The sequence below is a fragment of the Amblyraja radiata genome, chromosome 26, assembly GCF_010909765.2.
Source record: "Amblyraja radiata isolate CabotCenter1 chromosome 26, sAmbRad1.1.pri, whole genome shotgun sequence".
NCBI classification, from domain to species: Eukaryota; Metazoa; Chordata; class Chondrichthyes; order Rajiformes; family Rajidae; genus Amblyraja; species Amblyraja radiata.
The window spans coordinates 25,743,849-25,815,937 of NC_045981.1; the positions used below are offsets into that span (position 1 = coordinate 25,743,849).

The 72,089-nt window shown below is 45.0% G+C and overlaps 1 pseudogene; it reads right to left on the bottom strand.

Annotated features, from left to right (window-relative positions):
- Window positions 1-2,469: 2,469 nt before the first annotated feature.
- Window positions 2,470-55,106, bottom strand: LOC116987750 (annotated as a pseudogene).
- Between the last annotated feature and the right edge of the window lie 16,983 nt (window positions 55,107-72,089).

The window sequence follows — 72,089 nt, forward strand, 5'->3', positions numbered from 1 at the left end:
GAATAATTGTGTAACTTAATGAGTAATTCCATTATGTAACTTAATGAGCTTGGCCTCTAAACGCTCATATTTGCAATTTTTGGCTGTGTTGGATAACTGAAATCAGGGCCTTCCCCAAAGATGCTTGGAATGATGATGCAACCTTACTTGAGCGCATCTTCACTGCCTTTTAACAATGAGTAAATTAAGATGGATACGCTGCATGGGTTGATGATGTTGTGACTCACGGAGTGTTATCAATGAAGCATTGGGCCCAGGACAGAATCCCGAGATACTCCCGCAAAACATGTCCTGGCTGAGATGATTGGTTTTCTTTCCTTGCGCTTGGTTGACTCCATTCACCCCTTCCCCCACCAGAACTCTCCCTAATATCAGGTTGTTTTATATTCCTTGATGCCTAAGTCTGTCCACGGTTTTCCTGATGCTGCGGGCTGTCAGCTTCATCTCACCTGTGGGATTCCACTTGTAACCACACTTGGATTAAACTGTAATTGGGTTTGAACCTTAATGTTGTTGGTAGAACCCTAAGTGGCATTTGATGGCAGTGTTGATGACTCCGACCGAAACTCTGCTGACGAACAGAGAGCAGGTTGACGGACTGTTAAGTAATACGTTAATTTTCCCTGAATTCTTTTGTGGATGGACATACCTGGGACATTTTCCAACATGTCATGCAGATTGCAATATTATGATTGCACTGAAACACTTGGAAAGGTTTTTTTTAATACAGAAGTTGCGGGTGCCTTGAATTAGACGTAAGGGGTTTAAGAAGGAACTGCAGATGCTGGAAAATCGAAGGTAGCCAAAAGTGCTGGAGAAACTCAGCGGGTGCAGCAGCATCTATGGAGCTAAGGAAATAGGCAACGTTTCGGGCCAAAACCCTTCTTCAGACTCAATGTGAGGGGTGGTGGTGGAAGCAGATACAGCAGTGGCATTTCAAAGGCTTTTGGAGAAACACGTGGCTATGCAGGCAATGGCTGGATATGGATCATGTACAGACAGAGGAGATTAATTTAACTTGGAATCATGTTCAGCGTGGGCATTGTGGTTGAAGCAGAACTTATAGATAGGGCAGCTATATCCAGTCACCTGCTATTGACTGCTCGATCAAATTAATGAAAGGCTGGTGCCTGAGATGGCTGAAAACGTACCCAATATCATGTACTGTCCATGGTCTGCCAATACCCACCTTATAAAAGTTATTATTGTTTTCAAATCCATCCCTGGCCTCACCCCACCCTATCCCGAAAATCCTTTTTAATCTGACAGTCCTCAGATTTTTCGGTGCCCCTCCACAACTGACCCATTTTCAGTTTTAATCCCCAATGATGTTCATGCTTTCAGTTTGGAATTATTCCTTACTAACATTTCAACACACTTTTAACTCATTATTTTTTAGATGTAACACAGTAGAATAATAAATCTTCCCTTTAATCAGCGAGGTGAAGGGGGCATTAGAAACAAAACCTGGTTAATGAAAGGGGGAGCAGGAGCAGGGAGTCACTGGGGAGTGTGGGAACTGTGGGTCAGGCAGCATCTGTGGAGGGAATGGACATTCGATATTTCGGCCTGAGTAAATGACAAGGGCTCGAGGTGAAAAGGAGACAAAAGTGTGTCAGATATGTCAGACGTTGTGGACGGTGAATTCTCCAATTTCAAATAATACTCCCCCCACCCCTCCTCTCTTTCTCAAGCCCTTCACCACCGCAGTGTACACACACATTTCTCCCATCACCACTCTGCTCCTTTCCCTCCATATTCTCATCTCCCATCCTGAGTTGCCCATTTCCCTTTTATCACGCTTCTTTCCCCTCCCTCCTGTCCCCCCTTGTCCCTCCCTCCAGTTAACGTTTCACTCCTCGTCTTCTTTCCTTATCTGACATCCCTTTGTCTTCTTTTCCCCTCTATCTTTTGTCACTTACTCCATCCATCTGTTAATTTAAATCCTCCTCGCATGTATCCTCCACCTATTACTTTCCAGGATTTGGCCTAACTCCATTCCAGTTTTCACCCCCCTATTTCATTGGCATGAACAACAGTTCCGACCCAAAACATCATATGTCAATTTTCTCAAGAGATGCTGCCTGACTGGCTGAGTACCCCTGCACTTTGTGTTTTCCTCCAGCAGACTGATTATTGCTCCAGATTCTAGGTTCAGCAGCCTCTTGTGTCCCTAAATGTTTCTTAGGAGGTCTCGGCAAGGAATTTTGGAATATTTTCCTTTATTGAATCTGGGCTTTCTTCCTTTTGTTTCATGCCTCTCCCAGGAGATTACAGATGGATGGATCAGCGGGAATTATAAGGGTGGAGGGAAGCCTGTTAATTCAGCTATGCCATCCTACAATGGGCAAGGTTGAGGGAATTGCTGCTCTTTCCACACTCAACAAGTGCAACATTGCCTCAACTTGAAAATCAAAATACAGTTAATGATGGAAATTAAAATAAAAAGAACAACCATGTTAGACATTCTCAACACATCAGGAAGTATCTGCGGAGACAGAAACAGAATTAACACAACGTATCACTGACCTTCGCCTGAACTCAATCAGAATCCTCTATCATAATCCATCTCCAGAACCAACTCACTGAATGCTTGTGAGCTTCTTTTTCCGATAGGCCTCATTACTCATGGAGCCAACATCATTGCCATAGCTATCTGTAATAGGGCTGATTTTAATGTTATGAGTTGTTGTTGGTCGCATTCGGATATCTGTGTGAATTTTCCATTTCTGCAGAAACAACATGCCTCGGCTGCGGGTGTTGAGAGGCCTTCATGCCTCCACTGACATTCTGATTTGGCGTCTAGATTCAAGGAATTCAAGGAACAGCATAGTAGGTGACCCATCGAATAGTTATATCTCTACTGGCCCATTCATTGAACTATTCGATTAGTCCTGTTCCCAATTCTCTCCACACAGCCCTATGATTAGTCACAGAGTCATCCTTTGAGTAAAAATATTGCCCCTCAGGTTCCATTTCAATTTTACCCTTCTCACCTTAAACCTATGTCCTCTGGTTCTTGATTCCCCATAAATTGGGTAAAAGACTGTGCATTCACCCTGTCAATTGCCTCATGATTCTATACACCTCCATAAAGCTCACCCCTTAGCCTCCTGCACTTTGAGCAATAAAGTCCTTGCTTCCCTAATCCCTCCCTATAACTCAGCCCCTTGAGTCCTAGCAACATCCTTATAAATCATCTCTGCACTCTTTCCAGATTGATGGCATTCTTCCTGTAGATGGGCAACGAAAACTGAACACATTACTTCAAATGTGGCCCTACCAATGTGCAACTGTAACATAACATCCCAACTTCTATACTCAATATCTTGACTGATGAAGGCCAACGTATCAAAAGTCTTCTTGACCACCGTATCTCCTGTGACACCATTTTCAGGGAACGATGTACCTGTACCTCTAGATCCTGCTGTTCTACAACACTTTCCATGACCCTACCATCAAGTGTGAAGGTCCCTGGTTTGACTTCCCAAAATGCAACACCTCACACTTATTTACATTCAACTCCATTAACCCCATTCTTCAGCCCACTTGCCCAGCTGATCAAGATCCTGCTGCTATTTTTTATAACCCTCTTCACCGTCTACAATACCTCTTTAATGTCATCTGTAAACCTACTAAGCATGGCTTGCAGATTCTCATCTAAATCGTTAATATAAACCACAAACAGCAATGGACCCAGCAGCAGTCCTTGAGGCACACCATTAGTCATAGGCCACCAATCCAAAAAACAATATTCCTTCACCATCCTCTGCTTCTTTCCAATGCTGTATCCAGGCAGGATGCCATGCAATCTAACCTTCCAGAGCAGCCTACCATGCAGAATCTTATCAAAGGCCTTACTGAAGTCCATATAGACGATGTCTATGGCCTTGCCCTCATCAACCTTCTTAATTACTTCTTCAAAAATGCAATCAAATTTGTGAGACACAATCTCCTATCTCCAAACTGTTGATAATCTCTAATCACCCTCTATCCAAATACGTATACATCTTATCCCTCGGCATCCTCTCCAGCCACTTACCTACCAGAGATGTTAGGCTCATTGGTCTATTGTTCTCAGGCTTTTATTTACAGCTCTTCTTAAATAGAGGCACAACATTAGCCATCCTCTAGGCATCTGGCACCTCACCTGTGTCTATTGATGATTCAAATATTGCTGTCAAGGTTCCTGCAAACTGATCAGACCCAGGAGAGTTATCTACCTTCATATGTCACAGATTGTCCAGCAACCCCTTGACCATAATACAGATTGTCCTCAAGATATCTCCATTAACTGTCCCAAGTTCCCCAGTCTTCATGTCTCTCCCCAATAAAAACAAGGAAGAAATACTAATTGAAGACCTTGCTCATCTCCTGCGTCTTCTCACATAGATGACAGATTTTTATTTCTGAGGTCCTTTTTCTCTCTCTAGTTACTCTATTTCTCTTAATGTACTTATAAAATACCTTTGGAGACTCCTTAATTTTAGCAGCCAGTGCTATTGCTTGCCCCCTTTTTGCCCTCCTGATTTTTTAATAATGGTAATCACTGCTAAAACAAAATTACTACTTAAGCAGATTATGTTGTCATTAGCAAATTATTCTTATTTAAATCCACCAATGTGAACTCAGGTTTCTTGGTGATCTAGTTAATGTAAACTTTGCATCCCACAGCATCCAATGTGAATGCATACGTGGGTGTTTCTTGTAGTTAAAGAGGCAGTTAACGCCTTTTGTCCACCTAACTTCCCAAGACTCCCAGTTTTCTACAAGCAGCAATTTAATGCCTTCCAGACGAATGGAAGAGGAGGAAAACATGGTGGTGCCACTAGTAGAGCTGCTGCCTCTGGGTTACACCAAACCTGATTCAATCCTGACCTTCGGTGTAAATCAGCAACTGCAGTTCCTTGTTTAAGAAGGAACTGCAGATGCTGGAAAATCGAAGGTACATAAAAATGCTGGAGAAACTCAGCGGGTGCAGCAGCATCTATGGAGCGAAGGAAATAGGCAACGTTTTGGGCCGAAACTCGTGATTTATTCAGTCTGAAGAAGGGTTTCGGCCCGAAACGTTGCCTATTTCCTTCGCTCCATAGATGCTGCTGCACCCGCTGAGCTTCTCCACCATTTTTGTGTAACTGCAGTTCCTTCCTCCACTCAAGTGCTGTCTGTATGGTGTTTGCATGTTTTCCTTGTGACCACTTGGGTTACCTCTGGGTGCTCTGATTTCCTCCCATATCCCAAAGATACACAGGTTGCTAGGCTAAAAGACCACTGTAAATTACTCCGTGTGTAGGTAAATGTTAGAACCTGAGGGTAATTGAATGGGAATGTGGGGAAAATACATTGGGATTACTGTAGGATTAGGGTAAATAGGTGGTTAATAGTCGGCATGAACTCAGTAGGTTGACAGGGTGCGGATGAGTCTAGGTTTCAGGAATAAACTGCACTGCAGTACTCTTTCACTGCACCTCTCTACCACCCTGGTATATGCTGTAATGTGGGGATACTATTTTAATAGAAACTTGCTGTTTCAGCTAGTTTTCTATTGTTTTATTTTGCACAGACACCTCTGCTTGCACAGGTGACATCAATCATATTTTGTGTTCAAATAAAGTCAATGAAATGTTTACCCAACAGCTATACATCGCTGACAAGAGCCATTAATTTATTTCATGATAAGATCTCAGTCCAGTAGGTACAGTTTGTGCTGCCTCATTATGAGGGAGTTTGCAACCAATTCACCCAGGTCTCAGTTCAATGCACAGCTATTTAATATTACAAAACTGGCTGATCCAGAAGGTGAATGGCTTAATGTCAGACGCAGTCAGGAACTGGGAAATGGCCATCATTGGAAGAACATAGAACATCGAACAGTACAGCACAGGAACGGGCCCTTCGGCCCACAACATTTGTGCTGAACATGATGCCTAGCTGAATTGATCTCATCTGCCCGCACATGATCCATATATTCCCTGCACTTTTAAATGCCACTATCATATGTGCATCCAACACCACCCCTGGCAAAGAGTTCCAGGCTCCCTCCCCCACCCTCTTGCCCCGGATATCTCCATTAGACTTCCCCCCTCTCATCTTATAGCTATGCCCTCTAGTTTTGGACATTTCAGTTCCGGGGAAAAAGGTCATGACTGTCTACTCTATCTGTTACTAATAATTTTACATATCTATCAAGTCTATTCTCAACCTCTGACATTCCAGAGAAAATAATCCTAGTTTATCCAACCTCCCCTTGTAGTTGAAACCCTCTATCCAGACAGCATTCTGGTAAACCTCCTCTGCATCCTCTCCAAAGCTAACACATCTTTCCGTAATGGGGCGACCAGAACTGCACACAATACTCCAAATACAGCCGAACTAAAGTCCTACCGAGCTGCATCATGACTTCCTGACTCTTATATTCAATGCCCCTAGCAATGAAGGTAAGCATACCATATGTCTTCTATACCATCCTATCTACTTGTGCTGCCATCTGTAGTGAGCTATGAACTTGGACTCCAAGATCCCTCTCACATCAATGCTGTTAAATGTCTTGCCATGCACTGTATACTCTTCTTACATTCAACTTCCCAACAGCAAAACTTTGCACTTGCTCTGTTTAAACTCTATCTGCCATTTTACCACCCATGTCTGCAGTTGACCTATGTCCAGTTGTATGTTCTGACAGCCTTTCTTACGGTTTGTAACTCCTCCTATTTTAGTGTCATCAGCAAACTTACTCACCAACCCATCTACATTTACGTCTAAGTCATTTCTATATATCACAAACAGCAGAGGTCCCAGCGCAGATCCCCCTGTGGACGTCCAACCAGAATATCTACCTTCCACCAAAACCCTCTGTCTTCTATGAATGTGACACTTCTGAAACGATACGACCAAGTCTTCATGAATCCCATACATCTTAATTTTATGGATCAGTTTACCATGAGGGACCTTATAAAAAGCCTTACTAAAATCCATGTAGACAACATCCACCATCTGACCTTCATCAATCTCTCTTTTGTCACCTCCTCAGAAAACTCTATCCGGTTAATGACCAGGAAAGTTTCGGGCAACGCTGTGGGAATTTTACTCTGTACCGAGCTTAAATTTCCTGGGCAGACGTATTATGGTTTCCATGCAAAGTAATGGTGCAAACAAGTGCTCCCAAGATAGTTAGGTACAGAGTTTAGCATGCAATTAGTGTTCAAATGATTTTGAAACATTGTTACAGCAGCCTCCTTAGTTATCCTTCAATAAAGGACACTTGGTTATAAGCTCTAGCTTTGGCACTTGCCTTATTGGACAATGAATAGAAGGCTTGTAGATACCTGGGCTTTACTCCACCATTCACATTTATTTGTATCTCAGCTCCATTTCACCCATCTTGAAGCAGACACACCACAGTGCTGATAATGACCGTGGAAGAGCCCTGTGCAGTCTGAAGCCCACACCACTAGGTTCAAGAACAGCTGATTCAGGGTGGCGCAGTGGTAGTGTTGTTGCCGTACAGCATCCGAGTTCGATTCTGACTGCCGGTACTGTTTGTACAGAGTTTGTACATTCCCCCTGTGACCGCATGGGTTTTCTCTGGGTTCTCCGGTTTCCTCCCACACTACAAAGATTTACAGGTTTGTAGGTTAATTGGATTCGGTAAAAATCTAAATTGTCCCTTTTATTGAATTTCTTGAACAATGCAATGGTTGAACACAAACTCAAAACCGATTGTAAGGCTGGGTGAGCGGGCGCATGGGTGGGTCGACAGATATATCTCCTTTTCTTTTCCTTTCTTTTCACCTTTCTCTTTCCTTTCTTCTTTCTTATTTCAAGTTAATATTCTGTTTGTAAAATGTTAAAAATGAAGCTGTGCTAGAGTTGTGGAACTGTTAAGTCATTTTTTTTGTACAATTGCTTACATTAAAATTATAATTTAAAAAAAATTCATTGTACCAGTATCTCAGCACACGTGAATATAAAACATAAACTTGACCTTACTTAAAGCTTCTCTGTGTGCAATTTTCCATCTCACACTCAGCCTCCTGCCCTCCACATTCCCTCATTTCCCTTATCCCCATGGGACCCTGTCTGACTGCCGTGGAAAGATCATCTTAACAGGACACAGCCCTTAAAAGAGATTGCAGTCATAAGTGTTTCTTAAAAGCAGTAAACCACAACCATAATTCCACGAGGCCTGGATGCCTCAATCTCTTTATTGTTTTTTGTGACTCTCCAATCTGGCAAGATGCATCACCCATTCAGACACTAAAATACAATTTGAAGGCAAATAATGATTTCTCATTTCCATTGTGAGAGCTTTATTGACAATAAAAATAATTAACCATATTTGTTGCTTTCATTTTTCAAACATCATCAGCATTTGTAGTTAACAGATGCAATGTGCAACCTGCCCTGTTTCTTGGGCACTGACATGGACAATATTGTGGAATCTGAAGAAGGGTCCTGACCCAAAACGTCATTTTCTTGTTCTCCAAAGATGCATGATCTGTTGAGTTACTGCAGCACTTGGTGCCATCTGCAGTTCCTTGTGTCTACATTGTGGGATGGTATTTGACTCTATACAAATGGATTTTTAATACAAAAATTGAACTGCTGGAGGGGCTTAAGGGATTAGGCAGCTTCTGCGACGGAAAATGGACAGTTGTTGTTTCAGATAGGGACCCTTCATCTGGACTCTGTTTTACTGCTCCACTATGAAGAATCTTCAAGGCAAGGCCACTTTGAAGAAGTTTTCCTTAGCATCTGCATTTTTTGGGACCTGACAGTTAATACAATTGAGATGGACACTCTTATTGACTGCTACAGTATGGGTAGCCATGGAATGCAAAGCCATAAAAAGGAATTGCTTAGAAGCTTACAAATTAAACCTAATGAAAAGTATCTTCAGCCACTGAGGTAAGCTTGACCCAAATATTCTATTTAAGCATCATCACCACTGTTTTGCGGCACGGTGGTGCAGCTGTAGAGTTGCCGCCTTACAGCGCTTGCAGCGTCGGAGACCTGGGTTTGATCCCGACTATGGGTGCTGTCTATACGGAGTTTGTACGTTCTCCCCATGACCACGTTGGTTTTCTCCGAGATCTTTCGTTTACTCCAACACTCCATAGACGTACAGGTATGTAGGTTAATTGGCTTGGTGTATGTGTATATTGTCCCTAGTGTGTAGGATAGTGTTAATGTGCAGGGATCACTGGTCGGCGCGGACTCGGTGGGCCCGAAGGGCATGTTTCCACGTTATATCTCTAAAGTGAAACACTAAACTAAACTTAGGCCACCAACCAGTTGGCTGGAGACTAGGATGATACAGAATGGAAGAAAAACAAGTAGAAAACTATTTAGGAAATGTCCCGGGGACATAATAATTCAGGCCTCATCATAGCTCATATTGTACAGGTCACCAGGGTTCTGGCGTATCCTTCTCTTCCTCACCATGTGGCATCTGGTGAGTCCTCTGCTTGCTTTCGCTTTTGACTGATGTCTCTTCTTTCTCCATCCTTTTCTCCTGTCCTTTTGTCTCCACACTTTTATCTTTAGGAGGGATCTCCAAGACAGTGTTATCAATCCTGAAATCCACCCTGCAACAGGCGACAACAATGTTAGCCTGCCTCATCCCACCATTAAAACCAATTAGTCTCACTGTGCTTTTACATTGCTCAGCCACTGTACAAATAGTCCCAGTGAAACTCACTAAAAAACTATCAAAGCATACATCCCAAATCAGTATACAAACACTGAAATGGCAGTCTCAGCGGCTATATAATAGGGGAGGAGGAGGTGGAATTAGCAGCATTTGCAGTGAAGGACTTCACCATTTGATAGCACTAGGACAACTGTGAACTGCAGTTGGAATCAAAGATCCTATAGCGGAGCAAGATAGACACTCCTGCTAAATGCAATGGACTGACGTGTAGTACGCAATGGAGTGGAACGTGGGCCTTTTTTTCATCCATTTCAGTAACCCGACCCGACCCAACTCGCTGTGTAATCAACGTTGCGGGGGAACAGTTTGTGTTAATATATTATAATTCTGAAAATGAGGAGAAGATTTTTTACCAAAGAACTTTTATTTTTACGAGGATGTTTCCGTGACCAGCTTCCATCTCCGCACTAGTATCTTTGCTCCGCTATAGGATCTTTGGAGCGGAGACGGAAGCCGGTTACGGAAATGGGGCCTAAAATTACCCATGACGCTTCCCATGACCGTACTACGTCTTTTTTGTCGAGTGGACTATCTTGCTTGCTATAGGATCTTTGGTTGGAGTGTTGATTATGTCTTTTACATCATTATTAGACAAGCAGATGCTAATATTTGCCAAGGATAAGGAGCTTTTTTCAATTGCAGGGGTTGTTGAAAGTCGCAAATAAAGTATTAACATCACTGCAGTTGCCGCACCTAGCATTACAGGAATTAGGAGAAATTCAATATCAAAAGGGGAAGTTGACGAACTTCAGGGGCAACCTCTTCACTCAGAGCATGGTCCGTATCAGGAATGAACTGCCAGAGGAACGTGCAGAAGGTTAGAATGAAGGAGAATTATTTCTAGAATGTTGTATGGCTTTAAAATAAAACAGGAAATGCTAGAAACACTCAGCAGGTCATGCTGCATCTCGTAGAGCCATAGAGATACAACATGGAAACAGACCCTTTGGTCGACTGTGAGTCCGAGCTGACCCAACCAACCTCAGTTCACCGAGTCTGAGCTGACTCAATGCATGACATCAACCATGCATTTACACAAATCCTACGTTAATCCTATTTTGTGTTCCCCCCACATTCTCATCAACTCTGCCCAGATTCTACCACTCAACCACACACAAGGGTCAATTTACAATGACCAGTAAACCCACCAACCAGCAGGTCTTTGGGGTGTGGGAGGAAACTGGAGCACACGGTTCCATGTCTTTACAGTAGAAATGTGCAAACTCCACAGAGGACGCCAGAGGTCCGGAGAGAACCCACTCTCTGGAGAAGTGGCTCTCCTGGTTGCAATCCTGTTCTGCATCAATGAGATGGAAAGTGCTGTTATCAGGTAACCTGATGAATTGTCTTCAAAGTGAAACATTAACTGTTTCTCTTTCTACAGATGCAGTAAATGCTGAGTGCTTCCAGAATTTTCAGTTTTAATTTCTGATTTTCAGCATCTGACGTTTATTTTTGAGGCTTGGGGGAGTGAAGATCAATAAAATATACACAAGGGTGATGAGTAATATCCTACTGCTCTGAATTTTCAATGGGCAAGTGCACCGTTTACAGGTAATGCTAAAAATACTCTGCAACTTGGCCCGTTGACACAAAAAGCCTCCTTTGCCTTTAAGTATCAACTTTAGAGAAGTGCACTCTGACCGTTTCCATTTCAGGAGGTTGGGTGGCGGATGAGGCAAGGGGGGCATTATGCATGTGGTGTGAAAGGGTCACCATGTTCCTTGTGCCCAACTCCTAAAATTGATGATTTGCTGCAAGTGGAGTTGGGAAATTAGTTAAGTCTCAGATGAGTATATGGCTATAAATGGAATGTATGATACAATTGGTTAAACTAAATGAATACCAGAGTAGAGTGTATATCTATCCTTGGAAAGAGAAAGATTTAACACTTCACTAGACCAAGTGGCTCGTTGGGTCCCGTCCTCTCAACACATGCATGTCATCAAAAGTGATGAAGAGTCTCAGACCTAAACTCCTTTCACCAGAATCTTACCTGGGCATGCAGGCTTAAATTATAGGGAGAGGTTAGTTAGGCTAGGACTGTTGAGGCTGAGGAGTGACCCTGTTAAGGTGCACAAGATCATGAGGAGCATGGATATAGTGAATGCTCACAGTTTTTTATTCCCAGGTTAGAGGATTCTAAAACTAGAGGGCATAGGCTTAAAGTGAGAAAGGAGAGATTTATGAGAAACGTCAGAGGCAATTTTTTCACTCCGTATCTGATATCTGGTCCGTATCTGGAGTGAACGGCAGAGGAAGCTATAGACGCAGATACAAATCTTTTAAAAGACATTTGAACAAATATGAATAAGAAGGGTTTAGAGGGGCATGCAGACAAACAGGATTAGTCCACTATGCCAATTGGCGTGGATAAAGTGCTCCTGTTCCTGAGCTGTACAGCTCTGTGACGCTATCTCCACAGATGCTGCCTGACCTGTGAGTGTTTCCAGCCTTCTGTTTTCATTTCAGTTTTCCAGTATCTCCAGTTTTCATTGAATATCCATTCCTAACATGTTGAATTTTGTGACTACCTCGTTTAGTATAAATAGTGACCATTAAACTCACCGAATATACCAGTTGTCTCCAAGTCCATACTTTTTTCCGCAAATTCCCAAAGGAGGAAACAAGCAGCTTGGAAGTCGGCGCTCAAGAAGGAGAACTGTTGCGACAACCTTGGAGTTAAGCAAGCAGTGTTCAATATGAAGGACAGGTATTAATACACACTTCCAGGAAAAAATACAGGCTGAAACTCTTTGGTCCGACATTCTGAGGTCTGGTAACACCTGTGGCCAGCATGTTTTGAATCTGCAGTATAGACCCGTATTCATTAACTAATTCTAATTCAGATGTAAAAATATATTTAGCTAATTAACGTGAGAGAACAGTTTTTTGCAATCTCAACCGACAGCATTTCTGAAGTTTCTGGTTATGGATAATTCTGGTAACCATCCAGCTTTCATTCCCTATAACTTTCCCACAATACAATGGTTCAATGATTGAAAAGAACAGTTCTCCTCTCTGAGGAAGCTGATCAAGGGCAAGTTATCTGATCTGGATCTTCTGTCAGGCACTGGTCAGGTCCCAAGGGTGATGGACGAGAGAGTTTCAACTTGCACTGGAATGTTTGACATCTGAGCTTCACTCAGTTCAGAGAGACGTGAAGATCATCTTCAAGCAGATAATGATGCCATTATTTCTCACATCCACCAGACAGCAGTATCCAGAAGAGAAGAGCATTCATTCTAACACTACTATTGCTGATAGAACCTTGAGCAGGGACTCGCCTCTTCATAAACCTGGAGGACCCTAACATGTTGGGAAGATGGTCTTCATCTGGATGAAATGAACCCAACCCAGGGGAAGTAATCTGAACCCTTGAGTAATGCTAATTGTGACAAAAAACATTTAAATCATCAGCTCCTCAGCAAGAACCAGGGTCTGGGGTGAATTGCCCGGGCTGTTTCTTGGTGGGTTTATGTATTATTGCCAGAGCTGGTATACGAGCATCAGACAGCTGTGGTTGTGCTGAGAAGAAGTGAGGTTACAGATGGCCTCTGGAGAACTGACCAAAGCCTGGAATTAGCCCGTGCAAAAACATTGTACAAATATATGTAATAGTGTAAGAATAGTGAAAGGCTTGGATAGAGTGGATGTGAAGAGGATGTTTCCACTAGTGGAAAAATCTAGGACTAGCAGTCATAGCCTCAGAATTAAAGGACATTCTTTAAGGAAGAAAATTAGGAGATATTTCTTTGTCAGATGGTGGTGAATCTGTGGACTTTTGTGCAACAGCAAGCTGTGGAGGCCGTCAGTAGATATTTTTAAGGCAGAGATCGATAAATTCTTTATTCGTACAGGTGTCTGAAGTTATGGGGAGGAGGCAGGAGAATGGGGTTAGGAGGGAAAGATAGATCAGCCTTGATGGGCCAAATGGTCAAATTCTACTCCTTATGACCTTATGATCTACTTCACTTATGACCTTATGATCTTATACACATCTCAATTTCCATTGAGGACTATTTTATCAAATGGGTTAACTCAGGACATATATATTGTGAGTCACCTCCATTGAAAGGATACAGAGAAAATAGTGCAAAGTTGGATTTTTGGATTTTTCATTTGATTGATTAGAATTCAAATGAACAAATTCATTGAATAGCGACCACCCTTGCTGTAGAGGAACAACCTCACTCCCCGGCCTCTCTGAAATCCGATATTATTGGCTGATGAGGGAGGGAGGAAGTGTCAAGAGTAAAGATGGAGGGCACTCCAGGAAGGATCGAGAAACTCCTTTCCATATTACTTAACATTACAGCAAGACTTCACATTTCGCTTGGGCAACTGCATGAATGTTGATTTAGCTCATTTCAAGTAACTCCTGCAGTCCCTCTCCCCCCCCCCCCCCCCCCCCCCCTCCCCACCCTAGTCATATTACCTGTTCCACTGGTCGTATCCATGCATCCCTCGTATTATCACACCTTCCACAGCCAACAATAGGCCATTATTGACTCCACCCTTCCTGAGGTTATCTGCTGCCGGCCCTGATTTGTCTGGCCTTTTCTTGCCTCCAGTGTACCCTGCCACACCTCTACTTTCAGTCTGGGAGAAAGGTTCCGACTCAAAAAGTCACATATTCTTTTTTCCCCAGTGATGCTGGTGACCTGCTAAGTTACTCCAGTATTTTGTGTCTATCTTTGGTACAAACCAGCATTGCAGTTCCTTCCTACATAGCAAGACCTTGTTTAATTTAAATTTTCTGACAGCTCTCTAAATGAAATTTAGTTTAGTTTAGTTTAGAGATACAGCGCGGAATCAGGTCCTTTGGCCCACCGAGTCTGCACTGACCAGCGATCTCCCGCACATTAACTCCATCCTACACACTCTAGGGACAATTTACACTTATACCAAATCTTATCTGCACTCTTTCCAGCTTAGGGACATCCATCCTATTGCAGGGTGACCAAAACTGAATGCAAAACTGATCTGCACGCCAATACGGGCTCACCTCTTTACTAAATGCCACTTTTTTTTCAGTTTAGTTTATTGTCTAGTGTGCCGAGGTAGTGAAAAGCTTTTCTTGCATGCTATCCAGTCAGTAGAAAGCCAATCCATGATTAGAATCGAGCCAGTACAGTGTAAAGATATGAGGTCAGACAAAAGTGCTGGAGAAACTCAGCGGGTGCGGCAGCGTCTATGTGGTGAAGGAAATAGGCAACGTTTCGGGCCGAAACCCTCTTCAGACATATATATTCAAATATATGATAAGGGAATAACGTTTAGTGCAAGGTTAAGCCAACATAGTTCAATCAAGGATAGTCCGAGGTTCACCAATGAGCAGATAGTAGTTCGGTACTGCTCTCTGGTTGTGGTAGGCTGGTTCAGTTGCCTGATAACAGCTGGAAAGAAACGGTCTGATTGGAGAAGGGAGAAGAGGGACTGGCCAGGGTGCGATTCATCCTTGATTATGCTGCTGGCCTTGCCGAGGCAGCGTGAGGTATAAATGGAGTCATAGAAAGGAGGTTGGTTTGTGTGATGGTCTATGTCCACAATTCGCTGCAATTTCTTGCGGACTTGGAAGGAGCTGTTTCTAAACCGAGCTGTGATGCATTCTGATAAAATGCTTTCTATGGAACATCTGTAGAAGTTGGTGAGAGTTGTAGGGGACATGCCGAACTTCCTAAGCCTTCTCAGGAAGTAGAGGTGTTGGTGTGCTTTCTTGGCCGTTGATTCAATATGGGTGCTCCAGGAAAAGAACTTTTCCAACTGTTAATATCGCTCTAATTTGGCTTTATCACGCACTATTCCAGTTACACATTGATCTTGACAAAATCACCATTTTGTATTTGAAAGCCTGCCTTTGTTTACCTGCTTGCATCAGCTGATGAGCCTACACTGTACTCAGGTGTCTTTCAACTTAAAAAAAGAAACTACCTGTACTTTAAGAATGTGTCAGGAAGGTACCTGTGCTCTCCAAATGTCCTCACGCTCCTTTGCGATCCGTCGAATCAGTTCTCCCATTATGTGGATAACAAGGAAAACCATGATGGCAAAAGCATTCAGGAGCCGTGCCATGTCGGGCTGATTCACTTCCCAATTGAGTGGCATGTTGACCAGACCAAAAAAGAGGAGGTACATGGTGAACAGAACTGTGCTGAAATCCACAAAGCGCTCCCACTTTTCAGGATCCAAGACTTGGAATGACAAGTGGGTACCTGGAGAAAGGCCAAGGGAGTGATCAAAGACAGCACAGCGTTAAACATGTACTGAACAAGAGAGGTAGCGTGGATCAAAGCTCCTCTATAATCTTTGGCGTGGATCGAGTCACGGAGAATTGGAAAGGAGGGATGAAACTACATCGGTGGACAAAGAAGGAAGTCACAGGTTAAAGGGCCTGTCCCACTTGGCGATTTTTTCGGCGACTGTCGGCATCATTGACAGACCAATCAGGTCAACGAAAAATTCGCGGAGTGATGCGACGGTGAAGCGGCATGATGACGTATTGACGCGCAGTGTTTTTTCAAGTGCGCAACATTTTGTTTTGTCGCTGTTGGATTTTGAAATGTTCAAAATCTTTTGACGGCACTGATATGACGCCGGCAGTTGCCGGAAAAATCGTCACGTGGGTCAGGCCCTTTTGGGGAAGAAGTAGAAATGCACCATTTCTGAAAACATTTTAATTCTTATGGCTGGTTACAACATCCACTTACTTCCAATTTCTTGGCCAAAGCAAAATATATGCACAGTGAATGCCATGAAGACATAATGCCAAAGATTTCACAAAATGTGCCTTTTCAACCAAATTGACAACTTCACAACCTCCAGCAGAAGGGAAAATAGAAAGTAAACTGAATATAGAAAATGTAAAGTAGAAAGGGATAGAACAGATGGGGAATGGGGGATCAATGAAAGGAAATGAAAGATCAGGGACATTGAGAACATGTGTATATTAAAGAGGAATGGACACCATGTCATTAACTTCCACAACGATCACCCAATCTCTTGACTCAGTCTGGGGGAGAATGAATATAACACCTGTTGTAGTAATGATTTGAGTCTGGTAACATTAAATACAATATGTAATCGGTCAATGCAATGCACTCTGCCTCCAAAGCTGATTCTACCTAAGAGTGTTAAGGGATGACCTAATTCACGAGCTTTTTTACTCGTGGACATTTTTCATCATGTTGAAAAACACCCCGACCTACTTGATGCCACGAGTACCTACGACTAGCATCACAACCTACCTACGACCTCCTACGACCTTGTGACGACCATGCTGCGAGTATGAGTCAAGGGCAAACTCGGCAGAAGTCGTGAATTATGTCGTGAAAGTGGGACAGGCCCTTTACTGTGACCCCATACACTGCCTTACTGCTGCGGAGAGGGACACGTCTTTTGGCAAATCCATTCACATTATTTAAATCTGAGGGTAGGTCTTACACTTCAACTTGCGCTGGAACAAAAGGGGGAAACAGATAGTGGAAAGATGAGAGAGAGAGAAATAAATAGTGGACATATGAAACAGAAAGAAAGGAAAGAATGAATAGCTTTGTCATGCCAGAAATATTTTTGGAGTTCTTCACCTTTCATACATAATTCTGAAATACAAAGCTGCTGTTACATAGGAAATATCCCTGATACTCACTGAATGTGAAAGCCAAGAGCACAATCAGCATCAGCACCAGGAATGGCAGTATAATCTCAAATATTATCTGAAGAGGGAAGGAGATTGTTAGTCAGAGTTTAATTCAAGCCCATTAGTTTCCTCCAGCACTGTTGAACAATTGAGACTGGTCTCGCACTTCCACTGATTCCACGAACGGCCAATCTTTGGCATTGAAAGTGGACCCATCTTTAGCTGAGACACTGGAAAGTTTTCCCATAATCAATGCTTAATTAATTTTAAAGGCTATTAAAAAGTACGGGCTAGAAAGCCAGATGATCCATTACTACAGCACAATCCTATTCACTTTCTTTCAGTCTCTCTCAGTAAAGATGGAGGTCTGACAGAAACTGATAGATGGTCATGGTACAGCATATTAAACAAATGGAAAAATGAGATTGCATATTTCAGATCTTGCCTTATGTAGCTGAGGACAAGCTGCCAAGTGTCCCGACAGACTCTGGGAGAATGCTCTGCAAGGAAGAGAGATTGAGAGAGAGTATAAAAATGAAGGAGAGTGAGTGATAGTGAAAGAGAGAGGGAGAGGGAGAATGACAGTGAGAGAGAGTGAAAGAGGGAATGAGAAAGTGTGCGAAGGTGAGCATTTGACAGTGAGAGAGAGTGAGGGTCAGAGAGAAAGAGAGAGAGCATGGCAGAGAGATAGAGAGAGTGACACAGAGAGAGAGAGAGAGAGAGAGAGAGAGAGAGAGAGAGAGAGAGAGAGAGAGAGAGAGAGAGACAGAGACAGAGATAAAGTGTTAATGTGCTGTGAACCACAGAAGAGTAGAGTAAAGGAAGATCATGTGATCGACACTTGGTGAGAGTTTTGAGAGGTTTATAACTTTGATTTGACAAGGATATCTGGGAAAGTCTTGTGAAGTTACTGCACGATGAGGAAAAACATATGAACAGACATCCTTATAAATAGAGAACTTTCTAGCCTGATAAGAAAATAAGATGTTTTGTTTATACAGTTATTGGATGATTGACAACTTGGGATGATTGACTTGGCACCTGGGCCAATTTAGCAAAGAAAACCTTCAGGTGACTAGAGGAAGCTATGTTCTATGTTCTGAGTTCTATGTTCTATGTACTCAGTGATGTCATTATCTGCCTACTCCATACTTATATTGGCTGTACATATCTTTAGACTCTCAATTATGTGGCTTTTGGCATCATACAGAAAACTCATACGGCTAAAATCAGCGGCCTCAGTGTAACGCAAAATGCAGGATACTTCACAGTTAAATGAATATAATAGCGTAGAAGTTATCATTTATCTATTGTCTATTGTCAGTAAATGTTGCTGTTTGCTGATAACAAATACACAATGACCCACTTCGCAATATTGCCAGTGGGCCCTTATTACGGTATACATAAACATTGACATCCTACCTGAAGAGTATCACCAGCATCGTTATAGTAAAGGGACAGACACGATTTCTTACGCTGAAAACATCTCCAGAAATACCTCACGTCTCACTATGTTTATATTACATTGCCTTGCTCTCCATGAATGAATGTTAACAAAATGCTGGAGTAACTCAGTGGGACTTGCAGCATTTCTGGAGAGAAAGAATGGGTGACGTTTCGGGACGCTACCCGAAATGTCACCCATTCCTTTTCTCCAGAGATGTTGCCTGTCCCGCTGAGTTACTCCAACATTTTGTATCTATCTTCGGTTTAAACCGGCATCTGCAGTTCCTTCCTACACAATGAATGTTAATATTCATCTCTCACCATGAACACACAGAGACCTGTCCAATGCAGTCACATACAGGAGTCAGACAGACATACTCCACAGCAGTACAGAGAGTATCTGCTCATTCAGTGGTATTTCAATGATGCAAAGGGAATCTGCAAGTAGGTGGCAACTTTCAAACTCACTTGATGACGTGAAAAGGTCCACCTAGAGCCGTCCTTCCAAAGTATTTATTCGGTCCATATCTCAATATATCATGAACCTATCAAAAGGAATGACGTGAGAAATATTAAAATGATACCAGTGAATCAATCCCCATTGGGCAGGCATTGATACTTAGAGAGTATCCCGGCAGCTCAGGCCCGATCTTTGCAGGAGGAGGCGTGGAGATCTCAGGCTTCTATCTGCAGTTTGTCTTTACCTCGAGAGGAGGTGCTGGCTGCACAGTTTTTTTTCCTGCAGCTCAGCTTTGTGCTTGAAGAGGCGACGCTGGCGATCTCTAGATTATCCAGGCGGCCAGTCATTGCCTCTGTGTGTGTGTGTGTGTGTGTGTGGGCAATCTATGTGCAAAGGCACTTGATATACTCAGATAATGATTAATCTAAGAGAACATCTCCTCCACTATCTCTCAGATAAGATTTTCTTACAGCATTTCTGCACCCAGTGACCATCACTGGACAGCAATACATTGAGTGGAAATTCCTCCACATAACATTTTCTCACAGAGCAGATCTGGAAACCTTCCAGCTTTCCTCTGGGCACTATGTCAATGGATGTTGTTGTTGTAGCTATGATGTGCAGCCTCAGTAGGTGGAACAAAATTCGGAAGTTCCCCGCTAGATCAGCGTTACACCAGAGTGCCAGGGGAGAGGTTTAAATGCTTGGAGTGGGATTAACCCTGACATTTTGAGTCAGAGGCATGTGTGCTATTAACGGAATCATTGCTAACAAGCTTAACATCAGCAATCATAGGAGCCAAACATCAAAATATACATTCATCAAAGACAAACATTTAAATGCCAGTACAGTAAATGCAAGATTCATATGACCATAATGAGTCTGCGGGATCTTGCGATCGCGGAGCTTGCGATCCCTTTGCCAGGGATGGAAACTCCAACCGCGGGGCCTGTGGACTTTAACATCGTGAAGCCCACAGCATCTGATAAGAAGAGGCCGACTCGGTAGCTCTATGCCGCAGAGAGAGTTTCAACCACCCCGACGCGGGAGTTTCGATCACCCCGACGGGGGCTTCGATTGTCGGCTGCGGAGGCTTTGATCGCCCTGACTGCGGATGGCTCGACTGCCTCGACCGCGGGAGAACAAAGAGGAAGAAGTATGAACTTTATTGCCTTCCATCAGAGTGAGGAATGTGGAATCCACTGTGATGGATGTTTATGTTAACTTTTATTTGGTCGTGTGTCTTGTTGCTTTTCACTCAGTATGGCTGTATGGTAACTCAAATATCACTGTACCTTAATCGGTACATGTGACAATAAACTGACCTTAAAACCTTGACCTTGAAACCTAAATTGCACGATTGGACCAGAAGTTCATCATAGCCTAGTATGGTAATTCCACACATAGGGATGGCAAGAGGCTGCAGAGAGTGATGGACTCAGCCCAGTTTATCAGTCTATCCATTTACATGATACGGTGACTCAAGAAGGCAACATCTATCATCACAAATCATCACCATCTGGGCCGTGCCCTCTTCTCACTATTACTGTCAGGCAGGAGGTACATCATCAGGCTCGGGAGAGCTAGTATATTACACCGTCATGTTCTTGAACAACCCTCAGAACTCTAATCCTCCCTCGACCTCATGAACTATCATGGACTTATTTTGTTATCTAGTGTGATTGTGTTTGGAGAAATGTTTTGTTTCTTTTACCGTCTTGCAGAATATTACATGTGATATATGTATACTTTATGCTTTTCTGTGGTCCTGCTGCAAGCAAGATTTTCATTGTACCAGTGCATCACCGTATTTGTGCATATGGCAATAAACTCTAATTGACTCGACTTGACCTGACCTTCCACCATTTCCTGTGATCCCAAACACACCTCTGCCTCAAATATCCTTTCTTGCCTGTTCTTCTAACCCTTCGTTTCCATGGCAAAATTCACCAGCCTCTGCCTTCAGCATACTAAACGACTGTAATAATTTCAAGAGTCCTTTTACATTCACACGAACACTCATAAAACACCTCAGTAAAATATCTCACCTGAAAGAAGTTTAACAGTAGATTCTTGGGCTAAACACACATTATTGTTGAAGCTTTATGTTATACTCTGTGAAATTTAGTTCCGTCTCTTCATTAGACCGAAATTCTGGTCACGGGATTTGAAACCCTGGAAGCAGTAAACTGCACAATAACGCAAGTGACTGAAGACTAGCTGCTTAACCAAAACTCTGATACTGCGGAAGACAAACACTGGTTCAAGCGTACATGAACGAACTGCAGATGCTGGTTTAAACCAAAGGTAGAAGACACAAAACGCTGGAGTAACTCAGCGGGACAGGCAGCATCTCTGGAGAAAAGGAATGGGTGACATTTCGGGTAGCGTCCCGAAACGTCACCCATTCTTTCTCTCCAGAAATGCTGCAAGTCCCATTGAGTTACGGAATGGGTGACGTTTCGGGGCGAGACTCTGGATCAAGCGTTGGATTCTTGAGATGGGACTTGATGTCCGACTCGGAGAGGAGAGGTAGGAGCCAGGACCAAAAGGATTCAAGGTGGTCAGGGTTGGTATTTCTTTGTTGGTGCTTAGGCTTGGATAGCCCAAATAAGTAGAGGGACTTCCTTAGACAGGAGTTCCTCTTACCACTGTATAAATAAAGCAAGATTGACCCATGAATAACTAACAACCCTCAAACAGTGGTCACTTGCAGAACTATGTGATTCATTCATGTAATTGAAGTACCAAGTGTGAAACAGGATCAGGTCTTGGAGGTCAAATCTCCGTCACATTAATTGTATAATAAAAAGACAGCTGTCATTGTGTTACTGCTGATGCTGGATCCGACGGAAACAGTGTTATAGGTTTCTACATCAATAATTGAAAATCTCCAACTAAAAAAATTTGAAGGAACCATTGCTAATTAAGTTTATATTGTATATTGATTGGTTATTATTAACAATTATCACTTCATAAAAAGGCAAGTAACAAGATGGACAAGAGCCACGTACTGTGGCAAATTTTGTTTAGATCACCCTGTAAATCGTCCGGTGGCTTTGCATCATTGCAGTGTTGAAGTTTAGTTTAGGCCATTGTCACGTGTCATTGTCATTGTCAGGTGCAGTGAAAAGCTTTTGTTGCATGCTTAACCAGTCAGCGGAAAGACAATTAAGGATTACAATCGAGCCATTCACGGTGTACAGATACATGATAAAGGGAATAACGTGAATAATGTTTGGTGCAAGATAAAGTGCAGTAAAGTCCGATTGAAGATAATCCGAAGGTCTCCAATGATATAGATAGTAGACACTGATATTGGACACTGAGACACCACTCCTGGGAAACTAATAGCCAGTGCTGTAACTCTGATGGCAGCGCTAGTCATTTTTGCACCTGCCCTTCAGCTAGATTGGAGAACCATTTACATGCAAACAATGGAGAAGGTTACCTCTCCTGTAGCTACTTTAAGAGGTCCACCTGCTCCATAATTTCAGGGAGAATTGCTCAGAAGTGGAAGTGCAGCATGGTCTCAGTGAGCTGGAGAGGGTGAACGTGGGATGTTTCTTACCTCCAAAAACAGGATGGCAACTGCTCCAAATATGCTGATAATCTCGCCCAACAATCGCAAGTGGTTTTCACTGGTCACGTAGCTTTCCTGCCAAAATGGTCAAAAACATTAAAGATTGTTTCACTAACGAAGGTTTACTCTGTTGTATATCCCTTTTGTTGAGATGATAATTACAAATTCATGAGCTGAGTCAGAGGTACAAAGGGAAATAGAAAAGGCTCAGCAAGGCCAGCAGCATAATCAAGGACGAGCCAGACTCTGGCCATTCTCTCTTCCCCCCTCTCCCGTTAGGCAACAGGTATAGAAGTGTGAAAACAAACATCTCCAGATTCAGGGACAGTTTCTTCCCAGCTGTCATCAGCCAACTAAATCATCCTATCACAACTAGGGAGCAGTGCTGAACGACTACCTACCTCTTTAATGACCCTCAGACTATCCTCGATCAGACTTTGCTGGCTTTACCTTTACCTTGCACTGAACGCTATTCAAATATCATGTATCGATACACTGTAAATGGATCGATTGTAATCATGTATTGTCTTTCTGCTGACTGGTTAGCACACAACAAAAAGCTTATCATTGTATTTCGGTACACGTGACAATAAACTGAACAAAACTGAACTTCTGAAATGATGAATATTAGGCATTTACAGGCGCATTCTCTGATCATTTCCACACAGCTGCACAAGACACAGCCTCTCAATGATGTGCACCCAAAGGTTAACCAGCACTACATTCAAACACCAGGAACACCACTGGCCCCACTACACATTATGTCCTTTAGTTACCAGGTAAAATTGGCATCGTTGCAGACCAAACAATCAAGGATGGAGATGAGGGAGTGCAATTCATCACAGAACTGCCAATAGAATCCTGGTCACAAACTTAGGGCCTTGTGCCGACAAAACTCTCAAGTGCCATTTATTAATTTAACAACCATGAGAGCATCCCAAATTAAGATGACTTGGATAAAGATGATTTATAGCAAATCAATTTAGGGCACACAACAGCAGGTGATGGACACGTCAGTAGGTGCTTGACCTTTGCCTCACAAGGAGGGCGTTCCTGTCGACTTCCATCTATAAACGTCCTTAAGCCATTGTGTAAAAACTCTGACAATCTCGACTTCTGACTTGAAAGCAACCAACGTTGTTTCATGTTTAAGAAGGAACTGCAGATGCTGGAAAATCAAAGGTAGACAAAAATGCTGGAGAAACTCAGCGGGTGAGGCAGCATCTATAGAGCGAAGGAAATAGGCAACGTTTCGGGCCGAATTGCAGCTTTCCGCAACTTTACCCCGGGCCAGACTCCCCAAACACTGTGAAAGGAGCTCTCCCCCCACCCCGGGATATACGGTATTTAAAAACATATAGCACCAAGAAATGTACTTACCACATTATCGGTACATGAACTCCATTCTTCTCTTTTTGTTTCCTAACATACTCTTAAAATACCGACAATCCATATTTGAAACACCCGCCAAGAAACTTGCGCTGCACATGCGCAGTCCTGCAAAGGCAGAATTTCAGCTGCCTTCAGCCCCGCTTGTCATTGACGGCTTCAAGCAGCGCTGACGGCACGTGGGCTGCACAGACATTCACGTGTTGCAAGTGTTGCGGATGAAAGGCACGGAACATTATGCCTACCTAAGCGATCGATCTCTTAGATGGGCATAATTCTCCCATGCCTTTACTATTTATATTTAATAATTACCACTTCATAATTTTAGTCAGGGTAGGCAGTGCTTACCTTGCCTACCCTGAGGGCACGTGCCTGCAGGAAACGCACATCTCACGAGCCTCACCGTGTATTAACCTCACTATTTTAGAACACAATCAAATTATTTAACTCTTCACTGTATCAACCTTCATTTGTGCCTCTACACCAGGGTGGACACTACATCGAACATCAGCCCATTCTACCATCTTAACTGTGCTTGCACTCTTTATCAGGATAACCCCACATCAACAAAATGCTGACATTATATCATGGCCTTTGACTCCAAACAGTTATGGAATGTGACAGTGTAGCTAGAACGCTGGTGAGAACTGGGATGGGGAAACACCATGTACTAACCTGTAATGTTCTCTCAATGTACATTGTGGAGTCCTTCTCATTGGTTGTATTGTCAGGTTAAGTGGCCGATAAGTGTAGCAGAATGTGAAGATGGTGATGTAAATAAGGTAGAGGAAAGCCAAGATCCAGAAATAATATATTGCATAGTTATTCCACTTCAAGAGGATGAGTTCTTTCATTGGGGAAAGGCGGAGAATCTTCAGTGCCTACGCAGTGAGATAGGAGGAATTAATTAAAGATTAGAACTATTGCAGATGCTGGAAACATGAAATAAAATGAGAAAATGCAAGAAACGCTCAGGAGGTCAGGCAGCATCTGTGGAAAGGCAAACAGAATCAATGTCAATGACTCATCAGAACTGGGAAAGTATCACAGTTCTGTAATTAACAACAAACAACACTGGCAAATGGGCATATTCAGTATTCAGTCTGAAGAAGGGTTTCGGCCCGAAACGTCGCCTATTTCCTTCGCTCCATAGATGCTGCTGCACCCGCTGAGTTTCCCCAGCAATTTTGTGTACCTTCAGTATTCAACAGCTTGGTCTCAACCCTATCATAGAGTCATCAAGTACTACAGTGTGAAAACAGGTCTTTTGGCCCAACTTGCCCACACTGGCCATCATGTCCCATCTACACTAGTCCCACCTGCCTCCGTTTGGCCCATATCCCTCAAAACCCATCCTATCCATGTACCTGTCTAAATGTTTCTTAAGCATTGCGATAGTCCCTGCCTCAACTCACCCCATCTGGCAGCTCGTTCTATACACCCACCACCCTTTATGTGAAAAGGTTAAAAGTTATCCCTGTTATCACTTGGCCCCTTCCATTGCTGCCACCATCTTTTCAGTAACTAACAATTAAACCTTTTTTTTATCTGTTTCCCAGTTCTGACAAAGGAGCTCATCCCCAAAACAATAAATGCTTCTCTCTGTACAGATGCAGCCTGACCCGCTGAATACTTCCAGCATTTCCTCTTTCTATAGCAGGATATTGACTTTCTGTGTTTGTTTTGTAAAGTCACTCTTCTCCCAAACAGTTCTTCCTCTTACCTCTTTGTTTTCACTGGAGATCACCAGCTGCAACACCGAGTTGTCATCGCCCCACGAGGTTGTAGTACATGGTGCACAGAGGACCATAGGTCCTCGGGGGCATCCAGCTCGTTCCTCGTCAACAGGTGCTGGAACATCTAGCAAGGATAAAACCAAAGATTATAGAGGAGCAAGATAGACCACTCCTCCGAAATCCAATGGACTGACGTGTAGTACGTAACGGAACGTCACGGACGCCATTTGTTTATGCCAAACGTGACATCTTTGGTAGCGGGGACGGACTCCACAGTCATACAATCTGCTCTTACATCAGGTAGCAGGGAAAAGCAAAGATACTAGAGGCTCCTCTAGTATCTTTGGGGGAAGAGGATGTTTCCTCCACTCCTGAGTTGATCCAGAACTGATTTTCAGTTCCCCCCGATACCAGATGAAGGCGGCCGGCGGGAGAGCCTCAAGAGTCTGCCCGCGGTCGGCGCTCTCGAGGCAGCGGGCAATGCTCCTCTAGTATCTTTGGTGTAATCCGTTCCAAAGAATGATCCGCTCTATCATCTTTGGTGTAATCAGTGTTGTAGGGAACAGTGTTTTATATAGCATCGATCATTTCACATATTTAGTTATTGTAAATTTTATTAATATTATTGTAAATTGCAGCTCAATAAAATGGCGTCATGTCATACCCATGTCATACTACGCTTTTTTCGCAGGGTGGCGCATCTTGCTCTGCTCTATAATCATTGGATAAAACAAGACAGCGGTGGAATGGGAAAGGAATGACTGATGGAATCAGGAACAGAGATGCTGAAGCTTCACTAATGCCAGCTTCACACTGTCGCATAGACATCTGATATTGACAAGGGACAAAAGAGCAGCTGTTCCATCAAGGCTGCCCCACACTTGAGGGCATTGGAGCATTAGATTTGAATACTTCTTCTCTCATTTGTCAACTGTAAAACCTCTAGACTTCATTAAAGCACAAACTAAATGTAAACACCCAGAAAATCTACAAATGTAATAGAATGTCATGGTTTTATCGATACAGTCATCTTAGAATCACAGAAAATGTATAGCATAGGAGAAAGCCACTCAGCCTATCATGGCTATCCCTGTTGAACAGTAGTCTAAACCTTATTCCACCTTCCAGCACTCTATTCATAGCCTTGTAGCTCACATTTCTTCAAATTCACATCCAGGCACATCTTAATATAACATGGGGCCCTGCCTCCACCCCACCTTTCAGTCAGTGAGTTCCAGGGCCCCACAATGTTCTGGGTGAAAATATTTCCCCTCATTTCTCCTCCAACCCTTCCATCAATTACTCTATACCTGTGCCTCATGATTTTAGATGTCCCAGCAGAGGGAAACAAGTCTTCCTACTTGACCTATCTAGGCCCATCATAAATGGTTTACTCCTTAATCACATCTCCCTTCAGCCTCCTCTATTTCAAAGGAAAAAAACACTGTTCAATCTCCAACCTAAAGAAAGATCATCAACCCTTGAAACTCTGATTTTATTTCTCTCCGCCAGTACGGTCCGAAGTGCTTTATTTTGGGATCTTGGTGAAAACAAGTGCATGGAAGGGTATGCACCAACGACGGTGAGTCTTATGTCTCAGCCTAGTGTGTGCAGGAAAGAAGATTCTCAGACTGAGTTGGTAAGAGTTCAGTAATAAGATTAGAGTCATAGTGTGGAAACAGGCCCTTCGGCCCAACTTGCCCATGCAATCAACATGTCCCATCTACATTAGACACACCTGCCTGCCTTTGGCCAACTGCAGTTGGTGTCAGTGCAACAAACATGCTACTGGAAGAACTCAGCTGGTCAAGCAGCATCTGTGGAGGGAAAGGAATGGTGTCAATGCTCTGGATGATGAGCGCCTTGATTATCTCAACTAGTCCATGTGGAGGCAGGATACCTATTAATAAAAATTTATCAGAAAGTACATTTCTGCTGAATACCTTGTTGCAGTTATTACTGATGTTTGAAAATTTATGCTCCTTTCAACCAGGATTTGAGTATAAGAGCAAGGAATTCCTACTGGTTGTACAGGGCCGCGGTGGGACCGCACCTGGAGTATTGTCTGCAGTTTTGGTCTCCTGATTTGCAGAAGGCCATTCGTGCTAGTGGGGGAGTGCAGCGTAGGTTTAGCAGGTTAATTCCCGGGATGGCGGGACTGACATATGATGAAAGAATGGATCGACTGGGCATATGTTTCTTATAGAAACATATACAATTATTAAGGGTAAACAAAAATGCTGGAGAAACTCAGCGGGTGCAGCAGCATCTATGGAGCAAGGGAACTAGGCAACGTTTCGGGCCGAAAACCCTTCTTCAGTATGAAGAAGGGTTTCGGGCCGAAACGTTGCCTAGTTCCCCTCGCTCCATAGATGCTGCTGCACCCGCTGAGATTCTCCAGCATTTTTGTCTACCTTTGATTTTCCAGCATCTGCAGTTCCTTCTTATACAATTATTAAGGGATTGGACAGGCTAGATGCAGGAAACATTTTTTTCTGATGAATAGCCATGATCAAATTACTGGTTCGAAGGGCCGAATGGCCTACTACTGCACATATTTTCTATGTTTCTAAATGGAAATACCTGTTCCACACCTTTCCTAACTTTCAGAGACCTCCATCTGCTCCCACTTCAAATTTATTTTTAAGGAAAACATCTTCAGCGTGCTCATACAGCATGCACACCTTGAAGATCTGGTATCATCCTGATCAATTGTGTTTGAAACTTATTGATGAGTCCATAACATTTCTATAGTTTGGGATGCAGAAGTATAACAATGTTAAAATAAAAATAATCAAAAACAGCAGATGCTGGAAATCTAAAATAAAAACAGAATATGCTACAATTTCTCAGGTCAGGCCGTAACTGTGGAAAGACAGAACTTGGGTTTCGGCCCGAAAGGTTGCCTATCTCCTTCGCTCCATAGATGCTGCTGCACCCGCTGAGTTTCTCCAGCATTTTTGTGTCATGTGGAAAGAGAAACAGGTTTAACAGAAAAACAGTCGCTGTTTCAATTCCCACAGCAGCACCTGATCTGCTGAGTCTTTGCTGTACTTTCTGTTGTTATGTTGAAGTCTCTTCCAGGAATGCATAACCTGAAAAACTCTACTCTGCCCTCTAACAGGATTTTTCTCTGTCTCTGCAGATTTGATCACTCTCAATGGTGTCTCTTTCCTTTGTGTCTTTGATAAGATGTTGATCAAAACCCACTTCCTCAGACACATCTCATTCCTCAACAAATGTTTCTGACAACAGCCTAACATAGAAATTTAGAAATTAGGTGCAGGAGTAGGCCATTTGGCCCTTCGAGCCTGCACCGCCATTCAATATGATCATGGCTGATCATCCAACTCAGTATCCTGTACCTGCCTTTTCTCCATACCCTCTGATCCCCTTAGCCACAAGGGCCACATCTAACTCCCTCTTAAATATAGCCAATGAACTGGCCTCGACTACCCTCTGTGGCAGAGAGTTCCAGAGATTCACCACTCTCTGTGTGAAAAAAGTTCTTCTCATCTCGGTTTTAAAGGATTTCCCCCTTATCCTTAAGCTGTGACCCCTTGTCCTGGACTTCCCCAACATCGGGAGCAATCTTCCTGCATCTAGCCTGTCCAACCCCTTAAGAATTTTGTAAGTTTCTATAAGATCCCCTCTCAATCTCCTAAATTCTAGAGAGTATAAACCAAGTCTATCCAGTCTTTCTTCATAAGACAGTCCTGACATCCCAGGAATCAGTCTGGTGAACCTTCTCTGCACTCCCTCTATGGCAATAATGTCCTTCCTCAGATTTGGAGACCAAAACTGTACGCAATACTCCAGGTGTGGTCTCACCAAGACCCTGTACAACTGCAGTAGAACCTCCCTGCTCCTATACTCAAATCCTTTTGCTATGAAAGCTAACATACGATTCGCTTTCTTCACTGCCTGCTGCACCTGCATGCCCACTTTCAATGACTGGTGTACCATGACACCCAGGTCTCGCTGCATCTCCCCTTTTCCTAGTCGGCCACCATTTAGATAATAGTCTGCTTTCCTGTTTTTGCCACCAAAATGGATAACCTCACATTTATCCACATTATACTGCATCTGCCACACATTTGCCCACTCACCCAGCCTATCCAAGTCACCTTGCAGTCTCATAGCATCCTCCTCACAGCTAACACTGCCCCCCAGCTTAGTGTCATCCGCAAACTTGGAGATATTGCCTTCAATTCCCTCATCCAGATCATTAATATATATTGTAAATAGCTGGGGTCCCAGCACTGAGCCTTGCGGTACCCTACTAGTCACTGCCTGCCATTGTGAAAAGGACCCGTTTACTCCTACTCTTTGCTTCCTGTTTGCCAGCCAGTTCTCTATCCACATCAATACTGAACCCCCAATGCCGTGTGCTTTAAGTTTGTATACTAATCTCTTATGTGGGACCTTGTCGAAAGCCTTCTGGAAGTCCAGATACACCACATCCACTGGTTCTCCCCTATCCACGCTACTAGTTACATCCTCGAAAAATTCTATAAGATTCGTCAGACATGACATGATTTACCTTTTGTAAATCCATGCTGACTTTGTCCAATGATTTCACCACTTTCCAAATGTGCTGCTATCCCATCTTTAATAACTGACTAGCACTGGCCCACTGGCCATCTAGGTTTGTCCAGTCAGGTACTTCCCACCTCCACCCCCCCCCCCCCCCCCCCCCCCCACGCCCCCCCCACCCCCCCTCCCTCCCACGGCAGCTTAATAAACTCCTTTAATCTCCTTCCCAGTTCTGACCAAGGGTCTTCAAGGATGAGCAAGGATTAATTATATTTCTATACTTTCCTACAACCATCAGAAACCTGAAGCAACTCGCACAACCCAAGAACCTTAACAGCAACAGGATATAACAGATCAGCTTTTGCACTACCATGGATTGCGTTTCTAACTGTGTTTTGCACTGATACCTTGTTTTAGTACAATCTATTTCTTTTCACAGTCTTGTACAATATATATAATGTATGTATAATTTATGTTTTGTGTGTTGCCTGAGTCTACAGTATGTACTCCAAAGACGTAAAAGTTTGTAGGCTAATTAGCTTGGTATAAATGTGAATTGTCCCTAGTGTGTGTAGGATAGTGTTAGTGTGTGGGGATCGCTGACCCGTGCAGACTCGGTGGGATGAAGGGCCCGTTTCTGCACTGAATCTCTCAACTAACCTAACCTATGTACTACTGATCAAGCAAACAAGATTTTCATTGTACCTTGTGCATAAGACAATACACTTGACTTGACTTAAAGAAAAGAGTTGACTGCAGAGTCTATTAATTATCCAACATGAATATCAGCTACAAGGAAATAGAAACCAAAAGCTCCTGACCTAAATGTTTCCTTCAGATGCAGAGAGCTTGATGGGAGACAGGCCATTCTTGTTGACGATCATGTCAACTGGAATCTAATTCTCAGGGTCATCATAGGACAGAATTAAATCGTACATTTGTGGGACAAGGACACTGTTTGGCTGCAGCACCAGAACATGTAGAACAGTATTACCTGGTAAAATAATATCAGAATGGAGATATTTCAAATGAATGGGAAAGGATCACGGTTTCATTCTTACCAATTAAACGCAATCTCTCTCCTCCGATCTTCACTCTCACAAACCAATGGTTGCTTGGCGTTTTACAGAACCATTCCCCCCTCAATCTGTCACGTAAACAGAACTGTAGGCTCATTGAGTCCACAAAGACCATCAAAGACTTAAATCTATTTTCTACTGACAGAGCAAACAGTGGGTGCCAGTTGTAACTCAGCAGATAGAACATGGAATTGTGGAACACAGGAACTGGTCCTTCAGCCCAAAGTGTTTGTGTTGAACACGATGCTAAATTAAACTGGTCTTATCCATATCCCTCTATTCCCTGCACCTCCATGAGCCTAACTAAAATGCCTCTTAAACGCCACTATCGTATGTACCTCCACCACCACCCCAGGCACTATGCTCCAGGCCTCCACTATTCTCTGAGTAAAAAACTTGCCTTGCACATCTCCAATTAATTTTCTCATTCCCACCTTATTGCTATGCCTTCTAGTGTTCGACATTTCAACCCTGGGTAAAAGGTTCTATGTCTATCCTATCCATGCCTCTCATAATTTTAAATACTTCTATCAAATCCCACCTCAACCTCTGACATTACAGAGAAAACAATCCAAGTATCTTCATAATCTGCCTGTTGCACAAACCCTCTAATCCAGCAGCATTCTGCTAAACCTCCTCTGCACCAGCTCCAAAGCCTTCACATCTTTCCTCTGATGGGGTGACCAGAATAGCACGCAATACTCCAGATACGGCCTAGCCAAAGCCCTATAGCTGCATCATAACTTCCTGAGTCTTATATTTAATGCCCCAACAGCAAGCATACCATATGCCTTCATTACCACCCTACCTACTTGTGTTGCCGCCTTCAGTGAGCTGTGAACCTGGACTCCAAGATTGTTCTGCACATCAATGCTATTAAGGGTCTTGCCATTAACTACATTCTCTCACCTTACATTCAACTTCCCAAAGTGCAACACCTCACACTGACGCAGGTTAAACTCCATTAGCCATTTCTCTGCCCTTTTCTGCAGGTGATCTATATCCTACTGTATCTTCTGACAGCATTCCTCACTGTCAGGAAACTGGGTCATCAATCCATCTCACGTCCAGGTCATTAATATATATCGTAAACAGCAGTGGTCCCATCACAGATCCCTGTGGATCTCCACTGGTCACAGACTTCCAGTCAGAATATCCACTTCTACCACAACCCTCTGTCTTCTATGAATAAGCCAGTTCTGAATCCATTCGAGCATGTCATTGTGAACACCATAAATCTTAATCTTTTGGATCAGCCTACGATGAGGGGCCTTCTCAAAAGTCTTGCAGAAATCCATGTTTACAACGTCCACTGCCCTATCCATCAATTTCCTACACCTCCTCATTCAAGTTAGTGAGACACGATCAGCCGTGCTGGCTATCCCGAATTAGCCCATTCTCTGCCAATGGGAGTAAATCCTATCTCAAAGAATTGTCTCCAGTATTTTCCCTGCCACTGACTTGAGCTTCACTGGCCTATAGAACCCGAGGTTATTTTTGTCTCCGATCGAAAATGTTCAATTCCTCCACAAATGCTGGCTGATCTGCTGAGTTCCTCCATCAGTTTGTTTTTTACTGAACATTTCAACATCTGCAGCCTCTTATGTCTTGATTATCCTGGAATTATCATTTTGTTCTTTTGGGATCATGTTGTGAGAGGCTGGGCTGCTGCGTTTCTGCACTTTAGTAACAGTAACTTCAGTTCGTTGGCCATGAACTGCTGAACAATAAGGTTTTCCCAACTGGATTAAAACTCCTGTCAGAAAAATCCATTACTTACCTTTCAAATTCTGGCATCGCACATGCCGAATTATATTTCTCTCCCTACCTCTACCCACACTCCCCATCTCATTGCCACCGTCTGCTCCTGTCCCCCAAGCCTTTGCTCCAATCATTCCAGCCCTTGATTTACCCTGGGCTACAACTGAAGCCTCAATCTCCCCCTCCCCTTCTGCAATGGCCCCAATCCCAGTTCCTACCAAAACTTTGGATTTCAGAGGTGACTGAAGTTTGCAGGCAATGGACTTGACCCAAGCACCTGTTGGGGGTCTCCCTCCAAAGGCGATCATGTGCGTGCTCTGATATCTTCCACAAAAGAACAAATGGAGGAGCCGGCGTGCTTGGTAACTTTGTCAGCACCGTAGGTGGCTGCTATTTGTACACATTGGGTATGCAGCAAAAAATTTCACTGTGCGCTTATTCCACTCCAATAAAGTATTCAATTCCCATCCATATCACTGGCATTCAGTCACATCCAGCTTTGCCCTTACCCAAGCAATCTTGTGCTGCAATGTCCGCTCCATTTTCAATCAAAATTCGGACTATCTCTTTGTTTCCAACACTAGCGGCAAAGGACAATAGGTGTTCTCCTGAAAAGCAAACGCAGCCAGAAGTGAAACTTGGAGGAGTGTAACCGGAATCAAAAGCTGGGTATGTTGACACACAAGATTGCAGATGTTGGAAACTCTATGGGTCAAGCAGCAACTATGGGGGAAAATATTTGTTGGTGTTTTGGGTCGAGACCCGGAGTCAGGATTAGATGTGCTCGGTGGGTCAGGCAGCCTCACGAGGGACAAATAGCCAATGTTTTGGCTCAGAAAGGGAAAACAGAAAACAAGCAGGTAGCAGTAGCGATTGAAGTCCATGATAGGGTGCAGACCAAAGATCTCAGTATAAAAATTACTCTCGATTCCATCAGTTAGAGACAGAAGAGACAAAGGGAAAAAAAAAACAATTTGAAGCAGAAATATTCAACAATATCTGTGAAGAGGAAAATAGTTGGTTACTGGAAGATGAATTTGGTGTTGAGTTCCGATTCGGACTCTATGATTCAATTTGTAGGAAGGAACTGCAGATGTTGGTTTGCACTGAAGATAGACACAAAATACTGGAGTAACTCAGTTGGTCAGGCAGCATCTCTGGATAAAAAGAATAGGTGACGTTTTGGATCGAGACCCTTCTTCAGAATCAGTTCGACTCGCCGGCCGGAGACCGGGAACTTGCCCGCCATGGATGGAAAACACGTGCTGTGGACCAGAACCCGCCCGGAAGGCCCGGCTCATACCCCCACCTGGAGGGCCGGTAAGCAGGCTGGTTGCAGGAGTGAGCGCACTACCTCGATGGTGGAGTGGGCCGCTGGAGGCCATGCAACAACCAGGGGTTCGGCTGGACCAGGCACCGCTCCAAGAGGTTGAGCATGTGGACTAGACGTGGCCTACAGCGGTGGAGGACACCACAGCTACGCTTAACCAGGCCGACCCTGCATTGCCGCCAGGATGACAGACCTTCATGGTCAGATCAAGATCCCTGCCCTTACAGCAACTGAGACTTGAAAATGCCGCTGAACTGACGACTCTCTATACTGCCTCAGTGTATACTGCTACTATACACTTGTACTGTATCTGAGATATTTATTTAATATTGGTGTGAATCTCTCCATAACATGTGGCCAGTCAGTGAATGACATTCCCATCTCTGCATGTGCTGCTTGCATCCAGACCCACTGCAGCCTGTACACACAGGAGGCTGTCTGTTTGGCCACCTGGAGCCTGCAGTTGGTTGCTGCTGTAACAGGTGTAGTTTGCCCTCAACCCTGGATTATGTTTGCAGGCCTTTTTTGAAATTTCCCTAAACCCAAGAAATCTGTGGAATTCTCTGCCACAGAAGGCAATGGAGGCCAATTCACTGGATGTTTTCAAGAGAGAGTTAGATTTAGCTCTTAGGGCAAACGGAATCAAGGAATACGGGGAGAAAACAGGAACGAGGCACTGATTTAGGATGATCAGCCATGATATCATATTGAATAGAGGTGCTGGCTCGAAGGGCCGAATGGCCTACTCCTGCACCTATTTTCTATGTCTATGTATCCAAATCCTTTTGTAACTTCATGAAAACATTAACTGGGTTACCCTCCCCTCTCAGCTACCCACCCTATCCCAGAAATCAGTTTCATTTCTGGAGTGAAGGACCTCAGCTTTTGTCCATCAATATTTATCTCAGTCTGGTACCTTTTTTGTGAATCTATTTGCTTTGCACTCCTCTAATTCTCTCTTGAATGATCACTGTCGAATGTAATCAATCTACCACTTCCTCAGCTAACGAAAATGTAGCCCCTGTGATTCTCTCCCGAAATATCTCATTCGGGTGTTAACAGGGTCCTCTCAATTTCACTAAGCATTTGGTCCAATATCTTCATAAATGATTAAATTATTGTTTGACAATGATTCTACCTTGAAAAGTTTTACAAAGTTGGAGTTGTGGCATAAAGGTCATCCCCAAAAATCATCGACCCTGAGCTACCAGGTTTTCATCCGGTGTTTACCCTCCATAAATATGAGCTCACCCACACTCTGCTGCCAGTATCACAAATTGTAACAAGCTTGTTACGCATCACCAAGTAAGCTCATGAAGTGAAGTTGGAGCTTTGGATTGAAACTTTCAAGCTATTGTCTATCCCATTCCACCCTCCTGAACTGCCATCATTGCCTCGCCATTCCTTAACCTGCAATTCTCAAGCGTTGATCTCTTGTGATCACTATGAGAGTCAGATTTCTAAACCTGACATCAGATACAGCCTCCCTGGGCAAGACCATCTTCTATCCATCCCTCTTCTTTTAATATATCCGTTAGAATTCACATCCTCAATCTAGGTTTTGGGCACCAGTCCTAATGTCACCTGTTGACCTGTAGAATCAGTCAATGAAGTGCCTTTGGGCAACCTCCAACATTTAAGGAGCTATATAAATGAAGGAAGTTACTTGGAGACTCATCTATTGGTAGTCAGAGGATTGAACTCACACAGTCACTGATTCGACCACTCTTCTGGGGTTGTGGCCATGGTTCTGATACCGGACCCCGGCCAGAACAGATTGTACACTCTCCATAGTACGCGATGCTCCCTCTACTGTGCCTGAAGAAGCTTCCAGTCGCTCGAGATGTGGCCACATCCGCTCCTCCGCTGATCAGTTCTTTCACTAGACTCGCATTCTCATTTGCCACGTCAATGTGAAGGGCTGTCAATCCTATTTGCAGAACGAATTTTCAGTTATTTCAAAACTAGTCTTTGATTAATTACCTATTAACGGGTCTGTCCCACTTGACGAGGCAATTGACAAATTCTCCCGAGTTATTCATGAATTCTCCCGAGTTTTCCCCTCGATTCAAACTCGCAGAATGTTCGTAACGAATCCGTAGGAGGCTGTTGGTGTCCGTAGATATATCGTAGCGGCTCATTATGTCAGCCGTTGGTACTCGGGGCATCAGGTAAGTCGGGACGATTTTTCCAGATTGATAAAAAATGTCCACGAGTAAAAAAAAGACGGGAGGATGCCCCGAGTACCTATGGCTGGTTTACGATATATCTACGGACTCCTACGGACCGTTACAAACATTCTGTGAGTTTGATTCAAAGGGGAAAACTCGGGAGAATTTGTGAATTACCTCTTAAAGTGGGACAGACCCTTTACTCAGATTGCTAAGATCTCACTCACTTTTCAAAGATTACATGCCCAAGCCAACTCACTGCCTATCATTCATACTTACTCAGTAACCAGTCCTCCTGTTTATGACCCACTGCTTATTATTAAAGCTTTATTTCAGACACAGGTCCATATAACACATCAAACAGTACAAAGAATTACAAAGATACATTAAAAAATTGCATATTAGCCTAAAATATATATAAGCTATTGCACCAATGCCGTCTTAGCCTAGAAGTGAATCTATAGCAGCTTTTCAGAGGGCTGACTAGGGCTTCAATTATGTGGTTCTCTGATTTGTCCAGGCGACACATAAAACTAAACATCAGCTGTCTTAAGAGTGCCTCACAGGTTGGCACTCTAGTGGACACAAACAATTGACTGGCACTATGCCACCTAGGGACACGAAGTAGCAACCTCATTGCATCATTGTATGCAACCTTAAGCCTCTGCATACTCTTGTTCTTATAATTAGACCACAATTGAGCAGTATATAACGGTGTGATGTAGGTTCTGAACAGGGAACACTTCACAGAATCAGAGCACATATAAAACTTCCTTATAAGCATGTTGGCTTGAAGATAAATTTTACAGCGCTGTCGGTAGAGGTCTTTGTCATCCTTCCAGTCATCAGATATGACATGACCTAAGTATTTAATTTCCTCACACACAGCAAGAGGACTGTCTGACAAATAAAAGGTCGGAAAAGTTGATTCCCTGTCCTCAGCATTTCTAATTACCATTATGCGGCTTTTCTTAGCGTTATACTTAATGTCATAATCAAGGCCATACTGAGAGCACACCTTCAGCATCTGCTGCAGCCCAGCACTACATGGACAGAGCAGGACCAGGTCATCTGCATACATCAGATGATTAACAATAGTGTTGCCCACAATGTAGATGTGCCTTTAACATAGTGACCTCACCACTACTAACCACTCCCTATATCACAAGTATAAATGTAACCTCCCCACCCCTTGATCTCTCTCTAGCTCGTGTGACGGACCACATACAGCTAGTGCAGTATTGTTTGTGTATTACTAATAAAAGTAGTAAAGACAACAGTGCGTTATTGAAGCTCTTTACATGGTGTCACAATCGTGGCTCTGCGCCTCCTGTTTTCCTGTTTTTATTTTTTGACCCAGTTACCTATCCCTTTTCTATCTCCCGTGCCATGGCTACCTCGTGCCGCAAACCAGTTCCTCTTGTCTTCGACTCGGACATTGCCCACCGTTGGGATGTCTTTAGACGCGACTTTCAGCACTACGTGACGATTGCCCATCCCGCAGCCACCGCCGAGATGCGGGCGTCACTCCTCCTCAACATAGCCGGCCCAGCTGCCCTGGAACGATCCGAGTCGTTTGTCTATGCTGCAGGTGAAGATGCACGAGACCCGGTATGTCTTATGGCTAAGTTCACCGCGATGTGCGACATCCCCACTAACTGTATTCTAGAGCGGTTCAAACTGTTCAATCGGCGTCAGATCATTGACGAGTCCGTTGACAACTACATCGCCGCGTTGCGACACATGGCCAGACGTTGTCGCCTGGACGCTCTCACACCAGACCAAGTGACCAGGGATATTCTTGTGTATGGCCTTTTAGATTACAAGCTTAGGGCTGAACTTCTGCGGAAGCCCGACCTGTCCTTAGACGAGGCTCTACACGCCGCCCGCATGGCTGAGGCTGTCGCCTCGGCATCGTCGCCTGCCGGTCATGACATTAACTTTGCCAGTGCTGCTGCCCGCCGGCGGTACACTGGCCCGCCACGGCAACAGGTCTCCCCTGCACCCGGCGTCAGCAGCCCACGGCGTTGCCCCAACTGCAACTTTTCCTCCCACCAGTTTAATGTGTGCCCAGCTTTGGGAAAGACATGTAATTTTTGCAGGAAGTTAAACCATTTCTCTGCAGCTTGCCGCTCCAAGGGCAAGCCAGTACCCGCTCCACGGAGAATGTTAAACAACATTGCACAGGCTGATAGCGAGTTTGGTTCCCAGCACCAGCCTGACGAACTCCCTTTGTCTGATACCAGTTCCTCCCAGGGGGAGGCCGGCATTTTTGCGCTCTTAGATGCACATGCCCTGATAGCAGACCCTTCGGTCAGAGTTACTGTTAATGGTTCGACCTTCTCCGCGAAACTAGACACGGGGGCAGTTACAAATGTAATGTCAATAAGCCTTTTCAAAAAGATTAGAACCGATGAGAAAGTGACTGTTGACAACTCCCGCCTACATGCCTATGGGGGAGGGGTTCTCGTTCCCGTGGGAAAGGCAACCCTGCACTGCAAGATCCTGCAGGCCTCTCGGCCCCTCACTTTCTACCTGCTAGACTCTGACAACGTTACCTTGCTGGGTGCCCAGGCGTGTCAAGACCTCGGCCTGGTCTCCTTCCACCGTGATATCCGCCAGGTGCAGACCCTCATGGACTCCCTGCGTGAATACCCCGACCGTTTCGACGACAAGCTGGGCAAGCTGCCCAGCTGCTACAAGATTGTCGTCGACCCCGATGTCGAACCTGTGATCCGCCCGCCGCACCGCGTCTCCTTCGCCATGAAGGACAAGGTGGAATCAACGCTGCGTGACATGGTCACCTGGGGCATCCTCAAAGAGGTGAGCGATCCCACCCGGTGGGTCTCCACCATGGTCGTTGCCGCGAAAAAGGACCAAAGTGAAATTCGCATTTGTATCAACCCCAAGGACCTGAACGTGGCGATCAAACGCCCGCACTACCCTATGCGAACTGTAGAGGACGTCGCTGCACAGGTCGGTCCGGCCACTGTCTTTTCGGTCCTCGACGCCAAGAGCTCGTTCTGGCAGATACCGCTGGACGAGCGATCCTCCTACCTGACCACCTTCAGCACGCCTTTTGGACGGTTCCGCTTCCTCCGCATGCCATTCGGGATCAACTCCGCCAGCGAGGTGTTCCAGCGGACCATGGAGCAGCTGTTTGCCGGTCTGCCGTGTGCCATAATCGTGGACGACATACTGGTCTACGGGAAGGACGTAGCCGAGCATGACCTCCACCTCCGCCAGGTCCTGGACCGGGCTCGTGATATAAACCTCAAGCTCAACCCCAAGAAGTGCCGTTTCCGCATCCCGGAGGTCACGTACGTGGGTCACGTTTTCACTGCCTCGGGTCTGAAGCCCGACCCGCAGAAAACGGCTGCCGTCTCCAGTATGTCATCGCCCACCGACGTGCCCAGCCTGCAGCGTTTCCTGGGCATGGTTAATTACCTGGGGAAGTTCATCCCCGACCTCAGCGAAATGAACGCGCCTTTGAGGGAACTGACCAAGAAGGACGCCGCCTGGGTTTGGTTCCCGCACCATCAGTCGGCTTTCGAAGCCCTGAAGTCCCAGTTGGTCCGCACACCCACTCTCAAATTTTTCGAGCTGAAGCGCCCCATCGTCCTCACTTGCGATGCCTCGAAGTTCGGCCTTGGTGCCGCCTGCCTGCAGCTCTACGACAAGCTGCAGCTACCTGTCTCCTACGCTTCCCGCACCATGACCTCTGCTGAGCAGCGTTATGCTCAGATCGAGAAGGAGCTCCTTGCCGTGGTGTTTGCCTGCTCGAAGTTCAAGGATTACATCCTAGGCAACAACTTCGTTATCGAGACTGACCACCAGCCGCTGGTCACCATCCTGAACAAGCCGATACACGCCGCCTCATCCCGCCTGCAGCGTATGATGCTGCAGCTCCAACGCTTTACCTTTCAAATTGTGTACCGCAAAGGCAAGGACATGCTTGTGGCCGATACGCTGTCCCGGGCACCCCTGCTATCCACTGCCCAACACCCATACGAGTCGTCCAACCTGATGGTGCTTAACCTTAACATTGTGCCTTCTCAGCAGATGCAATCCCTGGTCAAGCACACTGCCCTGGATCCTGCCCTGCAGCAGCTTGCCGACGTCATCCGGCAGGGCTGGCCAGACCGTCGTTCATCTTTACCTGCCGGTGCTGAACCGTACTTCCTGGTCCGCGACGAGCTTGTCCTGCACGACGGCGTGGTGGTGAAGGGACACAAGGTGGTTGTGCCCGCTGCGCTGCACGCTCACTATTTTGAGTCCGCCCACCGCGGTCATCCTGAGGCCGAAGCCACTCTGTCACACGCCCAGAGTCAATTCTACTGGCCCGGCATGGCCGAAGACATCCGGGACAGGGTCTCCGCCTGCGCTACCTGCAATAGCCTCGCTCCCCGTCCGCAACGCCAGCCACTTCTGCAACAGCCTGCCCCTGAACTTCCATGGATGGCCCTCGCCACCGACATTTTCGAGTGGCGTGGCAAGCACTTTCTGGTCCTCGTTGATTCTTATTCCAGCTGATTCGAAGTTGATCAGCTGCACTCCCTCTCCTCTTCGGCCGTCATTGGCAAGCTGCGCCGCCACTTCGCAACCTTCGGCTCCCCGGCGACCCTCCAATCTGACAACGGCAGCCAGTTCACCAGTGCCGAGTTCCGGGGTTTCGCTGCCAGCTGAAACTTCCGTCATTACACCAGCAGTCCAGAGTACCCGCAGAGTAACAGCCTGGCGGAGCACGCTGTCCGCAGTGCCAAGGACTTGCTGGAACATTGTAGACTGTCCGAATCCGATTTTTACTTAGCCCTTCTCAATATCCGTAACATCTCCCGCGACACTGCCCTGGGCTCGCCAGCCAAACGGCTGATGTCTCGCACTACGAGACCTCCGCTCCCTGTGACCCAGCGGTCCCTCGTGCCCTCTCCCCTCCAGCCTGCTGCTGTCCAGGAGCGCATTGCTCACAAGCACGAAGTGCAGAAGCGCTCCCACGACCAGTCCTGCCGCCCCCTTCCGCGTCTGTTCCCCGGCCAAGTCGTCCGGATGCAGTCCCCCTCAGGTCCCTCAAAGCTTGCCACCGTTGTCGGTGATGCGGGATCGCCACGCTCCTACCTGGTCAACCACGACGGCACCATTTACCGGCGGACCCGCCAACATCTTCGGCCTGTCAACGAGCCTCCTCCGCCGCCTGCCGTCCCTTTCTCCCCTCCCCTGAACGAAACACTGCCTGCCGCCCCGCGCTTGCCGCGGTCCCTGCCTTCCCAGCTCTTTCAGCCTCACTCGCCGCCTGCTTCCCCTGGCTCGCCTGCCCGTCCACCCGAATCCACCCCTATGTCCCCGCCTCTGCCTCCGCCGGCTCTTTCTCCTCCGGGTTCCCCGGCTCCTTCCACCGCTCCGGCTACTGCTCTTCCTGCAGAGGGAGGAGATGGCGAGCTGCGGACCCGGTCCGGCCGACTGGTTAAGCCGCCTGTCCGTTATGGTGAATTTGCTTAGCTGTATGCTCCTCTGCTTGTTTAACGGTTTGCCTACCTGCTCGTAGCGCAGGAGACGTGGTCGCTATGTCACTACTGTATTGCTTGTTTCCAAGGGAAAGGATGTAGATGTGCCTTTAACATAGTGACCTCACCACTACTAACCACTCCCTATATCACAAGTATAAATGTAACCTCCCCACCCCTTGATCTCTCTCTAGCTCGTGTGACGGACCACGTACAGCTAGTGCAGTATTGTTTGTGTATTACTAATAAAAGTAGTAAAGACAACAGTGCGTTATTGAAGCTCTTTACACACAAGACAGCCAGTTTTTAGCCTATTTAACTGATTTGACAATTCGTCCATATAAACATTAAATAAAATAGGAGACAAAATTCCTCCTTGCCGCACTCCGTTACTAACACAGAATGGAGCAGATACAACATTGTCCCATTTAACGTAACATGTTTGATGGGCATACCAGAACACTAAGATTCTCACTAAGAATTTAGGGGCACCTCTATTTAGCAATTTTACAAACAAGTGTTCATGGTTAATTCTATCAAATGCCTTGGACGCATCAATAAAACATAGGAATACAGATGAATTCAGGCTTGTGTACCTGAACACAATCTCTTTAAGAGCATAGATACACAGGTCAGTTCCATGTTTTCTTTTGAACCCAAACTGATTGTCAGTAGTAAGGACATACATTTCTAGCTTTGTCAGCAGTATTCTCTCCAGTACTTTAGATAAGATACTGGCTAGTGCAATAGGTCGGTAATTATCAATATTGTTGCGCCTACCAGCCTTATCTTTAATCACAGGCACTAGCATTACAGACATAATATCATTTGGCAAGACACCATGAACCAGACAGCCATTAAAGCACATTATACCGCTTTCCTACTCCCCAGTCCTCACTTTATCTCCCCACACCTCACTCTGTCTCCCGTCACCTCACTTCACCTCCCCACACCTTGCCTCCACAAAACTCACTCAAACTCACCACACCTCACAACTCACTCCGTCCTCACACCTCCCCACACCTCAGCCCACTTTTCCACAACTCACTACATTTTCACTCGCGTTCTTCACTCACTACTGAGCCATGGTACTGCCCTTGATCTGGGAGTAGTGCTTGGTTCTGGATCACTTCCCCCACCCAAATCCCTGATCTTGGTGCTGACTCTCTCGACAGAACGATGGGCACCAGGACCAGCAGCCAGTACCTTCATACACCTTGCCCGTGATGGAAATGTTGATGAGCTCAGGAGCCGCCCGAAGGAGTGCCATCACTGCGTTGTTGTTATCGTGCATGGCTGCGGCGTGCAAAGCTGTCTCCCCCATTATACCTGCAGTGAGGGAACAAGGAAAGCCCCATGAGATTCATCAACTTGTTGGGCAAAGGATAGATATTGGAGAAGAGGTGTTATAGATTTATGGAAAAAGCAAGAGTTTCACTGCAAGGCTGATGTATGAAGCGGGCTCTGGGGAAGCCAACACAATGCCACTTCCAAAGGAAGATCACTGTGGCTCCATGGATGACCATGCTATTTCCCACTGGGATCAGTGGGTGAGAGCAGCCACCTCATGGTCACCTCTAACATTCCAGAAGATACTCCATCGAGGATGGTTACCAACGTTTAAAGATATTTTCTCGTTTTAATCCATTGTTTTTGCTTTCCCTCATATAGAAAGATAGATAATTTTTTATATCATAAAGACAGAACAGTGATGGGTTGGAAATACTAACTAGGTCAGTCAGCATCTCTGTGCGGTGGAACAGTTTAGATTCCACTTTCTCATCCACTCCCTACACACACTGGCCAATTTTACAGAGGCCAATTAACCTACAAACTCACATGACTTCATGGGAGGAAATCGTAGGACTCGGAGGAAACCCACGTAGTCACAGGGAGAACATGCAAACTCCACACAGTCAGCACCCGAGGTCAGGATCAAACTTGGGATTCTGGCGCTGTGAGGCAGCAGCTCTACCAGCTGCGTATTTGTGCTGCCCAAAGTACAACATAACGTAACATAACATCCCAACTTCCAATACTCTAATATGAAATTTGCAAATTCATTGTTGAGCATAGATAACTATGACACATCCAGCTGGAAAATGAGCCGTTATTCTTCAAACTCACAATGAGTATGTTGGAACTGTAAGAGAAACTGGTCATAATTTGAGTGGAATGGGGAGATAAGGGAGCAGGTCAGTGTCATATTGTTTTGTGAACAGATCTCTTAAAGCTGTCACCTGTTTGCATTGGATTTCCCCGAATGGAGCTGCTGGAGACTGACAGCACCATGGGGTTACATATAAACGGGACTGAGGTGGAGCACGTCTCCAACTATAAATTCCTCGGGGTACACATCTCGGAGGATCTGTCCTGGTCCCTCAATACCACCAAACTGATCAAAAAGGCGCAGCAGCGCCATTAGTTCCTGAGGAGGCTCAAGAAAGCTCACCTGTCCCCCCAGATCCTGACCAACTTTTACCGCTGTACCATCGAAAGCATCCTGACCACCTGCTTCACGGTATGGTACAGCAGTTGCACCGCAGCAGATAGGAAGGCACTACAATGGGTGGTGAAAACCGCTCAGCACATCATCGGTGCCCTGCTCCCTGCCATGGATGCCCTCCACCGAAAACGGTGTCTGAGATGGGCCAGGAAGATCATCAAGGACCCATCTCACCCTAGCCATGGACTGTTTGCCCTCCTCCCATCAGGGGGGCGGTACAGGAGCCTCAGGTCTCGAACTAGCAGGATGAGGAACAGCTTTTTCAACAACACACTTACATTGCTGAACTCGGAGTCCCGTCGCTAGATATCTTTGGTCTCTCCATTCACCTTGTTTACCAGTACTCTTCTTACTCTAATGTATGCTTGTTCTGTATTTTTCTGGGTTTTTTTTAAATTCCTATCTTGCACTATGACTATGACCAGACGCTAAACTGCATTTCGTTGTACCTATACTTGTATCTGTGCAATGACAATAAAGTTGAATTGAATTGAATTGAATTGAAGTGTTTAAGTAACTCAGCAGGTCAGGCAGCATCTCTCGAGCACATGAATCAGTGATGATTCAAGTCGGGACTATTCTTCCGACTGATTGTAGTAGGAGGGAAAAAACAGGTGGAGTGGTCGGGGCAAGGCAAAGCCAGACAAGTGATAGGTGGATACAGATTACAGAGTTTGTCAGGAAGTGGAGTTGTTCAGACCACTATGGACTTACTGAGTGGCAAAACAGGCTTGAGGAGGTTTACAGCTTACACCTGCTACTGTTCCTAAGAAGCTCTACAATTTATCAATTCCTGGGATGTCAGGAATGTCTTATGAAGAAAGACTGGATAGACTTGGTTTATACTCTCTAGAATTTAGGAGATTGAGAGGGGATCTTATAGAAACTTACAAAATTCTTAAGGGGTTGGACAGGCTAGATGCAGGAAGATTGCTCCCGATGTTGGGGAAGTCCAGGACAAGGGGTCACAGCTTAAGGATAAGGGGGAAATCCTTTAAAACCGAGATGAGAAGAACTTTTTTCACACAGAGAGTGGTGAATCTCTGGAACTCCCTGCCACAGAGGGTAGTCGAGGCCAGTTCATTGGCTATATTTAAGAGGGAGTTAGATGTGGCCCTTGTGGCTAAGGGGATCAGAGGGTATGGAGAGAAGGCAGGTACGGGATACTGAGTTGGATGATCAGCCATGATCATATTGAATGGCGGTGCAGGCTCGAAGGGCCGAATGGCCTACTCCTGCACCTAATTTCTATGTTTCTATGTTTCTATGTTTCTATCAACGCCAGACTTTACTGAGTATGTTTGATGAGCCATTCTAGAGGAAGTTTTATTTTGTTTCTGAGCTGTGATTTTTGTGTTTGTGGGGCTTGATGGGATCTTGTGGAGTTTTACAGTGTTTAACATGCTTGGCCCATATTATGAGTGTTTGATAGGACTATCAGTTGGAGTGTCACAGCATCCCACCACTGTTACAGGCTTAGCTCAATTTAGAGATACAGCGCAGAAACAGGCCCTTCGGCCCACTGAGTTCATGCTGACCAATGATCACCCCGTACACTAGCACTATCCTAAACACTAGGGACAATTTACAATCTATACCGAAGCTAATTAGCCTACAAACATGTAGGTCTTTGGAGTGTGTGAGGAAACTGGAGCACTCGGAGAAAATCCATGCGGGTCACGGGGAGAACGTACAAATTCCATACAGACAGCACTCATGGTCATGATCAAACCCGGGTCTCTGCTGCTTGCTGTAAGGCAGCAACTCTACTGCTGCGCCACTATGGGAGAATTTGAAAGGTTTGTGTAAAAACCATTTACTCCCTATCTAGCCCATAATTTATCTGCTAGAGTGGTACCATGAGGAAGCCATGTAGGCCAACACACATACGTAATTAGATGTTCCAGCCCTCAGCCCACAGCCTTCTACAACATGGGATTTCAAGTGTTCTATAATAACTGTCAGAATAGTGAATAAAAGTTTTATTTATTTCTAAATTGTGCTGCAACCGTCCTGCTTGTGATTGGTAAGAGAGCCTTGCATTTAACCTGTGCTGGATCTGCTGTGAGTCAGGGGATGTCTTAACAGCATTATAGGCCCCCGGGCAAAGCAGTGCACTGGGGGGCCTCTACACTTCCAGTTTCTTTATGCCAATTCAAATATGCCGTCGTGTACTTGCGATGTTCTTCTCTGTATTCATATTCTACAATAACATTCTACAATACATAGATTAGGATGGGGGCCCTCGTGGGGCCCAGGCAACGGCCCAGCATGCCCATGCGTTAAGACAGCCCTGCTGTGAGTAGGAACATAACGGTTTAATAAACAGGAGAAAACTAGAAATAATCGAATCATAGAATGACCAAAGATATGCAACACTTGAGCACATCTCTCAAAAAACAAAAGCTGTTCAGTCTTGCATTTCCCTCGCCAGATATTTCCTGGAATGCAAAAGTCTTTCCAAGTATCTCTGCTGTTGCTGCACTGTTGCTGATGGCGAGCGCACACTGCTAGGCAATGCCACCTGGTGACAAACACGGAGCAACTGACAACTGGAGTCAGAACAGCAACAGTGGATATTATAGTAATTATTATCTTCTGTATTAAATGTATCTTATATAATCTGTATTTAAAAGTAGTTTGTTAGTGTGGCCATTCTCAGGTTACAGGCCATTTGGTCACAGACCACATGCCTTTTCATTAGGACACATTCCTTAGCTCTTCTGTAACACAAAGGGCTCAGCATTTACGACTGACAACTGTTTATATTAGTCTGAGATAGCAAGGCGTCTCAGGATCTGTGAGCTACGTTTAATTATACTCATGTTGGGACAAGAGGAAAGATAGATGAGAAGGAAAAAGTTTGGTTGGGTGAGGAGTATGTGACCTTTGTATGTTGGATTTCTTATGTTTATAAAAAACTAAGGGGACTAAGGCTTTGAGAAAGAGTAGTGGAGCTGGAAATGTAACAATCCTTTGAATAATGTTGTCAGTGTGATGGCAAAGTCATAAAGAGGCCCAAGGATGGAGCTGGAATGCCATCCCCTTGAGATAACAAGAAAGGGGGAGGGAGTGTAAGATAGCCAAGAGACAATTATCGTTTGTCAAGTTAGACATTTTTATGACTTGCTGTTCTGGGAAGAGGGGAGATGTGAGTTTGTAAAGACAGAGTACATTTCTATTTTAAAGTGTGTAATGCAAGATTATGTTAGTTTTAAATGATTTATAAAGAAGATCATCTGGGATCATCAGTTGCAATTAGAAACGGGTATAGTGCCCGAGGGTTGGCGTACTGCGCATGTTGTTCTATTGTTTAAAAAGGGTTCTAAGAGTAAACCTGGCAATTATAGACCTGTTAGTTTGACTTCAGTGGTGGGCAAATTAATGGAAAAGATACTTAGAGATAATATATATAAGCATCTGGATAAACAGGGTCTGATTAGGAACAGTCGACATGGATTTGTGCCTGGAAGGTCATGTTTGACTAATCTTCTGGAATTTTTTGAAGCGGTTACTAGGGAAATTTATGAGGGTAAAGCAGTGGATGTCGTCTATATGGACTTTAGTAAGGCCTTTGACAAGGTTCCTCATGGAAGGTTGGTTAAGAAGGTTCAATTGTTGGGTATAAATGCAGGAGTAGCAAGATGGATTCAACAGATTCAAACAAGAGGACATGACTTCAGAATTAAGGGACAGAAGTTTAGGGGTAACATGAGGGGGAACTTCTTTACTCAGAGAGTGGTAGCGGTGTGGAATGAGCTTCCAGTGGAAGTGGTGGCGGCAGGTTCGTTGGTATCATTTAAGAATAAATTGGATAGGCATATGGATGAGAAGGGAATGGAGGGTTATGGTATGAGTGCAGGCAGGTAGGACTAAGGGAAAAAAATTGTTCGGCACGGACTTGTAGGGCCGAGATGGCCTGTTTCCGTGCTGTAATTGTTATATGGTTATATGGTTAACAGTGGCTGAATGGGAGACGCCAGAGAGTAATGGTGGATGGCTGTTTGTCAAGTTGGAGGCAGGTGACTAGTGGGGTGCCTCAGGGATCTGTGTTGGGTCCACTGTTGTTTGTCATGTACATCAATGATCTGGATGTAGGTGTGGTAAATTGGATTAGTAAGTATGCAGATGATACTAAGATAGGTGGTGTTGTGGATAATGAAGTAGTTTTCCAAAGTCTACAGAGAGATTTAGGCCATTTGGAAGAATGGGCTGAAAGATGGCAGATGGATTTTAATGCTGATAAGTGTGAGGTGCTACATCTTGGCAGGACAAATCAAAATAGGACGTACATGGTAAATGGTAGCGAATTGAGGAATGCAGTTGAACAGAGGGATCTTGGAATAACTGTGCATAGTTCCCTGAAGGTGGACTCTCATATAGATAGGGTGGTAAAGAAAGCTTTTGGTGTGCTAGCCTTTATAAATCAGAGCATTGAGTATAGAAGTTGGGATGTAATGTTAAAATTGTACAAGGCATTGGTGAGACCAATTCTGGAGTATGGTGTACAATTTTGGTCGCCCAGTTATAGGAAGGATGTCAACAAAATAGAGAGAGTACAGGGGAGATTTAATAGAATGTTGCCTGGGTTTCAGTAACTAAGTTACAGAGAAAGGTTGAATAAGTTAGGTCTTTATTCTCTGGAGCGCAGAAGGGGGGACTTGATAGAGGTCTTTAAAATGATGAGAGGGATAGACAGAGTTGACGTGGACAAGCTTTTCCCATTGAGAGTAGGGAGGATTCAAACAAGCGGACATGACTTCAGAATTAAGTGGAAGTGGTGGAGGCAGGTTCGACTTTATCATTTAAAAATAAATTGGATAGGTATATGGATGAGAAAGGAATGGAGGGTTATGGTCTGAGTGCAGGCAGATGGGACTAGGGGAAAATAGTTGTTCGGCACGGACTTGTAGGGCCAAGATGGCCTGTTTCCGTGCAGTAATTGTTATATGGTTATATATATATTGTATTTTAATTAGGGAAATATATATTGTATTTTCATTTTACATTAGATCTTTGTGTTTGGATCTGTAGTTTAAGTAGTTACATTATTTCCCAAGATGTATAGGTTTAATGGGAACAATGTCTTGTATATATAAATTATGTGATCACTGTATCTTTGGTATTTTGAGAAGTGGGTTCTGGGAAGTGTCTATTTTTCGTGAATTTCACTTTGTTGGAATGAAATCTGAACAAAGGAGTTAAACACACATGGCAAGGGAAGGAGCCACAAGGAGTCATGTGACACCTACATCAGTTGCAAATGTGGAAATGTACTGGGAAGGATGGGGATAAGTGAGAGCAAATGATTGGCTGGTAATAAGGGAATGTTAGCAAATGATTGGATATGGAAATGTAACAGGGGTGGGGCATGCTGATTTCAAAATGGTAAGAAGCGATGATCCTTTGTTTGGGGGAGAGAGCGGGAGAGAGCTCCACGTGATTTGATGCGTGGGGAACTAGCTCTTATTTGCAAATAAAAGTTTGAACTTCTTGAAGAATTCTCCACGTGATCTGAATTAATTTGAGCATTGAAAACCACAACAATATCGGTGAAAAAGGAGGCAGGAATAAAAAATAAAACACACCGCTGTCTTTCAGAATTGAGTCAATGCCATGTTCCACCGTCTTCTAAAATAAGGGCCCCAATTGTAAACAATGCACTGACAATGAACGTTTGCAAACACAATAACAAAGAATCAATGCACATATAAAAACAGAAAATGCTGTAAATACTCAACAGTCAACATTCTGCGGGTAAAGAAGCCGGGTCAACAACGCATTCGGTTTCATTTTAGGTTTTCAATATAATGCAGTTTTCATTTGTGATTTTCACACCTCTCTCACCACTCACATCTCTCTTCCTTCCCTCGTCCTGACAAAGGGTCTTCGACCTGATCCCGCTGAGTTACTCCAGCATTTTGTGCCTATCTTCGGTGTAAACCAGCACCTGGATCTCCTTCCTACACATATCGACCTGAATTTTATTATCTTCGTTTCTCCTCTCTCCTTCCTTCCTCAATCTACCGGCTTGCCTGTGGACCGTCAGTTTGTTGGCTCGGGTTCGGTGGCCCAAGTTCCAGGTGCTAAAACTTACCCCAGTCAATACCAGACTTGAGGGAAGAAATATTTGGTGGGAGGATAGCTCTCAAATGCGTTGGAGATTCAAGGAACCATAGATACTGGATTCTTGAGCAAAAGGCAAAGTGCTGGAGGAACTCAGCGGGTCAGGCAGCCTCTGTGGTGGAAATAGATCTAGACGATGCTTCGGGTCTGTCTATTTCTTTCCCTGGGTGCTGCCTGGCCTGCTGGGTTCCTTCAGCACTCTATTTTATGCTCAGTCTAACACCTTCTCCGATAGGCTGTGGGCTGAGCATCAAAAATGTGTCTAGAAATAGGATTTTGTGACCCAAGTCACCAAACTACATTAAACTTTCCACAGATTTGGATGAAATATAATTAAGAAGGAAGTCATAACTCGTAATTGCCGAAAGTTGCACATTAATTAATTAAACTAATTAGAAAATGAGATCGGGAAAATAAGCGCCATCTTGTGGCCAATGCCCGTATTACACCATGGGCAGCCTATTCCCGTGTTGCAGTCCATTTAAACTAAATATTATTATACCAATATATATATATATATATATATATATATAACCTGTAAATATGAATGTAATCATATATAATTAAGTATAATTATATTATATAAAAATAATATGATGAATATATTTTTGAGTGTGTTTTTTTAATGACACTGTCGCAGAGGTCCTGCTCCTGAACCAGCCTAATTAATGGGTTAGGGCAGTACTTGTGGGTTCCTTCCTTTACTGAACCCCACTGACTGCCAGTGTGCAGAGTGGGGGTGACGGCCATAGTGGGACCGGGGCAGTGCCAGGCAGGCATGTTCCAGTCTCTTTAATAGGAACTTAAATGAGACTGCAGCAGATGTCCCAGGTTTTAAGGGCTCATGGACCTGCCTAATTAAAGGGTCAGGACAAATCCTCTAGGTTTTCCCATTTACTGAACCCCGCTGACTGCCAAAGTGGGGAGAGTGGGGGTAACGGCTATAGTGGGACGGGCAGTGCCAGGCAGGCAAGTTCCAGTCGCTTTAATAGGAAATTAAATGAGACTGCAGCAGATGTCCCAGGTTTTAAGGGCTCATGAACCTGCCTAATTAAAGGGTCAGGACAAATCCTCTAGGTTTCCCCATTTACTGAACCCCGCTGACTGCCAAAGTGGGGAGAGTGGGGGTAACGGCTATAGTGGGACGGGCAGTGCCAGGCAGGCAAGTTCCAGTCGCTTTAATAGGAAATTAAATGAGACTGCAGCAGATGTCCCAGGTTTTAAGGGCTCATGAACCTGCCTAATTAAAGGGTCAGGACAAATCCTCTAGGTTTTCCCATTTACTGAACCCTGCTGACTGCCAAAGTGGGGAAAGTGCCAGACCTGTAAGAGACCTGTCTTATTTCTGATGTAAATGTCACATCCTGGCCAAGAATCGAATGCTCTGATGTTTACTCGATGAATATTCATTTTAAGCTACAATGAGCTTATATTTATGTTATAGCCCCCCCCCCCCCCCCCCCCCCCCCGCCCCGATGGTGCCTTTGCAAATGAGGGCTATTACCTTTAACCTAAAAGAACCCTAAAAGTGTTGCATTGTTTATCTCTAGTTTGTGTGTGTGTCTGTGTGTGCCTTTCAAACATGTATCTGTGGCTGTGTGTATGTACGCGTGTGGATGGATGTATGTGTGCATGTATGTTTGGATGTGTACATGTATGTCTGTGTGTGAATGGATGTGTGGATGTGTGTGTGTGCGGATTTATGTGTGCGGAAGTGTGCGTATGTATGTATGTGTGGATCGGTGGGTGGATTGTCGCAGTCATTCACCGGCACATCATTATCATAAGTAATTCACTCATTGTTTAAATAATTTGACCAAATAAACAGTGAAACGATCCACATTAAAATAAAACTTTATATAATCATTTTTTTCCACAATTTATTTATTTTGTGTACTTTGAACATTTACAAATGATGCAATGCGCTGGTAGGACATGCCTACGGTCAGTGTGCTCGACAGTTGCTGTTTGTTGACTATGACTTGTCATGGATCGAAGCAGTCTCTTTGGGGCCGGCTCATCTGCTTCACCATCAGGAACTGCCTCTTGAGGTGATTCACCTGCTTCAGGCTTTTCAGCGTCTTGAACTCAATTGAAAGAGGAAAAAGAAAACAGAAAAGGAATGAAAAGTAAAATAAATCAACATCCTCAAATATATCTTTTCATTTTTCAAAGTAACATCATATGATCATAAGTAAAAAGATTTGTTGTTTGAGTCCTATCATTACCTTTCTTCCTTCTAGACTTTGCTATCGCTCGATTTATTGTTGTTATGTTGCAGAAGCACTCTGCATGATAACCCGGGACACACTGCTGCCTCCTAATAATAGAAGATAATATGTGTCAGGGTGTATTTTACATCTTTTCATGTTTTATATTATGTAAGACAATATCGACATATCAATGAGGAAATTAAACATGTATGCATGTCCAGGTAGATGGGATGGCAAGTCTGCAAATTATCAAATTAGTATTCATTAAAGCACAGTGAATGTCCACACAAAACACTTTTGTGTGGACAAGCTCTGAAGAGTGGTGGGGCAGAAGCTGCAGAAAAAAAAAATCTCATATTACTTAGGTCTGCATGGACTTCGATTCATAAAATGTCAATCTCTTCTTAATGTCAATGAGACTGACACTGTAATTTACAGCCATAGGTAAGACTTCAAGTTCAAGTGCAGGAGCAGAGGGTGCAGAATAGCTAGAGAAAGAAACATCTCATAGTACTTGGGTCTGCATGGACTTCAATTCATAAAGTGTCAACCTCTATTTAATGTCAATGAGACTTACACTGTAATTTACTACAATTGATAAGTTATTTCAAGTTTCAGTAGAGGCTACAGAAAAAAAAATCTCATAGTCATTAAGTCTGCATGGACTTCAATTCTTAACATTTAAACCTCTTCTTAATGTTAATGAGAATAACACTGTTACCATAGAAAAAACTAGTTCAAGTTCACATATCACCAATTCATTTCTACAGAAAAATCAACCATTTCTGACAATTTCTCACTGCAATGGAAGCCTATAAATAGCGATCGATATCCCTCCATTTTTCTCCCGTTGTCGGGATCTGAAAACGACCGCTACAGACGGCACTATGTACAGCCTCCCCCCCCCCCACCCCCGCCCGCCCGCCCGCGATGATCCGCGGCTCCGCGTTCGCGAATCGGCTGCTTCTTAATTGAGACCGCGGCTTCACTTTACCGCGAGTACCTAGGCCCCATGGTCGGAGCACTTTTTCCCGCTAAGTTATCGCAGGCAGCTCCGAGATTAGCTGTTAAAGACTTATTACTCTACAACATGCTGGCATTAGTGACAATGTTTAATTGACTGTGTTATGGAAACATATAGTTTAGGCCCTCAATTTCATGAATGAATGAATGAATGAATGAACTAATTAATTGATTAATTCATTAATTAATGAATGGAGTAAGTGAATGAATGAATTTATTCACATTATAAAGTGCAATTAAACTCCATACAGGTAGATTTTCATAAATTCAGACTTAGATCTTACCTTTCAGTAGAGTTGATTCCTGGCTGCCTTCTTTGTGTTGGAGCACCATTGTAGCGACTTTGCTTTCAAGGCTTTCTTCTACTTCAATCCACATAGCAGCACATTCTTCAGCCTTTTTAATGCTTTTCTCACTAAATACAATTACCTTGCTGCAACTTTCCACGACATGTATTCCACAGAACAACACATCGGAATCTCCAGTAAAGCAGGCATCTGCAGAGGCAGCCTCAGCCATTTTGTGTGCTAGCCTGAAGCAAAGCGCGTGATTGGCCAACTGGCAGACAAATCAATGTCAAACCGGCTCAGTGGACAGTGGGGAAGTTTTGGAGCCACCTGACTTTCAAACTCCTCGACCGGGGCTCTTAGAGCTACGAGCCGGAGTTGCCCCACGTCCCCCCCTCTCCCCCAGACCACCCTATTTCCCCTCCCTGATGACGCAGTTGCCGGCTACAGGCTGGAACGACCCCTCCCAGCGCTCACCTCCTCTGCTGAACGACGTGCATCTCGTAGACTCGCGGACCCGGACCCAGCCCCAGCCCCGGCTCCGGCCATAGGGACCGGAGCCAACTCCCCACCGCCGGTCTCCAGCCTTCCCAGAGCAGCACCGGCATCGTCCTCCTGTCCTCTCCTCCTAGTCCAGTCCCAACTCAAGGGACACGGTGGCAGGAGCGGGCTTCTTGTCGCACACCAAGACACCGCGTGTAATGTTTGGAGAATATCTCTGACCCTTTATAACGGATCACGATTCTTCTGATATTGGTTGAAACTGTTGGCACCTTGGTCCTGATGGATTGTTTGGAACAGGGGGCGGACTGTGACGCCTTTGAGGAGGAGCCATCAAACTAGTGAAGTTTTGTTTTTAACACTTTGAGCCCTGTACCCCCTGTTAAAATCTGTGCCACTGCCCCCCCCCCCCCCACCCCCTCACCCCCCTCAATCGCTGGGACCCTCGACTATTCTGTGTGATCCATGAGACTTTAATCCCCATTCTCTTGGCCAGAGATTCCCGGGTAGAATTATCTTCCTTCCTTTGATAAGAATCTTGGAATATGCACCAAGAAAGACAGGGTAGTAGTTTGAAATAATGCCTCAGCGTATTGATGCAATTACAAACAGGCCTCATCAACGCCTCCACTTCATCAGAGGTTTGAGGAGATGTGTCATGTCACCAAATACTCTCTGGAACTTTTACAGGTGTGCTGTGGCGAGCTCGCTGACTGGTTGTAACAGGGCCTAGTTTAATAACTCAGACGCCCACAAATGATGGAGGCTGCAGAATGTGGGGGGGGGGGGGGGGGGGGGGCATCTCCTGGTCCACCATGGGTCTTGACCTCCCCACCATCGATGTAGGATAATCAAAGACCCATACCGTCCTGCACCATCCAGGCCCAGTAGAGGGAGAATGAAGGGTGAGAGAGTGAGGAGGAGCGTGAAAGACAAACTTGTCCTTGAGATGTTCCAGGACCAGATGGCGAGCCTCAGAATAAAAAGGATGTACTTTTCGAAAAGTGATGAGGATTTTTTTAGTCAGAGGGTGGTGAATTTGTGGAATTCATTGCCACAGATGGATGTGGAGGCCGTTTTGGGATATTTTTTAGGTGGAGATTGACAGATTATTGATTAGTAAGGGTTATGGGGAGTAGGCAGGAGAATGGGGTTGATGGAATGATAGCCATGATTGAATGGCAGAGTAGATTTGATGGGCTGAATGGCCTAATTCTACTCCTATGACTTATGAACTTAGTTCCAAACCCATCCAGGCTGTGTCGAGGGAGAATGAAGTGGAGTGAGAGAGTGAAGGGGAGAGTGAAAGACCAACGTGTCTTTGAGATGTTCGGGGACCAGAGAAGCGCAGCTTCAGAATCAAAGGATGTACCTTTTGAAAAGAAATGAGGAGGAATTTATTTAGTCAAAGGGTGGTGAATCTGTGGAATTCATTGCCACAGCGGGCTGTGGAGGCCAAGTAGAGGGAGTGTCATATACTATCATGAGTGCACAATCTGTTCCAACCTGGATTTGGTTTCAGAGCCAACCCAAGAAGGCTGATAGCATTTGAAATCCTCTGAACATGACCCTCGGACCTGTGATCCCAGTGGATGAATCCGGAGTGACAGGGAATAACAGCACGTGGCTGGAGTGGGTGATGGTCAAGGTGGAAAGGCAACGTTCAGGGTCTTATCTTGTGCTTGAAGGGACACATTATGAATTTACATTGAATTTCATGTTGCATTTCTGTCTTAATGGTTATTTAATATTCATTAAAATTACTTTCTGGAAATAAGGCATTGCTTTGATGCTGGTGTGGCCAGGTTAGGAAGCTGCTTTTCAGTGCGGTTTCCTTCCAAGAAATGATCAGTTCTTACAGAGATTATACCAGACGAAACTGAAGTCACTTCTGGTACAACCTTTCTGCCTCAATGTGTGCACCAATACTGACATCTAGCCAAGGCAACGGCAATAACTACTCAATGGCTGCTGTGCTGGGGAGAGAGGGCTGCTGGTCACCACCTTGTTATGTCATGTCCTGCTGAGCTCCACTGGACGATTGATATCCATTCCTTCTTATTCTACATTAGCTTTCGAAACTTTTGAAAATGCCAATATTACACACTCATTTGTTTCTTGTACAAAACTTCATAAATTTTGGTGTGATATATTTGATATATTCACAAAGCTATCTAAGATAAAAATGTAACCGAATACTGAAATGATTATATTTGGAGTAAGGGGAGACGGGAATAAAATTAAATAAACCCTAAAATTCATTCTTTAATTATGGGTTAATAATAGCAAAAAAACTTATACTTAAATTCTGGAAAAATGCTAATGCACCAACAGTTAAAATGTGGATTAGTAATATGTTGGACACAGCACATTTGGAAGAAATGAGACTCCTCCTAATAGACAAACAAGACCATTTCTTAATGAGTTGGTCTCCATTTATTGATTTATTGGAGTCATGTGGTGCAACAGTATCGTAAAAATTAAAAGTTTCAGGTATGGGTGAAAGACGACATAGAATATAAAAAATCATCTCCTCGTGGCGATTGGATAAACTCCCTCCTGCTTTCCTTCCTCACTTATTTCTTTTCTTCACTATTTCCTTTTTCTGCTTCTCACTCACGCACACTACTCTATCCTTCACTCTTGAACACCTCTCTCCCCCTGGACTCAACCCCCATCTCACCTGATGATCTCACAAACCATCTCAACTCCACCTTGTCTACCTCCCTCAGCACTCTGGCCCCCCTCAAAACAAAAATCGTAACTTTTAACACCTCTTCACCCTGGTACACACCTGCACTCCGTAAGTTGAAACAGACTGGCCGCCAACTTGAACGACTCACAAATAAATCGTCTCTCACAGTCCACCATGAAGCCTACAAACTCCACCTCACTGCCTACAAAGACGCCCTCATTACTGCCAAGTCTGCCTACCTCTCCACCATCTTCACCGACCCCTGCCAAAACCCCAGAACCCTCTTCTCCACAGTGGGCAACCTCCTCGAAGCCTCGGACCAACACTCTCCCTACCTCTACTCCGGTTCTCTGCAACTCATTCCTCCACTTTTTCACTGATAAAATTAACATCATTTATCAATCTTTATCCCCTGTATCTGACCCCCCAGCATCTACTCCAGCACCTACCAAGGCCCCTCTTCTCCCCATCTCTACTGACCTCCCGACCCCTTCTCCACACTGCCTCCTCTCCCAGTTTGACTGAGTCTGAGTTGGATGATCAGCCATGATCATATTGAATGGCGGTGCAGGCTCGAAGGGCCGAATGGCCTACTCCTGCACCTATTTTCTATGTTTCTATGTTTGACCCGGTCACCCCTCCTGAAATTTCCAAACTCATCAGCTCTTCCAAACCCACTACCTGCTCCCTTGACCCCCTCTCCACTCCCCTGCTGAAGTCCTGCCTCCCCGTCCTCTGCCCCTACCTCCCAAGGAACTGTCCCCTCCACCTTCAAAACTGCTGCTGTCACCCCAATTTTAAAGAAACCTGGTCTGGATCCCTCCTCTCTCAACAACTACCGCCCAATCTCAAACCTCCCCTTTCTTTCTAAAACCCTGGAGCGTATCGTCACCTCACAACTTCAATCGCATCTCCATGCCAATAACCTATTCGAACCCCTCCAATCTGGTTTTCGCCCCCTCCACAGCACAGAAACCACTCTCCTCAAAGTCCTCAATGACCTCCTCACCTCTGCTGACACCGGTTTCCTCAACATCCTCATCCTCCTCGACCTGAGTGCAGCCTTCGATACCGTGAGCCATAACATTCTGCTCACCAGACTCAAAGACCTCGGTATCGAAGGTACTGCACTCAGCTGGCTCCATTCCTATCTTTCCAACAGATCCCACTTCATCTCTCTCCATAACCACACCTCTGCTACAGCCACAGTCACTCAAGGCGCTCCCCAAGGCTCTGTACTCGGCCCCCTCCTCTTCATCATCTACATCCTCCCCCTTGGTCAGATACTCCGCCACTTCAACCTGGACTTCCACTGTTACGCCGATGACACCCAGATCTACCTCAGCACCAAATCCCCCCACAACCACCCCCCCCCCCCCCTCTCCCATATCAACCTGTTTGTCAGCTATAAAAACCTGAATGCAACATAACTTCCTCAAACTCAACAGCGATAAAACAGAATTCCTCCTCATAGGCTCCAAATCCATACTCAGCAAAATCAATAATCCCACTCTCACCATCGACGGCACCATTGTCTCCCCATCTCCCCAGGCCCGCAACCTTGGCATGATCTTTGATTCCACCCTCTCCCTTGAGCCTCACATCCGCCATGTCATTAAAACCTCCTTCTTTCACCTCCGCAACATCGCCAAAATCAGACCCTCTCTCACACCCCCCGTTGCTGAAAGACTCATCCATGCCTTCATCTCCTCCCGACTGGACTACTGCAACTCACTTCTCCTTGGCATCAGCTCCAGCTACATCAACCGACTACAACTGGTCCAGAACGCAGCCGCCCGACTCATCACCCACACCAAATCCTGGTACCACATCACTCCAGTCCTCAAACAACTTCACTGGCTTCCCATCTCCCACCGGATCACCTACAAAATCCTGGTCCTCACCTACAAAGCCCTCCACCATCTGGCCCCCCCATATCTCACTGACCTCCTCTCCCCCTACCAACCCTCACTGTCCCTCAGATCCACATCAGCCGGTCTCCTCTCCATCCACAAATCCAACCTCCGCAGTTTTGGGGACAGAGCCTTCTCCAGGGCAGCTCCCAGGCTCTAGAACTCCCTCCCCCAACTGATCCGCAATTCTGAGTCCCTCACCATGTTCCAGTCCCGCCTCAAGACCCATCTCTTCACTTCTGCCTATCCTTAGCCCCACGTCCCCCTCCCTTTTCATCTATGCTTGAATTGTTGCTCATTTTTTGTTTTGTTTTGTTTTGTTTTTGTTTTTGTTTTTGTTTTTTGCCTTGCCTTGTAAAGCGCTATATAAATTCAATTTATTATTATTATTATTATTACCTCTTTTTCTTTTTCTCTTCTTACTTTTCTTGTTAAAAAAAAAAAGGAAGTTGTACAGCGAATGTAATAAGTTAACATAATTTTGGGAACCTGGAAAAAGGTACCACTGTATTGTACTGACTTCTAATAAATAATTTTTTTTTAAAAATAAATAAAAATAAAGCTTTCGAAACTGAAATGATGCCATTTGGAATTCTTCACAAACTCAATCAATATTTGTTGGATTCATTTATTAATTATTTTTTTTTGATATTGCACTATACTGTGGCAATGTCAACACACTTGATGATCATGAAGGGTTGAAGTTTCCACTGTAGAGCGTACTTTGGCTCTGGGCAGTGAAAACATTCCTGTGGTGCACATTCCAGTAATTAACATTACATATGATGGACATTGACAGTGTTAACATTGCCATGATGCATGGTCAGGGTCTACTGTTTTCAGCTCACTGGAGATTAATTCTCCAGGTATCTCGATCAAAGCACCAGAGTGGGCATTATAATGATGATGGTCACATCAAGGATCCTGCATGTGAAACATGAGGTTTCACGGCTTTTGTTATTCCTCTCCTGTGTTGGGCCCCCAGGGGGTGCCCTGAGTGCTGTTTTCTACACTGTCTTAATGCAGGTCATGACCTGGAACATTGACAATTCCGTGACCCCCCCCCCTCCCCACCCCCCATAGCAGGTGCTGCTCGACCTGCTGAGTGTTTCCAGCGTTTTCAACTGTTGCTTTAGCATCCATTTGGTTGGTGTCAAAGAAGTAATCTTTGCTGACAATGGATTAGCGCTAGATTGATAAAAGGTCTATGCAGGCACAAGGAACTGGACACAAGATTGACAAAAACACGATGCAGATGCCGGAATTGGAGAAAAATGCTGGAGTGACTCAGTGGGTTAGACAGCAGGTCAGAAGGCATGTGCAGCCTAACCTGTTTAGTTACTCCAGCAATTAGTACCCTACTGATAAACCCATTATGCACTTTGCTGGCACCAATGGAAGGAATTAGTTCTTAAACTCTTGTGATTACCAATTCATTTCAGGGGGGGAGGGGGTCTGTTGGTTTTCCTGGTGGGTATATTCTGTCTGCCCAACATTCTCCTCCCTCAAATATCAATGCCTTGACCATCCATGCCCACCACCCGCTCACAGGGATTGAGGTGACCACAGCCTGTCCACACCAGGTAGCAGTGTCACGCAGCTAAGGCTGCTGCAAGGTGACTCTGTGGGAAGTCTGGGGGAGCAGAGTGCCACTTCAAGCAGGGTGCAAGACCACTAAATTCAGGTGCAGTTTCATGCCACATCAAGCAGGGTGCAAGGCCACCAAATTCAAGTGCAGTTTCATACCATTTCAAGCAGGGTGCAAGGCAACCAAATTCAAGTGCAGTTTCATACCATTTCATGCAGGGTGCAAGGCCACCAAATTCAAGTGCAGTCTCATACCATTTTAAGTAGGATGCAAGGCCACCAAATTCAAATGCAGTTTCATACCATTTCAAGCTGGGTGGAAGGCCACCAAATTCAAGTACAGTTTCATACCATTTCATGCAGGGTGCAAGGCCACCAAATTCAAATGCAGTTTTATACCATTTCAAGCAGAATGAAACCACCATAAAACCACACAAAACAGCATAAAACACCACATAAAAACCACACTCACAGTTCAGTAGACATTCAGTATGTTCAGTTGATTCACAGCTCAGACAGAGAGTCGTGACCTCTCCCTCCCCATATTGCAGGGACTGAGCCACGCCCATACGTCGGGGTTTTATAGTCCATCCCCCTCCCACTGGAAGGGGCGTGGCCTTCATGGCGTGATTGACAGGAGAGATAATCTCAACATTTTTAAAACATTAATAAGCCTTCATTTTTCACCGATGGGAAAAATCCTCTTGTCCTGCGCAGCGGAGGGGGACTCTGAGTAAGATGGCCAAAAAATCACAGCCGTAAGTGGTAGAGTTTTTTCCAAAATCAATATGCAGTGCATACAGGAAGTGGTCAAGATTTGAGTTTTAATTATATAGATGTGTGGGGCAAGATTTTGACTGGGAATGGTGTGTGCCTGGAACATGCAGTTTTTACCCAATGAAATGTGTTTCTTTTTCAGATTTCCAACATCTGAGTCTTTGTATAACTGGTCTGGTGAACAGTCCCTGGAGAACACCTGATGTGATCTTATGATCCTATGAACATGGATAGGTGACAATTTGTGTTCGGACTATTTTTCAGACTGATAGAATGATGGCATGAGTTTCAGTGTCTTTATGGCCTATCCCTGCTCCTTTATGTTTTACTCTGATTTCCTCCTTCTCTGACAGTCACCTGGGATCCAGGATGATGTACTTTCTCTCTGGTTCTGTAGGTTTTGAGGTCACAGTGAAAATTGCACACTTCCACAGATGAGGGGGTGGGGGGGGGGGTGGTGGGATGAGTAGTTTGGGAAGTGGTGTGCTTATCTTTCTATGTATACCCACAATAAAGAGACCAATGGCATGCTAATTGTTCAGTTCTCCATCAGAAACATAGAAACATAAAAAATAGGTGCAGGAGTAGGCCATTCGGCCCTTCAAGCCAGCACCGCCATTCAATAAGATCATGGCTGATCATCCAAAATCAATACCCCATCCCTGCTTTTTCCCCTTATCCCTTGATTCACTTAGCTAAATCTAACTCTCTCTTGAAAACTGAGTGGATATGGGCGGGTGGAATTGTTCAATTTAAAATACCCTGAGAACCTCCTTGAATTGTTTCCTATGAACTTCTGGAAATCTTTTTCCATGACAGAACTGGGAGTCAAACGTCAACCTTGTTTATTTATCCTGATAATGTATTTGGAAGAATTTGTTTAGACAGTATTGGTTGTGAAGACAAGGGCTAGTCAGGGGTCCAACAGAGATGCCACTATCTTGACCAACCTCAAGAACAGAGGCAGGAACAATAGTGGTGTCATCATAAGACACTTCCCCTCATTGCATTCCCTACACAATGGTGAAGATGCCAAGGTAGCATGATGACAATTCAAGAGAAGTACTGAAAGCAGCATCAAACATTGTAAATGCCTTTCTTGACCTTACTAATGTCTTTCACCCAGGTAGTCAAGAGGGACAATGGAGGATACTTCTTGGATTTAGCTCCACTCTAAAAATGCAATCAGTCAACGTCATCTGCAATATACAGAAGGGTTTCGGCCCGAAACGTCGCCTATTTCCTTCGCTCCATAGATGCTGCTGCACCCGCTGAGTTTCCCCAGCAATTTTGTGTACCTAACGTCATCTGCATGATGGCCTGGACACTGAGATGTCAAATAATGGGTCTACAGCTGACCCAGCATCTGGAGAGACAGGTTCATGGTGGGGTTGCATCATTATACAAACTCGGCTCTGAATGGTTTTTGGTTCATTACCTGACCGCCAACAAGGTTCCTATTGGAGGGGGTTCAATCTACAGAACAAGTTGGAAATAGATCAAACTTACACCGCTTACACTCCAGAACCAAGTTCACGCCATCCTCACTTGCGCCTTACATCTACGCACATTACCAGGTCCTGGAAATCCCCCCACCAATTTCAAATGATTCTGATGAAATAGGGACAGGTTTATACACTACAATATTGCCATGTCCCCATGATAGGATGGGGATGTAGTGGGGAAAGCAATGATGCAAGATTCCTCTTCTAATTAAGGCAGGGCATTGATCTTTAGTATTGGTGATCTGTAATTCGAATGGCAGCAAAATTCCTTTGCAACATGGGCAAGTCGCTCAATTGTTCTGCAAAGAATTCTTGATAGAGAAATAATTCCCTTGAAGATCCCTCTAGATGGCAGCAACTCACCACCTGGGAAGGAGCCATAGCTTTGGAAAGACTGTGACCACTGGATAATAACCATATAACCATATAACCATATAACAATTACAGCACGGAAACAGGCCATCTCGACCCTTCTAGTCCGTGCCGAACACATAATCTCCCCTAGTCCCATATACCTGCGCTCAGACCATAACCCTCCATTCCTTTCCCATCCATATAACTATCCAATAATGCTGATCTCCACAATAAGCTGTTGGCAGCTGTTCTTCACTGCGGCCATTCCCCAGTTAAGTCATCCTGCTGCCAATATACTGAAGAATTAACAAGGAGATACAAGAAACTGCAGATGCTGGAATCTAGAGCAAAAAATAAAGTGCTGGAGGACATCTGCAGGTCAGGCAGCATCCAGGGAGGGAATGGACAGATGACATTTCAGACTGAGAAGAGAACCTTCTTCAGCCCGATTCGAATAGAGGGGAGAAAAGAGAGGAATGGGTGGGACAAGCGATAGGTGGATGCAGGTGAGGGGGGTTCGATTGGCTGATGGGTGACATAGACTAGAGGTTAAAATGAGACAAAAGGGTGGCATATAAGGGGAGATAAATATAAAGCTAAAGTGAGGGATATAGGGGAAGGATATGGGGTGGGAGATTACAACCTTTAAGTGGTCCACCCTGCAATCAACCTGGGAAGAAGAAGAAGAAGGAGGAGGAGGAGGAGGAGGAGGAGGAGGAGGAGGAGGAGGAGGAGGAGGAGGAGGAGGAGGAGGAGGAGGAGGAGGAGGAGGAGGAGGAGGAGGAGGAGGAGGAGGAGGAGGAGGAGGAGGAGGAGGAGGAGGAGGAGGAGGAGGAGGAGGAGAGATAAAAGAGAAATAGTGGACACATGGATGGGAGATTAATACAAGGGATAGGAAAGGAGTAGAGTGACTGGAGAGGTAGGAAATGGTGGGAGAAATGCAGGTGCACCGGGCGTATGAGTTATTACTTGCAATTGAAGAATGTAATATTGGGCTGTAAGCTGCCCAAGCAGAATACGAGGTGATGTTAGGGGGATTGAGTATAAAAACACGGAGGTCTTGCTGCAGCTGTACACAGCTGTACACAGTATTAGTGAGACCACATTTGGAATACTGTGTACAGTTCTGGGGTCCATACTTAAGAAAGGATGTACTAGCCCTGGAGGCAGTGCAGCGAAGGTTTACAAGATTAATTCCTGCAATGAGGGGATTGACATATGAGGAAAGGTTAAGTAGGCTGGAACTCTACTCTTTGGAGTTTAGAAGAATGAGAGGCGATCTCATTGAAACATATAAGATCGTGAGGGGCCTTGATCGGGTGGATGCACCGAGGATGTTCCCAATGATCGGGGAAACTAGAACTAGAGGACATAGTTGCAGAATAAGGGGGGGCTCTTTTAAAACTGAGATGAGGAAGAACTTCTTCACCCAGAGGGTGGTTAATTTATGGAATTCACTGCCCCAGGGAGCAGTGGAAGCAGAAACTTTAAATATATTTAAGACTAAAATAGATGTTTTTTTAGCTGCCAAGGGGATAAGGGGCTACGGGGAGAGGGCAGGGATATGGACCTAGGTATGGTTAGTATAGTAAGACCTGAGTGATCTCCTGGACAAGTGTCGATCGCCTGGATTGGGGTCGGAGAGGAATTTCCCGGATTTTTTTCCCGAATTGGACCTGGGTTTTTATCCGGTTTTTTTGCCTCCCCCAGGAGATCACGAGGTTCTTGGGGTGGAGAGGGGTGATAGCGGTATAAAGGGGAGGGTAGTGTCTTGTGTTCTGTGTCTTGTGTCTACTGTTTGTGGGTAAGTGTGTCTGTTTAGTGTTCAGCCATGAGCGAATGGCGGTGCGGGCTCGACGGACCTGGTGGGCTACTCTCGCACCTACTTTCTATGTTTCTATGTTTCTATGTTCCTCCAGTTTGTGAGCGGCCTACTGGCAATGGAGGAAGCCAAGGAAAGAAAGGTCGGAATGGGAAGGGGAGTTAAAATGTTTAGGAACCGGAGATCCAGCAGGGCTTGGTGGATGGAACACAAGTGTTCATCAATGATTGCCTAGTCTACGCTTGATCTGGTTGATGTAAAGGAGGCCACATTTGAAGCTTACATCCTGATGGTATGAACAATTAATTCTTCAATTTCACGTATTAACCACCCTCCCACCCCCTCCTCTTCCCTGTGCTCCCCCCTGGGTGTGCACCCATCTTTCCCATCATCCCCCACAGTCACCCTACGCCCACCCTATTCCTGTCTCCTCATTCATACTCTTATCTCCCATCCCAGAGTCTCCAATTTCCTGTTTCCCTCCTTTCTCGTCCACCATGACTCCTTCCAGCTATATCCCTCCTGTGGCTTTACATTTCACTCCACTTCTTGATGATGATGAGGATGATACTTTGTGTTGCATACAATCCAGTAAAATCATACGATAGGTAAGTACACTCATAGATAGGTACAAAAGTGCAATGATTGTAGTGTAATAGTAGACTTCATCGAGGCAGTACTCAAAGAGTTGCTATGTTGCTGTTGCCAAAGTTTCAAAGTTCTGAAGAGTGCAGTCTTATCTTGGCCTCAAAGGCCAGTGGTCATGGCGACCCACTCCTCCGTTAGCCATAATCTTGAAAACTGTCCAGCGTCTGCCACCGTCTCTCTTCTCTTGCCTCTCTCAATAATCTGGGATAGATCCCATTAGGCCCTCGAGGTTTACCCATCTTAATATTCTTCAAAAGGCGCAAATCTCTTCCTTCTTGATGATCAACATGCCCCACTATTTCTCTCCTTATCTGACACTCCTTTTCACCTCTCTGTTACTTATTGCACCCATCTGCCAATCAACCACGCACCCCTCACCTGTAACCATCGATCACTTGCTAGGCTTTGTCTCCCCCACCTCTCTTTTCCTGTTTTCTTTCCCCTACTCCTTAAAATTTGTGGAAGGGTCCCGACTTGAAACATCATCTGTCTATTCCTTTTCCAGATGCTGCCTGACTCTCCAGCACTTTGTTTGTTGCTCAAGAGTACACAGAAGAACATGTCTGAAAATGTAAATAAAATATGTATTAACTTCAAGGACTCAATGAGCGAGGGAGCATCTGTAGAGAGAGGTACCTTTCAGGCTGATAATCTTTCATCAGAACTGGAGAGTGCTTCAGGGATGTAGTGCTTCAGCAGGTACTGTCAGTAAATTGAGAGGACAGTCATATATTGGAGCAGAAGAGGTTGAACAACCTAAGAAAAATTAAGAATAAGTCAAATTGAGAAAGCAAATACAGTTTAGAGAGTCTAAAGTCAAATACAATTCTGCTGGGGAATGTGAGCTACTAAAGATTTGACAGTAAATAGCTGCCTAGCACAATGCTGAATCAAAAAAATATATAAAGCAGCTTAGGAAAGATTGATGTAATGTTTCACAATCTTGCTTTGGGCTTCATAGGGAAAATGCAGAGGACCAAGGACAAAAGGACAAGTTGATGGAAAATCAAAAGACAGGTTGCTGGAAGCTCGTGAATTTAATGGAAGTGTTCTGCAAAGTGATCATCTCAGCTATGCCTGGTCTCCCATGTGTGGAGGAGATTACACTACCAGCAGCAAAAACAGCGTATTGATTACTGAGAAGGGTTGCTTGGGACCTTCGACTTTTATTCTTCTGCAGACATGTAGAATGGGAAATACTCAACAGTTCACCCGGAATCTGTGAAGGACTTTATTTTTAAATTAATGTGTTATTTTAAAACCTGTTGAAGGTTTGCAACGTACAGCAGTTTGAAGCATTCAACTCATTGCAGTGGAGTCCAGCGATTGTACTGACATTAGAAAGTGGTGCAGGAGCAGCGCCAATCCAGCTCCACCGAATATTCAATCATGGCTGATCCACTACCTCATCCACTTTACTGCCCAATCACAAGATCTCTTCATTTTCTTTGTATCTAAACATCTATCATCTTCAGTTTTGAAAACACTCAACCATTGAACATCCAAGCTCACTGTATCCAATATCAACATCAAGGATTCAGAACCCAATGAATGAACACATTTCTCCCAATTTCTGTCTTACATCTCCTTACCCAGAAGCCCGTCACACCATCACACAATCTTTTTATCCTGGCTCTGTTCCTGACCCATCACCTCTTGGTCTCAGACCTGCGATTCTTTGGTACCCTTGACCTCCATATCTACACCATTCTTCCCATTACCCACTGCTCCTCAGTCCTGCTAGCACCTGTCATCTGCCTGCTAGTTTAGTTTAGTTTAGTTTAGTTTAGTTTAGTTTAGTTTAGTTTAGAGATACAGCACGGAAACAGGCCTTTCGGCTCAATGAGTCCCTGCAGACCTGCGATCCCCGCACATTAACACTATCCTGCACACACTAGGGCCAATTTACAATTTTACCAAGCCAATTATCCTACAAACCTGGATGTCTTTGGAGTGTGGGAGGAAGCCAGCGCTCCCGGGGAAAGCCCACGCAGGGGAGAACGTGCAAACTCTGTACAGACAGCAGCAATAGTCAAGAACGAACCCGGTGTTACTGGCACAGCAAGACAGCAGCAATAGTCAAGAACGAACCCGGTGTTACTGGCACAGCAAGACAGCAACTCTACCGCTGCGCTACCGCACCTCCCTTTCTCACCTCCTCTCCACAATCTCTCTGTCTGCTACTGGGAAAATGGTGCGGTTAAATTTCGAAGGAATTTGTGTGTAGGCACGTGGCACATCTGGTTTCCTCCAGATACACCCACTGGTACATCCACTGTTTCTCCCTAACCTTCCCTTTGAGTCCTTGAATGTGAGCCATCATGTCCCATTGCCCTGCAGTTGTAAAGCTGGAGTTGTAATTCCTGAAGAGTGCCACATGACCCACCAACCTAAAGAGGTAGTGTAGGGGTTTTGCGTTTCCCTTTACTCCACAAAAAGGATTCCCCTAGGTTCTAGACCTCGGAATTATGGTGGGATATGATAAAAAGGTTGAATTGACCAGAGTGTGCCGATGAGAGAAAACAGAAACCAAGATGGACTCAAAGCAAGTCTAAAATTTACAGGCTTTATTAAACGATGAGAAATCGAATCTCACCAACACTACACAATTCTTGGCTAAACTTATGCTTTAAACTAAGACTATGGACGGAAAACTATCGGGCACGTCGTAAAACTTACTTTAACACAATTTTACTTGCAAGCATACTCCCCCTTTACCTTATTTACCCTCAACCTCCTATCCTATTTCGGGAAGTTCACCAGGTCACCAGGATACTCACAGCTTAGGTCGATGCAGGCTCACGGGCTGTCCAGCAGAGCAGGAAGAGCAGGAAGAGAGGAAGAGTTCTGGCTTGACTTCGGCTTTTATACCTGAGCTTCCTTTGAAACCCCCAGGTGGTCCTCTGGATAGAAGGGGTTCTTTTGATGTTTCCCAGTTTCGATCTGGCATGAACAATAGGCTTCCGATGATAAGGGGTTTGCTGATGTCATGATCCCTCAGCCTGATCGTTATCATCCCCGATGGTGATTGTGCTTCTGCTGGCCTGTTTACCACCGTCTGCTGAGGCTTGGTTCCTTCCTTTGTGTATCCAAGAGAATCTCGTTATCTCCGTCTCAGCCTTTCCTGTTCACACCGTTGTGTGATGTCCAAGTCCACAGGCCAGACGGGTTTGAAACTTGAAACTGATTCTTTCTGTGGATTGGGGGTTTTTCCGTTGCAGCCAGCAAATCTGTCTTTTTAAAATATCCATGTCCTTATCCAAGTTCTTCCATAATTTTGGAAGATTTGCCCCAATAACGTACATGCCCCTACGATACGTCCAGGCTTGCACGGACCGTGTCGATTGACAAAGTTAGTGGGCAATCCTCCAGCCTCAAGAGCTGTAAACATTCCTGGTGAGAAGGTGAAATTATGTACCCCGAAAGCCCCCTTAATCGCTAAACTAGGCCCTCGAAGCACATTAACTTACACTATACACCTTTTACTTTACATCAATCCCACAACCCTCACGACCATTCCCTGAAAATGCAGGGATTACAACATATGTACAAAAACTATTGCACTAGAGTACAGACATTTTACAGTGATGGGGTGTCGTTACGGTGACGTCGGGCGGCTCGATTTACCAGCTGTTGTAATTTGGCCATCCTCCTCCGCCTTTTAAATTTGCAATTAATGCATAGCAAATACAGCACAATTATCATCTGGCAGATGATCAGAACATGAGACACGATGCGGACCAATGCTGGAACTATGATCCAGGACTCCAGGTCCCACCAACTTGGAGACTTGATCTCTTCGATCTCCCTGGCGATATCCAGAGTCTTTTGTTCCAGGGAGAAGAAGTGTTTGTGCGACAACTCGACCGCCACCAGCAACTCTTTTAATTTTTCATTCACTGGGGGAATATCATACCCAAAATGGGCAACATAGTTAAATAAGTCAGTTACATTTTCTTGTACCGAGAGGTGAACCGAAGAAGGTTCCGGGATGGGTAATATTCGCTGCTGTGCCACATGGACTTCTGCCCTGGGTTTAAAGCAGAAGCTGCTGTGCGGTATCGGGCACCACAGCTGTGAACCGTGCTGATACCGCTGGGCACTTGTGGTGACACAGTACGTCCCACTGCCTATATATGCCACCTGTGGAGGGACATGGTCTGCCGCCATCGCCTCCATGGTGCAGTTTATAGGCTGTGCCCCAACAGTCCTGAACCCACACTGAGGCCTAGCCTCAGCGCCCATGTGCTGGGGACACAGGATTACCTGTGCTCCCCGGCTCCGACAACCCAAAAGGTCAATGCCTGTCACAGCTTGCTCCCTCACTATGACATAGGGAGGGACCTTCCCGTAGCAAATATGCACCTCCCCACGAACAACTCCCACGTTCTCCACTCGGTACAGAGGAGCTGGTCGTGCCGAGGTTCCCATCACCGGGATTCTTACGACCACTCCCATTATGGTGTGATTGGATTTTCCACAATCCACCGGTACCGGGTAGGCCTCGGAGGCCACACGAAGCTGACAAGGACTCAAAGTGCTGTTATAAGGGTGTAGCGCTGCTAGGTGTTGGTTGCTTATCCAGGAGGGGACCCGACCTTGCCTCAGGTCTTCCAGGTTGCTCCTCCCCTCCTCCAACAACCACGCACCATACAGCCCACACACCTCATTCTGTGCAGCCTGATCGGACGCATTCCGGTCCTCTTTAATCAAAGCGTTTATCGTTTTTGCATGTGTCTCCAATTGTGCTATGATTTCTTTTAGATGTAGAGTCATTGCCACCTCTTCGTGCAGTCCCGATCCTACCACCGCATTTTCCTCCCCCAGAACCTTTCGTAACTGGCCCTTCAACTGATTGATCTGCAAGGCCAGTTCTACGTTGTCCATGCTATTAATAATAGACGTCCCCGTATTAAATGCTGTAAATCCGTCGTTAACGACCCCTCGTCTTTGCCTACCGGACCCCAAAGTGAAATCCCCTCCCCCGCGGTACATCTCTTCTATGTCTATGTCCCCAAAATCCAGGTTGTGGAATTTCTGGACCATGTCTTTTAACAGGGCCTGATATAATAATTCCGTCTCGCGGGGGCACCATGCGGGTAACCGCACTTCAGTCAAATTTAATACTACTGAGGCCATAGCGTAATGCACTCCCTGGTACAGCACCCTTTTGGTTGGGACAAGTGCTAACCCATTCTCCGGCCCTTTGGTGGTGGTTGGACAGTTGTGAGGGTCGATCGGTTGGGCTGTGGGTAGGGGCTTCTTCACCTGAACCAGCAATTCGGTGGCTTTTACTGTCATCCCAGCCCTGGGGGCTACACATGCCTGCCCACTGCGGTCCCAATCTATCCCGTTCCCGGGGTCCTGCCACCACTTAACGAAAGTGATTGATGCCCCTACCGGACACACCTTGGCAGACCCCCATAGACATAAATAAAGCCCCTGGTCATAGGCCCACCATTTGTCCCAACATACAGTGATCCCTCCCGGTGACCCCGTGATGGTCCGGTAGATATCATTGTCCAGTCTTTCCCAGTCCGAGGATCGATCCCTCATGTCCGAGCTCAGCTTCCTGAGCCATCACCATCTCCCCAAAGGAACGTCCCCCTTGCAGGTTAAACACACCCGCCTGCCCTCAGTCACCCTAACCCGGTCGGTAGCCATCTGTATCTCGGCACAGGGTATGGATGCTTCCCCGTAGGCGAAGCTCCTATGGCTGGAGAACCTGGTCGAGTTCGACCCCAGCCACCCAGGCCATCTCCCCTCATGGGAGTATCCGGCCTGGCTAT